Below are 72,089 nucleotides of genomic sequence, written 5' to 3'. Positions count from 1 at the left end.
TGGCTCAAGATCTCCCATCACTTTCAGTCATGGTGTCATCTGGGACTGCAGTCACCTGAAGCCCTGGCCCAGTGCCAGGAAATCAACTTCTAAGACTGCTCATTCACACGGACCCACAGGTTGGTGCTGGATCCTGGCAGGAGACTTCCGTTCCTTCCCCACACAAGTCTCTACCTAGGCCACTGTGTGTGCTCATGCCAAGGCAGCTGGCTTCCCGCAGAGTAGGCAATCCAGAATGCAGCAGGGAAGTGGTGACATCTTCTGTGACGCAGTCTTAGAAGCCACACACCATCACTTCCACCATTTCCCATTGGTCACACAGACCAAACCTGATAAAGAGCTGGGAGGACTCCAAAAGAACATGAGTCCAGAAGGAGGGGATTGTTGGGTGCCATCTTGGAGGCCATTTCCTACCTTGACCCTCACCCTCTCATCCTGTGCACTTGCATTGTAGTCACACAAATGATTCTCTTCCCACTTCTGCCTAACAAAATCCTACCTATCCCACCAGAACTCACTCTGCTGTGAAGCCTCCCAGATCCCATAAGCTGTAATAAATTCCTCTTCTCCTGTCCATTTAGCATTTCAACTTCTATTATAGTACTTATCACATTCTGCCTTGTATTATAGTTGGGTGCAAATGTGTCTACCTCCAAAGACTCCTGAAAGAGAGAACCCATGACTTATTCTCATGTTCATTCAGTACGTTGCAAAGTGCTTACAGGAGAAGATGCTGTGTGCAAGTTTATTGAACTGAATGTGTCTTCCTTCCTGTCAGGGCTACTGGTTGGGCTAAATCCTAAAAGAGAAGAGAATATTTTATTTATCATCATACTATGTACTTGCTATGTGCTAGGTGCTGGGGATAAATGTGGTCCTTGCTGACATAGTATTTCAGCCTAGTGAGACATTTGTAAATTCTCATAAATGATGAGATAAATGAAGCCACATTTAAAATTCTCTACTCTGTCAACTGAGCAAATCAGAATATCCCAGAATATTCCTAATATTTGAAAACTATTTTACCTAGAAAATTTTGTGGCTCAATCTTTCCACTTTATTCTCAACGTTCTTACGATGGTTCCTATTCACTTGCCTACCTACTCATCCATTCACATACTCAGAAAACACTCACTGAGCAAGTCACTGTGGATATTCGAAGATAAACAAGATGAAGTTTTTCCTTCTAAGACCTTTGAAATCCAGTGGAAGAGAAAAAGAGGTACACAAAGGACTATAACACAACTGCAGGCAAAGAAAACAGACTAGCATAACAGCCCCATATTCCAACAGCAATTCAGGAGATGCTTCTCAGCCTGCAGAGAAGCAGCAGAGCCACCCCTCTTTTGCTCTAGAAGCTGCTGAGAGCAAGAGTAACCACCACAAACTACATCAGAGCTAAACAGCTATGTCTTTTTTGTCCAGAAAGATCTGGACACCTTCCCCTGGTCCCCAGAACAAAACCTCCCTGCCAACTTTTCCCTCTTTCTATGCAGGGAATTGAGAGCCAAGAAAGGAAATGGGAACAGGATTGCTAGTCTCAATGGCAAAATTGAAGCTCAGCAGGTGAGAATTCTCGGCAGCATTCCTTCTCTGGAAAATGGATCAGCTCTCACCCCAGATTGCCCAGCACTGTCCTTCCCCACTCTGAACCTGGGAGACCAGCCTGGACAGCACGGGCATACTGATGATTCAGTATTTGTGACTCTATGAATCTGGAACCTGCTGATCATCTAAGAAAGGAAAAAATAAAAAACATGCTCACATATTAATTCCTAGAAAATCAGTACTATTTCTATAGTTACCATATTTTTCTGATTCATGCATAAGAATACCTGGGCAGTCCCATTGTTTGGTATGTGGATCTAATAATGGATGGAATATTTTATTTCATTGTTTTCTTGGAACCCAGGGACATATGATTGCTAAAAGAAACCTCATAAACGCTCATTTATTTTTAATACATTTATTTTAATGCATGCAAAATATATCATACACATAAAAAGGATTTATAAGACAAATGCACAGTTTAAAACTTAATAAAATGAACACCATGTACCCACCACCCTGCTCAAGAAATATATGTCAGTTTGTTATTAATAATAAGAGTTAATATTTTCTGAGCACTTATTATGTGCCAGACACTGCTCTAAGCACTTTACATATATTATCTGACGGATCCTCACCACAACCTTATATGGTAAGTATTACTATTATCATTTCACAAATGGGATAACAAGCCTCAGTGAGGGAGCTTGCTCAAGGACACACAGATAATAAATATTTTAGCTGGAATAGAAACCTAGACAATCTGCCTCTAGAGCCCACACTTTAAATTACTACACCATACAGAGGCCCTTCGTTGTACAGAATATTGGGACAAAATGACCATAAAATGAAATGTGTATGCAAACCAAATTTCTCACTGTCTTCTCTACTCTTATATAGAGGTAAGTTTGGAGACAGAACCAGGAGAGATACACTTAGAGGAGGCTAAGCAGTGTGGAAGGATGGGAGGAGAGGCAGGAGGGTCTGTACAGATGATCTATTTGTGTCAGGCTCTGTAGCCAACCTTTCCTTTCATGGTCACTCTTTTGATGTCCCAATGGCTCAGTGACTATGTCCTGTCTCCTACAAAAAGGTAAGATCAATGTTCACTAGTGTGAGAAGTCTCTAAAAATTAGCCCCCACCTTTTGGTGCCTGGGTGACAGTCGATTAAGCCTCAGACTCTTGGTTGTGGCTCAGGTAGTGGTCTCAGGTTATAAGATGGAGCCAGTGCTCAGCCAGCTCTCACCCTCCTCCCTACCTCCCCTCCCCGCTCCTGCACTCTCTCTGTAAAATAAATAAATCATAAAGAAAACAAGGACCCCCAAAGCTTTCTGAATACTCCACCCTTCTGCCCAACACTCATCTCTTTGCAAGTAATGAGAGCATCGTGCTTTCCTTCACCAAGACACATGAACAAGAGGACCGCCACAGTCATGGAGTAAAAAAGAAAACTAATGTTTAGCAATGTGGCTCATTTACCTCTGTATGTCGGCTCACAGAATCTGCTACACTACAATTCAATAAGGTTTCCATGCCCACGAAAGTACAGCTATGCTGGATTTGAACGGGGCATTCAAGCCAATGTTTCTCTAGGTTCGTCTTTAACATGCTCTCTTCCAATAATTGATTACAGATAATTATTTTGGAGAATTCGTTTCCTTCAGTTCTTCTCCTCAAAATCACCTTAATGAAAAAAAGTCAAATACTTCAGTTCCTGAAAAAGTCAACAGCAAACCAAGAGCAAGCGTTCACACCACTCTCCAGTGTGACAATGGATGGTAAAAAGCAAAGATTCTGAACTCGGGCCTCTTCCTCACCAGTCCCCACCACCCTCAGCCAATGTCACTTGGGAGGCCCAAGGCAAGGAATTAGGGAAGAGAACTTGCCACTGAGCTTCCTAGATTAGCTTACCCAGCACATCTTCATGACACTGGCTTGGAGGAGGAGCTGGGATATCTTGGTAACTGGTGGACTGGCAGGAAGCCTTTGCACAGGAAAGTGATGCCCTTATTATTAGAAGGAGGCGGGGTCCAGATTGTGTCTCAGTGATGAGCTGGATCCTTCTGTGACAGGGCTCTCCAGATAAGCAGAAGCCACTGACCATCCACAAGGAGGAGGAGCTCTTCTGAAACCGGTTGCTGGAGAACCAGAATTGCCAGCCAGAGCAGGTGGCAGGCTCTGAGGTCTCCCTGAAGCATCCAGGGGGCACAGAAAACTGTGCATATCTTGATATCTAGGCACCTGGGCTGTCCTTAGGACAACTCTTACTATACAAGCAAGGACCAACCAGCACATCTGATGGCTCAGGAGAGCGGTGGCCCATGCTGGTGGCGGGTGGCCACATGCTTTATGTGGGTCCTTGAGAAGAGGTTATGGACTTTTTTTCACTTTCAAAATAACTTCCTCATGACACATTTTGACAAACGAAGATTGACGACTATAAAACGTCAAAGGAAATATTCAGGTTCCTAAATGGGATTCGAGCAGAGGAAAGAGCCAATGGGTAGCTTATGCCACAGGCACCTCTGGCCCAGGATTTATAGCAACATTTTCCCAATAAGCTAGCCCAAGACCCTGTCACAGAGCCAAGAGCCCATCGATGATTTGTTCCTATCAACAACAAAAAAACTCCTGAGACCCATGCTATGGTTGCCAAACAGCAGCAGAGTTAAAAGATGGAAATGCAGAAGCACAGGGCAGAAGCTGTAATGATAAAAAAAAAAAAAAAAAATCCCATTACCTGCACCTACAGGCACATATGCCTCATGGTTATTTTGCATCAGATGCAAACTATTCTGAAAAAGCCAAAAATGATGTTTAGAGCCTCAAAGATCATGGAAAATTTTAAATCCACAAAAAACTATTAAAGGAAAAATGATTTCAATTGATATATTTATTCTAATCTCAGTAGAGTGGCATGCAAGGAGCCATGGGCTTTCATTTTTTTTCCCCAAATGTCCAAAGTCAGAGTATTGGTGGAAAGAAAAGATCTTTTTAGATGACCCAAATTTAGAATGGCAGACAAAAGACCAGGAAGGTCTGTCAGTGAGCAGCAGGCAAGGACACCCTGGGATGGGGCTACGGTGGGGGGGGCAGGGAGGAGGGCCCTATGGGCGAGGTCTGCCCCTTCCTTCCCCTCCCCACCTCCTCTTGTGATGCTTCTGTTCTTCCTCTCTGCCCTTCCCTTCTGACTTCCACTTTCTTTCTTCGCACTTACCCTCCACTGTACCAGCTACATTTATCATTTCTTCCACACTCATTCGTAGAATAACCTTCCATTCCTGTACCCAAATCCTTCTTCTGTCCACCCTTCAGACCTCTCGGGGAGCTCACTGAAGATGTGTAATGTGCTTCCATTAATGCTGGTTCAAAACTCCAAAGCACGGAGCACGTTAGTGCAAGGACATTGGTAGGCACGGTACAGATATGAACAAGACTGGGTCCTCCTGGCTTCCGACAACTTCCAGTCCAGAGGAGGAAGCAGACAAAAGCCCATAGAAATGAAATCCAGGCTGAGTGGGCTAAGGCCCAGAAGCTAAGTGCTTCCTGGAGGAGGCAGTAACTGAGCAGAAGGGCAGGGGCCTGGCTTTCTTATCTCTGAAGTCTCCTGTGAGAATGCTCTATAGAGATGTCTTCATGGAGGAGGGAGAAAGGGTTGACTGACAGTCTCGGCACCCACTTTTTTGACTGCAGGAGCCCGAGCTCTGCACACAACCACACTCTCGACTCCATTCCAGCTCACACAGCCAGCCCTCGGCTCCTCAGGATTCTGTCCAGAGGTAGAGGGTTCTGAGGGAGATTACCAGAAGGGCATGGAGAAACCATCTTAAAGATCTTCCCCTCCTCGACCTGGAATGAAGAATCAGATGCACCCCAGGACCTCAGCTTCATGCTAACCCCCCCCCCGGGGGGGGCCATCTGAGGAGAGATTCCAGCCTGCCCAACCTGCAGTTCTGACTCAGGACAACAGGGGAGCTGAAGAAGTGGAGAGGAAGGAGGAAAGCAGATGATTCTTTCAAGAATCTGCTCTTGAGCAAACCACTTCCCCCTCTCTGGGCCTCAGTTTCCTCATCTGTAAAATGAAAAGGCTGGGCCTTGCCAGCTTAGTCATGACAGCTGTGTTGTTTCCTTCCTGCTGTCCTTGAGCATATCTTTCTCTTGCAGTAAGATAGGGCTGCTTCCCAGTTCCTGAAAGCCATCTGTCCGTCACTCTCCTTAACAAAAGAGCTCTTTCTCCCTCTCCTCTCCCCACCCTGTTTGGGCTCTTTTTCTGCATCCCCTTAATTCATTCTTTCTCAAAACTGTGGCTTTTCTTTTCCCTGCCTGGGCTTTACTGGGGGAAGCAGTCCATGCTGCTGTTACTCTGTGGCCGGCTCTTCTCAGTTCCCCTTCCTTCCTTTTTTTTTTTTTTTTTTGTTTCTGTTTTAAGATTTCATTTATTTATTCATGAGAGACACACAGAGAGAGGCAGAGACACAGGCAGAGGGAGAAATAGGCTCCCTGCAGGGAGCCCAATGGGGGGGGGGGGCTCATTCCCAGGACCCAGGATCACAACCTGACCAAAAGGCAGATGCTCAACCACTGAGCCACCCAGGTGCCCCTCCTTCCTTCCTTCTGCCCACAGCTTTCAGTGGGGACCCCACCCCACCCCGCACCACACACACAGAGACACAGGAAGTAGGGATTTCAAATTGTGTGCTCAGCACTTGCAGGAGAGCCCTCAGATTTCTCAGTGGCTGCAAGAAAGAGCCATCAACCCCAGCCTCACTCACAAAAGGGAATTTAGAATCTCTGAAAGGCCGGCAGAGCCAGATTGAGAAACTACCTTCTTCTAAAAAAGAAATAATAATAATCATGGTGTAGACTTCAAGGAAGAGAGAGTTAAGCATGCATGTTGCAAGACAGAAGCAAGCAACCTCCAGACGGCAGCAAGTGACAGAGTCTGACACTGGTACACTATCAGCGCTGTGGATAAATGGGAGAATGAATGATCCTGTCACAGGATACTCCCCCCTTTTAGCACCTTGTCAGAGAGATGGGCTTTCTAGGTACACTCCATACAGAAAGATAGGATAGCAGCCCTATGCAGTAAGATACATCCCCCTTTGGATCTTTCTGCTGGAAACTTGCTCCTGCCTTCATTCTGCTGAAGGAGCTCCCGAAAGAACCCTGATGGAACACACTTGTTGGAAGGGCTTATAAAGCTGAGCAGGCTGCTAAGGTGACCCAGGCATGCAGCCGGCATAACCCTCCTCCATGTTGTCATTCGTCCATTCACTCCCACAATCCCATCTTTGTGTCCTCACCACCACTCTGTCTCCCTGAGAATCCTGAATTGCAAGGCCGGCAGAACTTCCATCTCCACCCCAAAAGGCACGTCCCTCTATGTAAGGGGTGAGTCTTTAAATGAATGTCATAAATGTATCTATTCTTATCACTTATCATGGTCTTGACCTTCCCTACATGAAACTCCTTAAGCATTTACGTTCTGTAGCACAAGCCCAGCATCCAATAGACTCTTCCCTTTATCACTTTAATCCCTTTTGAGGTATGTGCCCAGTCTCCCCAACCAAACTGCAAGTTGCTCTGGAACGTGGACTGCACCTTGCTCACCTCTGCAACCCTACTCCCTATTAATGTGTCCCATTCATAGTTGATGTGTCTTGTTTATTTTTTATTTTGGTTTATTACCCAAATAAAACATGCTCACCGTAGAATTACATGTTTATTGGCAGAGTAAATCACCAGTGATTAAAGTGCACTGCCTCCAAAGCAATTAAAGAAATGCAAATTTTAAAAAATGGAAGATATTCTTATACGTGTATTAAATTAAGACAAATCAATAAAAATGAAAAAATGCTATGCAGGAGTGATTATGGAAAACAGTGTCCTTACACAGCATTGGAGAGGGGCTTGTCATTTGGTTCAAGACTCTTGAACACTCCCTGCTGACATCTCAGAGGAAGTATGAAGAGCCCCATGCCTTTTAATCGAGGACGTGAGTGTCAGACTAGGCATCGGGGCATCCTAACACTTCTCCATTCTCCATTCTCCTTTCCTTGCTGCTTTTCTCTCTGTGTCTCTCTGTCTCCCCTTAAACTCTCTCATCTCCTCTCTGTGCATCTCCCCTGCTTGCAGACTTCCTTCTGCCACTCTGTCCTCAACTCCGTTACCAAGAGCCCATCCTCACTTTGCTCCAAAGTAGAAGGAGATTTCTCCCTGAGCTAGACTTTAACCGTCTGCCCTCCAGGTGGCTTCTCCAGTGTCAGGTGAATCCTGCTTTGTTCATGTTCCCCCTATCAGAAACTTCACCAAGCCCTCCAGGGTGAAACCAGTCATTCCCTGGGAGGCATCACCAAACACCAGCACTCCGTGTGCAGAACCAGGTAGCCATCCTCTCCTCCCTGGCAGGGAGCATGTGCAGCAAAACCCAAGAGCAGAGATTCAGAGGCTGTCTGTGGGGGACCCCCACAGGCCAAGGCCAGCAGCAAGTGTGTGGACGACATCCCCCACACTGCTTCCTCCCCAGCTTGCTCCCAGGATCAGAGGGAAAGGGAGATGGAGGGATGGGGGTGGGAAGGAAATCCTTGTGTTGTTTTCTTACTTGGCTGGTACTGTTTGCTATTCTCTCTGCTGTCCAGTGCCCACTGTCACAGCAGCACGCGTCATCCAAATCCCACCTACTTTTCATCTGAATCAGTTTTGGAGGTTCCACTGTGATCCCTCCATTGGGAACTTCCCACAAACACATGGCCTTGGCTCAAATATTGTAGCAGATGCTGGAGGTGCCACGGCTGGAGGCCAGAAGCCCACTGAACTCTTCTGGGTGGGACGGCAAGTTCATTCATTTCTTTTCTTTTCTTTTTTAATTGGAGCTTAGTTGACATACAATGTTATATTAGTTTCAGGTGTTCAATGTAGTGAATTGACAATTCCGTACAATACATAATGCTCACCACCATGAATGTAGTTACTATCTGTCACCATACAACGTTATTACAATATTATTGACTAATTCTTTTCATCCCTGTGACTTATTGATTTGATAAGTGGAGTGTGTATCTCTTAATCCCCTTCATTTATTTCACTCCTCTCTCCTACCTCTCCCCTCTGGCAGCAAGATCTTTCTTGTAGAGAGAATCTGGGGTACCTGCAAGGCTGCAGCAATCATCTACTTCTAGGGATCCAGGAATGGAGATTTCTTTGAGGAGCAATTTTAGCCTAAAGTTCTAACACATTTTCCCTTCTTCTCCTTCCCTGAGACAGGAACTGGGTGCTTTCCTCCCCAAATCAAGTGAGAAGTGAAAGGAGATTTAAGGAAGCAGTTAGAAGAAAGTGGGAAGCCTCCTCACATGCAGAAGGACCTGTGCCCAGTGCTGCTGTGGGATTAGCAGAAGGTTCTTGCAAGAGCTTGATTTGTGTCTCTTGAGTTTGGGAGGCACAGACCCTGGTGCCAGGAACATGGGATGAGGGCAACAGTCGGAGCAGCCTGGACTCCTGAAATTTGTGGACAGAAGATGCACAGGTCTCCTATTGCACAACAATGTGAGTATAGTTAACCCTACTGATCTAGACATTCAAAAGTTGTTAAGATGGTGAAGTTAAGATGCCTGCCATCAAGAAACCTAAGGAGACAGGCTAGAACTGTCCTGGTTCTGGGGACAGGGACCAAGCCAAGCGATGGAAGGTCACCTGGAGAAAGATCACCCACTTGGAGGGGTAGACATGCACAGACTTGCCAGCAGAGGGGTCACTCTGGAAAACTAGGGCCTGCCTATTTTGCCCCATGTGGTACACCTCTAGTGGTTGGTTGCTGGTCCAGAGGTCCCCGCTTGATTGGCCAACACTGTCTCAGATTTCCATCATCGTCTGGGGTCTCTCTGTCCAACCCGGTTTCCTCCATCATATTGTATAGCTATTGGTCCCCAATAAACGCCTTGCACTCATGACTCCAGCTCTGTGCCTGCTCCCAAGAGGATACAAACTCACAATTTGAGAATTTCAGAACTGGTTTCCTAAATAATGGTAAATGATGGAAGGTTGAGCTAGCATTTCTCCCAGAACGTGTGAGCAATTTTCACCCTTTTCCCTCAGCTCTGGAACACCAACACCTAATATCCTATTACGGATTGTATAAATGAATAGATAACAGTGTAGTAACAAAACTTAAAACTAGATAACAGTGTAGTAACAAAACTTAAAATCTCTGTGGCTTACAACAGCAGTTTATTATTTTTTTTAAAAGACTTTATTTCTAAGTAACCTCCACATCTGGAACAGGGCTTGAACTCACAACCCCAAGATCAAGAGTCACATGCTCTGCTGACTGAGCCAGCTGGGCACCCCAATAAAGGTTTGTTTCTAACTCAGTATATATGTTACCAGTCTCCTCTAGATGTCTTCTCATAACAGAATCCAGGCTAAAGGAAGCCTCTATCCTGGTTGTATCTTTCTAAAGGCAAAGGGAAGAGAGTAAAAATGCTGGTGGAAACATGCAATGTGCTTCAGGCTTCTCCCACTCACATTTTACTAGCCAAAGCAAGGCCAATGGCCAAACCTGACAATGAGGCAGGGAACTATATCCCTGCCACAGTCCCAAGGCATCAAGCAGAATATATAATCCTCCTTTGGAAGAGCAAATATTTGAAAATATACAAAAATGCCAGGCCTGCAGTCTCTGAGAGTTCTTGGCCTTTCCTATGTTGTGCCAAGATGGCAGCTGCAGCTCCAGGAAACACAGCCCTAATTCCACACAGGAAGGAAAAGAAAGGGGGAAAGGCGGGGGGGGGGGGGGAGATAAACAGGATGAATTGCTGGCTGAGTCTGTCTCCTTTTTTTTTTTTTTCAAGATTTTTATTTTTAAGCAATCTCCACACCCAGCATGTGGCTCAAACTCACAACCCCAAGATCAAGAGTCTCATGCTCTGCTAAGCCAGCCAGGTACCACAAGTGTATCTCCTTAAAAAATTGTGTTGTTCTTTTCTTTTCTTTCCTTTTTTTGGGGGTGGGCAGTCTCTCTTAATGATTTCCACTTACTTTTCATCAGCCACTTCTCTCTGCAAGGAAAGGTGCGGTATGTTATTCAGTCACCACTCCCAAGAATAGAGAGGTTTTGTTAGTAAGGAAGGTAATATGAATATCAGGTGCTCAGCTAGCAGTTTCTGCCACTCCAGCAAAAGAGAAACAGCTATAGGTTTTTGGAAGCTGCAAGACAGAATGAAGCAAGCTGACTGATGAAACTCAAAGAGAAACCACAATCTAGAATCTTCTGTGGTTGTTGCAGAGATGCTGGAAACTGATCTACCTAATAGAACACCCTGACATGTTTCTGGGCTCAGAGTCAGCAGCTGGGTTAGAGGGTGGAAGCAAGAAGTGAGCTGAAAAGAGAGAACACATGAACATCTTATATGAACAACTACCCTTAACCCTATCTTACCCATCACCGCCCAGAGAGTCAGCCATCAGCATTTACCCCCATGCAAAACAAAACAAAAACTAAAGATACTGAACAAAATATTTAAGCCCTCTTGTGGCCTTTATTTGGAGGCCCCTGCAGCCTGACAACTGACTTCTTGCCCACCTTACCAGAGCTCTGAATCCAAATGCTATGCAGTAGAAATCTTTGCCTGAAAATAGACACTAGCTCTGGAAACCCACATCAGCTACACAGTCTCCCTGCCTTATATGTGCAAACTGTTTGGTTTACCAGGCAAATGAGGGGCTCCACTGCAGGATCCAGCACAATTGCAGATGATGTTCTTGCAGATGATGCCACACCCAGAGCTGAGCATTCAGTGAAAATCCTACAGGCTGAACCATAGGCCTCCTACCCTGTTGTAGCCATGCAACAAGAACAGGTTGCTATGAAAATGGAACATTCAGAGAACCACAAAAGAGTGCTTATACATTCAAAAATTCTGCCTGCCACAAATATAAATATTAATACTGGGAAGAGGGTGGTAGACTGGGACAGTGCACAGTAAAATCTTCATATTCAAGAGTTAAAAAGATAATGTCAACGTCTTCTAAATAAGCAGAGGCTAAATAATAGAAGTAACAACATATATCTAGAGTTGTGAAGATAGCCACAAGAAAAACTTAGTAAAGAAACTGTTTCGTAGGAAAGAAGGAAGGAAAAGAAAGGGAAAGATAACATTTCCCCTGAGTTGTGGATTCAAAGAGGGGAGGAAACTAGAAGACCATGACTTTCCACTGTAACCTGCTCTGTATTATTTGATCTGTTGCCATGCACATGGACTAAGCGTACCTATGCTTTCTGCAACATTATATTTTTACACATTTTTACAACATTATGATTTATACACATCAGTAAATAAAGGACCAATCCATTATTGAAACTGCTATATAGTACTGCAATATCTAAATATACTGAGTTTATCCACCTTCCTTTAAGATGAGCATCTGAGTCATTTAAAATGTTTCAATGTTAGGAACAATATTGGATCAAATAGTCCTGTATATATCCTTGTATACCTATCTCTGGGAAGGAAACTCTGCACTGGAAGAAATGAGTCTCTTTAACACCAGGAAACTGCTGCACCAATTCTATACATAATAGATGAAAGTTCTAGGGCTCCACATCCTCACCAACTGACTTTGTCAAGTTTCTTAAATTTTGCCAATCTAATGGGTGTGAAATGACATCTCATGATTCTGGTTCCCAGATTATTAGAAAACTTGAGCGTCTTCTCATGAGCTCATTGGCAATATGGATTTTCTCTTCATTGATGGCCTGTTTTTCTGGTTTTTGTCTTCCATTAATTGGTAGGCATTTTTTATGAAATCTGATACTAAGGCTTTGTTGGGTACATGTGTCGAAAATTTTTCTCTCAATGCCTTGGTGGCTCCGTGGTTGAGCATCTGTCTTTGCCTTGGGTCGTGATCCTGGGGTCCTGGGATCAAGTTCTGCATCAGGGTCTCTGCCTCTCTCTCTCTGTGTCTCTCATGAATAAACAAAAACAAAATCTTAGGGATCCCTGGGTGGTGCAGCGGTTTGGCGCCTGCCTTTGGCCCAGGGCGTGATCCTGGAGACCCGGGATTGAATCCCACGTCGGGCTCCCGGTGCATGGAGCCTGCTTCTCCCTCTGCCTATGTCTCTGCCTCTCTCTCTCTCTCTGTAACTATCATAAGCAAATAAAAAAAAAATTTAAAAAAAATCTTAAAAAAAAGAAAATTCTTCTGTCAGTCTATGATTCATTTATTAAATTTACTTTTTGCTTATTTATTCAATATAAGTTTTACTACATTTTAAATTTAATCAAATACATCAACCCTTTCATTTACATTTATACTTATTTTGTGTTTACAAAATTCCCTCTTACTATGTTATTGTTCTGTCTTCCTCGGGGCACAAAGTAATGCCTCAGTTAATATATAAATAAATATATGAATAAATAAAATTCTTTCCAGGTTATTGGTCTCCAGGACATTACACAAATCCAATTTTCATTTTGTACAAGCACTTTGCTCATATAGGCAAATTTGTATTGCAAAATCGGACTTAAAGACAAATGTTAACGGGGTTGCTGCCATTTATCATAATGAAACCAGGCTGAAGGATGCCTTGCTTTACACATATGAAAGTGTATAATCGGCAGAAATAACTAATTATTCTTCTTCACAAAAGATACACTTGAGAAAGGGAGTTTTAATATATAGCAATATTTAGGGATCCCTGGGTGGCGCAGTGGTTTGGCGCCTGCCTTTGGCCCAGGGCGTGATCCTGGAGACCGGGGATTGAATCCCACGTTGGGCTCCCGGTGCATGGAGCCTGCTTCTCCCTCTGCCTCTGTCTCTGCCTCTCTCTCTCTCTCTCTGTGACTATCATAAATAAATAAAAATTTAAAAAAAAATATATATAGCAATATTTAGATTAGAAATCAGAAAGACAATCTTGCTAGTAAGGGCTATAGCAATAGAACAGAGCATGGAGCCTGTTCCTCCAGGAACAGCCCACGGAGTCAAAAATTTTATTAAGCCTCAATGATGGCAGGCCTGTAAGGAGAGTTGTGGAACTTCTTTCTTAGTGACTTAAATGTTCATCAAACAAAAACAAAAACCAATAATGTAAGCAATCATTAGATGTGATGACACAATAAAATTCTCAACACCAGAGTTATTGCCATGGGTAGCACCAAGTCAATAGCTCCAACACGCGTGTTTATCAACGACATCCTATTGCTTCTCTTCTTAAACCTTTGTCTTTCATCTCCTCTCCATTCCCCATGGCCCCATCCTAATGAGGCCTCTTGTCTTCACATCTGATTTAGTTGAAACGGTCACCTAACTGTTCTTCCAGCCGCTCTGCCATCCTCCTGTGCTAGAGGAAGCTTCCCCCAAATTTGGCTGCTATCAAGTCTCCCTTCTCAAAATTTTCAGTGCATCTTCACTGCACATTATATAAATATGCCATAGAAATGTAGACATAGGGACACCTGGGTGGCTCAGTGGTTGAACATCTGCCTTTGGCTTGGGTCGTGACCCCAGGGTCCTGGGATTGAGTTCTTTTTTTTTTTTTTTTTTTTTTCTGGGATTGAGTTCTGCATCAAGCTCCCTGCAGGGAGCCTGCTTCTCCCTCTGCCTGTCTCTGCCTCTCAATCTGTGTCTCATGAATAGATGAATAAAATCTTAAAAAAAAAAAAAAAGAAAAAAGAAAAAGAAAAATGTAGACATGGTCCCTTTGATGAACATTTAAGTCACTAAAAATTGTCCAAATTGTGGACAATACCGTTCATAATGTGAATTGTCTAGCCAGGTACTTTGTCACCCATTAGCTTATGTCCCATCATATCCTATGTAAATCCTTTGCTTCCTCTGGGCTGATGATCTGCCCTCTGCCTCTGTTCCTTGTCCTCCTCAACTAAAGGATCCTTCCAAGGACAGCCCAAGACTCACATCCTCCATAGGTTCTTTACTGACTGCTTAGTGATTATTCCCACCTGAAACACTTACCATCTGAGCCATGCAGTTAGCACTTACTGCCTCAAGATGTTTTTATAGATCTCCTGGTTCCCAAAGTAGATGAAAGTGATCTGTGGGCAGGGATGACGTGTCAGAGAGTCTTGGGCAGAAGGGTGGTCCCTGAGGCATCTAGCTCAGTTCCCAACATATCTGCAAACTGCCATTTAGCCCACAATATATTAACTATCTCCTAGTATATTTATCAATGTCACAAAAAAAATCTTAATATTCTCCTGTAGGTTGGGTTATATTTCCCAAATGAAAACAACTCATCATAAAGGAGTAAATAAGATTAATGCAAAGTGGTGTTTTTAGACATTCAGAAGAAATATAAGTCACCTAAAATCTCAGTCCCTCCCGTTTTTTTTTTTTTTTAAAGATTTTACTTATTCATGAGAGACAAAGATTTTATTTATTCATGAGAGACACAGAGAGAGAGAGAGGCAGAGACACAGGCAGAGGGAGAAGCAGGCTCCACGTGGGACTGGACCCTGGGTCTCCAGGATCAGGCCTTGGGCTGACTGCAGCGCTAAACCACTGAGTCACCTGGGCTGCCCCCTTCCTGTTCTTTTTAAGTGAAGGCATATTCATCCCTGAAGAATCACACGTTGTAAAACTTCCCTACAGAAGTGATTTACCTGTTCCTCAGACACCCTTTCCTCAAGAGGATGAAGACTTGGAGAAGGGAGGCCAACGTAACAGTAACACGGTGCTTGGCAGAGACTCCTAAGTACGCAGACTGGACTGTCGGAGTCACCTGCTCACACCACTTGCCACCTTTCATCCATCCACTGGCTCCTTAAAAGTACTGCTTGCTGTAAATGCTTAAGAAAAGAGTGAAAAGGGGTAAAGAAGAAAAGAAAACTCACCACCCAGGGATGACCACTAACACTGTTGTGGAGAACTTGCCGGATACTATGCACACACGGACACGGGCACACCACCCTGCAGTGGGCAGCTGTGTGGGTCAAGGTTAGCAGCGTGGCTGCAAGGAGCCTGAGCCCAGGTCTGAAACCCAGCCCTACCACTCACTGGCTCTGTAACCTGAACAAATTGCTCCCTGCACACATTCTCTCACCTGTAAAGTGAGAATCATAGTATCCATCTCACAGGGTGCCCATGGGCTTAAGTGAGGTGATAGTCATGCTGTGTTTCCACCAGCAAGACGAGTAGAAAGAACAATGCAGGGACACTTGGGTGACTCCATGATAGTGCATCTGCCTTGGGCTCGGGTTGTGATCCCAGGGTCCTGGGATCGAATTCCGCATCGGGCTCTCCATGGGGAGTGGCTTCTCCCTCTGCCCATGTCTCTGCCTCTCTCTCTGTGTCTCTTATAAACAAATAAAATCTTAAAAAAAAAAAAAAAGAACGATGCAGCTCTGAGTTATCATGAAGCTTCCTCTCTTACCTTTGAACTTCACGTTTTATCAGGACCTTGTAGTCAAAGCTTCTTGGAAAATATTGTTTTTACGATTATATGTTTCTCTAGCCTACTTTTTACTTAACTTTTTATCATGCTTGTATGTTTTTAATATTCTTTTAAAAATTATTTCTGATGTCTTTTATAACTAATACTCTTTTCTAAATATACTACAATCTACCATTTTCTCCTGTTGTGGGACATCCAGGTTATTTCCTATTTATCTCTATTATATATATAATATTGTGACAATATTCTTAAAACTTCAGTCACACAATCTCTGTTTGCTTTCTTATGGATGGAATTCTAACATAGAATTTCTAGAACGATAGGGTATAAACGTTGTTTAATGTTTACATTACCAAACTGCTATCCAAAAAAAACATTCCAAGTTTACTCCTGCCAGTCCTGTGTGTGTGGCCTCTACGTCTGTGATAGTGTTTTAGTGTTACCTCTTTTTTTCCTTTTTTTGCTATTCAGGAAAAAGAATATTTTTATTTAATTTAATCTTGATTCTCGTTACTAATGTAGCCAAACTTCAATGATTATTATTGGACACGTGTATTTCTTCTTTTGGGAATATTCTATTCATGTCCCAATTTTCTGGTGTTATGTTTGGGGTTTTTTTTTTTTTGGCTGAATTATAGAGGTTTTTTTTTCATATTAATTTTAAAGTGCTCTTTATATATTAAGAATTTAATTTTTCTGTCACATTTTATTTTTTTCCAGTTTACTTTATGGCTTATGGTTTTCATTTTCTCATTAACTCAGCACATGGTTACTGAGAGCCTGCGATGTGCCAGGCACTGTTGTCGGTGCTAAGGTTTCAGCAGGGAGCAAAGTCGACCAAAATCTCTGTCCTTGGAGAGCTTACATGTTAGTGGGGGCTTCTAGTTGAGAGTGTAATTGCAGTCAACAGAACCATCTAATTCCTGGAATGCCTGTCTTACAGTTTTATAAGTACCTATTTCTTCGACATAATTAGCCTATTAATGTCGCCTTCCTTTCAGAAAACCATTATACCCACATGAATACAGAGGAAGAGAGGACCCCCCGGCGCTTAGACTGATAGAGAAAATTAGATAGTATTTTCAAACAAGTATGATTGAAATGGCACCCATGGACTTTCAAATGGGACTTGGGGCATCAACAGCACACCTGGTGGTTCTTTCTTTTTTTTTCCTTTCACACAGGTACCTCACTTGTACATCGCATAGTTGGGGGCAAGAGAAGCAGAGGGGCGTGAGTGAGGGGGATGAGAACAGAGTAGTCTGGGGTCCTGAGATGGCTCAGGCTGTCATAACAAAAGTACCACAGACTGGGTAGCTTATACACAGTAATTACTTATTTCTCACAGTTCCAGAGGCTGGAGGTCTCAGATCAGGGTGCTAATATGATCAGGTTTGGGTGAGAGCCTTCTTCTGAACTGTAGACCACTGACCTCTTATATCTTCAGATGGTGGGAAAAGACTGAGCCAGCTCTCTGGCCTCTTCTTAAAAGGGCACTAATCTTATTATTCATAAGGGCTCATCCAAATGCCTCCCAAAGGCCTCCCCTCCAAACACCATCACACTGGAGATTAGATTTTAAACTGTGAATCTGTAGGGAACATGAACAAGTTCCATATGTAGAGGGCACTGTGCCAGGAATGACTTTATAGAATGGATGATGTGCCACCACCGTTCAGAGATCCTCATCCCTCAACGGATGCACAGGAGAGCTATGGGACCTGGAATGGGAGCAAAAATTGCCTCATCAGCAATCTCTGTGCCCAGGTGACTCAAGGACCAGATGAATGACCACCCTCTGAAGTGTTAGCCCTCGGAAACACCTCCAGGAAAGCAGACAGACAAGACAGAGAGAATCCTGAATTAACTGAGATTGTGGTTTTGGCAGCAGCAGAATAGGAATGAAAATAAGAACTGACTGGAATTATAGAAAGTTCTATTTCTTATACATCTTAAAGACCTCACTCTGTTTTTAAGAGGAATCACAAAAGAAGAGATCATTATTTAAACACTTAAATAAGAATTCCCACAGTTCTTAAACTGAAAATGCAAATGGAAAATTCTGCTAAAGGACCATAATTTTAGTTTAATTTTTACAAATGCAGTTCTGGAAAAAAAAAAGAAAAAAGAAAAAAACCATTCCAAGATGTACAAGGTGAAGGTCATCAATTTCTTCCTCACTATTGGCCATGCACAATACATAAATAGTCCTACAGAGTCAGGATAAACGTAATGGACGCCAAAAGTTGCCCAGCACAGATGAGCAAGAATCTCCTGACAACAGCATCTCCAGATGGTCCTCCTCAGAAGATTCCTCCCTCACCTCACCTCCTTGCCCAGGCTCAGTCGCGGGCTCCCATTTGCCCCTTTTGGTGATACTCAGCTGTCCTCCTCCATGAAGCAGAGCTAGCTCTCGCTGGGAGGAAACAAGTAAAAGATTGGTCATGGAACCCAGATTCGAAAGAAGGGTTCAGAAAAGATGTTCAATCATTCGGGAACTGCAAATCAAAACCACAAGGAGATACCACTTCACACCCCATGAGAATATTAAAAAACAAAAAAAGGAAGGAAGGTTCGTGAGGACATGGAGAAACAGAAACCCTTGCTAGTGTGAGTGTAAAATGGGGCGGTTGTTGTGGAAAAGGTATGATGGCTCCTCAGAAAATTTTAAAACAGGATGATCTTAGTTATACTTCTGGGGATACACTCAAAAGAACTGAGAGTAAGGTCTCAAAGAGATATTTGCACATCCGTGATCACTGCGGCATTATTTACAACAACCGAAATGTGGAAGCCACCCAAGTGTCCACTGACACATGAATGGGTAAAGAAAATGTGGGGTAGTCATGCAATGGAACACGATTCAGCCTTAGAAAAGAATGCGATTCTGGGCAGCCCGGGTGGCCCAGCGGTTTAGCGCCACCTTCGGTCCAGGGCGTGACCCTGGAGACCTAGGATCGAGTCCCACGTCGGGCTCCCTGCATGGAGCCTGTTTCTCCCTCTGCTTGTGTCTCTGACTCTCTGTGTCTCAATGAATAAATAAAATCTTTGAGGAAAAGAATGAGATTCTGACACGTGCTACAACACGGATGAGCTCCAAAGACCTCGTGCTGAGTGAAATAAGCCAGTCACAAAAGGACAAACGCCATCTGATTCCACTCCCATGAGATACCTGGAACAGTCCAATTCACAGAGCCAGGAAGCAGAAGGGTCTGGGGGAAGAGGGGACCATGGGCTTAGTGTCTGGTGGGTACAGAGCCTCCTTGTGGAAGATGACCGGGTTCTGCAGATGGAGGGTGGTGACGGCTGCACAGCAATTTAGAGGTCCTTAATGGCAGGGAACTGCGCGCTTTTAAAGAGGGGGTCAGAGGAAGAACGCGGAGGAGGGCTGGGTCTGGGGTCACATCCGGCGACACACGGAACACAAGGACGGGGTCTCCCACGTGGACAGCTAGAGCGAGTGTCCCATTCTGCAGGGCGCGGAGGAGGAGCACGGCGACGCGGCTGTCCGGGAGAACAAGTGAAGCCGGGAAGTGCCTTCCCGGCCCCGTCACCCCGGTGGGGTGACCCGCGGTGGCCCGGTGGGGTCTGGCAGCTGCTGCGGCCCGGCCGCCTCCTGCTGGAGTACTGCGGCACCCCGCACCCGGGTTCCAGGGGGCTCAATTCACAAGTCAGGGCGGGGGGCCGCCTTCGGTGGCCAGTTCGAACTCAAAGGCACGAAGCCCCCTCCGAGGCCCCCTAAACCCTGCGTCACCAACGGAGGCCACATTCCCTCAAGGCGGGCAGAAGCGGGTTTCTTAGGAGGGGGGAAGAATCTCACCTTTTTCCTTAAACGTTCGGCGAATTCCGATACACGGTGTGTCTGTGGAATTGAAATTTGACAGGGAGGGGCGGTGGGCGGGGGGCCCACACGGACGTGGAGAAACAACCCCCCAGTCTGGGCCCTGACGCGCGCTCCGAGCCCCACCCCGACCCCGCCCGGCACTTGGCGCGTCCTCCCAGGCCCGACCCGACCGCCTCCGCGGGGGAGCCGGGGCTGCCCGCCGGGGTCCGACGCGCGGCGGTGCCCCCACGCGGCCCGCGCACGCGCGCACGGTGCGCCCCGTCCGCGCCCCAAGGCCCGGCGCGGGAAGGCGACCGGCTCGCGCCCCAGCGTCCCCCCGACACGGCCCCGGCGCCCCGCGCGGCCGCGGACTCGGCCTGACCCCCGCGGGCCACGTCAAGGCGCTGGGCCCCTCCCGCCGCCACCCCCGCCCCCGCGCGCGCCCCCGCGGGCGCCCCCGCGCGCTCCCCCGCGCGCTCCTCCGCAGAGCCGGCGCGCGGCGCCCCGGGCGGCCGCGGAAATCTGTGTACACCGCGCGGCAGGCCGAGCAGCCGGGTCTCTGTGGCGCAATCGGTTAGCGCGTTCGGCTGTTAACCGAAAGGTTGGTGGTTCGAGCCCACCCAGGGACGGCGGCCTCATTTTCCTGAGACGGATTCGTTTTAAAAGAGCAACCGTGAGATTTTTCATGGGGGTACAACGCCACCGTCCTTCTGGGACGGAGGCGACCGCGTCCTCCTCTCGGTATTTGTTGCTCAGCGGGAGTGGATCGAAGAGCGACTCCGCTTCCGGGCGGGCGGGCGGGCGGGCCGGCGGCGGGGCCTGGGACCTCGGCTCCCCCGTGTGCCTGCCACGGGAATGCGCACACCTTGAGGAGACGGACGTGCGCGAAGCTCGTGCTGAATTCGACAGCACTAATTGTAATGGAAGGGGAAGAAACTGCCCCTTGACAAGTGAGTGAATAAGTGCCCCTGGTTTCCTCCCGGAAAATCTGATGCCATCAGAAAGTCCGTGTCCCTCGATGTTGCCTCATCTACTACCAAAAGGATCGGAGGAGCTGTTCGACGAAGATATGGAAAGGGAGTCCCCTAAAAGCACGTGGCGGCAAAATCACCCTCTGCAGCTGTCCGCTGAATAAAGCTCGGTTATGGCTTCTGGACAACCGCCTTGAACCCAGACGAAGGTGTTAATGTTTGCTTTAGCCTCGCTGACAGAATTTTCCCTGAAATTAAACTCGGTTAGAAATTGTTTGTATGGGTTCCTGTTAAAGGGGTTTTTGAATGTAGTTTCAACTCTAGTCTCACAGAAGACACAGATATTTTTCAAGCAGATGGTTCACATGAGACTTTCTATAAAGATAGAGAATCACGTGATATAACATGATAACGTGATGATAGAATTCATTTCTGCCAAGATTGAGGTTAGGGGGTGCGTGCTTTGTCTCTGGGATGTACTTTTCATGGATAGAATTTAGAGACCTGGAGGAGGGAATAGTGAAACTGCCTCACTCTGCTGTCCTTTAGGGAATGCCTTGGCAAATGCTGGCTGGTAAATATTCATCAAATAATTGTTGATAATAAAATATCCTCTGTTGCCTAGTTAGGAGCCCTAAAAAAAAAAAAAAAAAAAAAAAGGAGACACAGTGTTGCAGTTGTAGAATTTTAGACAGAGTAAAGGGTAGCCCAGGAAAATATTCTTAGGTAGGGGCCTCTCTGATGCTGAAAATTCTAAACTTTCCACTCCTACTTAAGGATAGCTTACAGTGGAAACATGAAAATGAGAGAAAATTAGGTCATAAGATCATTTATAAACTGCTCAAATCTAGTCTAACATTTCAAGATGAAGAAGGCATAATATCTCTAGTACTTAAATTATGGGGACTTAGGAAGCACAACCTTCCACTTTAAGCTGAGCGTATTTATACTAGGTTGTAAGCTCCTTGAGGGAAGAGACCATTTTCTGTTATTAATGACCACTGTAGGTTCCAAACTATTTCCTTAAGATGCAGTTCAAATTTTCTTAAGCTTAGCACACAAGGCCTTTCCCCTACCATGTTCCTGCTTGAAACCTTCTAGTCAGTTATATACATTTACCAGGAGCTTTAATGGCCCATGCTGCCTTGTACCCCCAGATGTCTTTACCTTTGCCCACCTCCTCTGTACTTACCTGGTAACATCTGTTGAGGAGTTAGCTTCTCAGGGAAGCCTCCCCTGACGCTGCCTCTGATGTAGGTGCCCCTTCTCTATTTATCCATTACAAGACCCTGAAACCAGGGAGTTACTTGTCACCTACACTACTAGCATACAAACCCCTGGAGTATAGTGACTACGTCTTAATTACATTGTTTGCTCATATAGCACAGGCCTGTAACATAGCACATGCTCAGGACAGAAACATTCTCTGTCTTCTCGGAGTCTGTAATTAACAGATGGACAGTCAGACAAAAATGCATATGACGAAGTGTCAGTACAAGGGCCACACAATGTTTCCAGGTAGTAAAGGAAGAAGTCAACATAGGCTGGATTGTGTCTTCACAGAGGATCTGAAAGAACCTGCAAAGATCTGGACAGGCCAGAAGGCAGGGGAGGGCTATTTAAAGCTGGCAAAATTTGGAGGCAAGATGGGGGTGGGTAGATGAGCATAACCAGAATATAGAACAAATGTACTTAAATAGAGTGCACTGAAAATGTTCTTAGCTTGTGGAAGGACCAAGGGATGAGGATAGACTTTACCCTATATAGCAAGGGAGTAATAGTTCAAGGTTTCTGTTTTAGGACATAAAGAAATTTATTTTAGATGGTTGGTCTGGCAACAGAATAGGAGAAATAAGAGATCAGAGAACAGATAAGAGGCAGTTATATTTCAAAGGAAATATCATCCTCCTAGAAAAAGACATAATTCCACGGAAGATTGGGTAAGTTTTAGGGACTGAAACAGGAAGGAAGTAGGAAGGGTGATGCCTACATTTAGAGCGTGGGTACCCCCAGGAAATGGGGATAGTGGTGTTGCTCGATGCTGTGAATTTGGAGGGGTCTTAAAGAAGTCTTGAAATTAGAGAAATTATCAATTGCCCATACTTTTAGCTTACCTTACTTGTGGCTGATTCTTCACCTTGGAGTTCATCTAAAATAATAGTCCTAAACTCAACCTTCATTTTTTTTTTTAAGTTTCACTTCATTTTAAGTTAAACTTCATTTACTTAAGGTAAACTTCCTAAGAGACTACTTTCCACGGAGCCCTGTGGAAATCTGAATGGGAAACTAAGGATCCTCTCCCCCAGAATATTCGCAGAAGAAAGTTTATTTACAGTATCCAAGAGTGTCACAGCGTCTGAAAGAGATTTCTGGCCCCTCGATTTTGAAGGCCCGGCTTTGTATTGTATTTATTCGATTTGTATTCTAGTTACTGGTCAAGGTACTTTACCAGTTACTGGTAAAGTATGTCAAATCCAGAGTGTTTGGTATGGAAAATTACTAACCTGAAGATTTTAAGGTAATACAAAGAACTAGAATAGTCTAATACTATTGACAAGCCACAAAAAAAAAAAATTCTTTTTACTGAACAGTTAAGTAGATAGATATGTAAAATTAATAATAAACGACTTGAGACAACAAAAGCTGCTTTGGAATTTTAACACTTAATATCTCATTGTTATAATCTGGAATGACAGGATGCAAAGGGCTTTACTATATTGATCCATTCAGGGTCACTTCTGTAGGGATTTACAGCAGCAACAGTTTCTAATTTGTATTTCTTTCCTTGCAACTTACTGAATGACACCCAGAAAACTGCCATATTTCATTACCCCGTTCTAGGAATTGAGCCACTTTTCACTGTTTGTTTTTTTTAGTAAAAACAGAAATTATTGTCTGTCAAAGAGGACTCAAACTAGTTATTCCCAAAGATAAAGTGACAAAGTAAATCAAATACACACTTTAAGAAGATCTTCAAAAAAAAAAAAAGAAGATCTTCAATCACCTTAGTAATAAACTGAGAAGTAGACTCTTCTAGATAACGATATGGATGTGTGAGCATAATGGTAGTTTATTTAACAGAGCAACATATTCACGTGTACAAGATTATAGGGTAGTCTGATCATTGGAATTCACTCCTAATAAATACTACATAGGTGAAAATCTACACTGGATAGGACTCAACAAAGAACTGAAGTTTGAAATATAGAATTTCTTCACTAATTACCAAGCACAGAGATTCTTTGCATAGCCAGGGACATCAGTTTACAACTGCAAATATTTTGACATCCTGCTGAATTGACCTGGTTTACATTGCCTTAGGCCTGGGAGAGCATGAAATATCTAGTGTATTGTAGAGACACTTGAACCTCCTCAGCATATTTAGATCATCTCTGTCCCCAAGCCCAAGAGAAAGGCTACCATAAAGACAAGGCTGGCAAGAAGGGTGCTTTACCAAGCTATTAAGTACCTGCAATAACCAAATAGAAAATGAATTTTCATTTTGAGATCTGAAGTATTTCATAGGAGCCCCTTTTCTCTTGATGACCTCTTGCTTCTGTGGTTGTAAACTCCTGATTACTGTATTTTAAACTTCTCCAGTACAAGATGTATTGTCACTTTAGCACTTGTGCTATGTTGCAGACATTGATAAGCCCCTTTTCATGGATCTGCTCTAAATAGAAGCATCCTCATGTGCTATTCAGCCCCCCTTGCCTCTTCTGTAGCTTCCTGAGGGAACACTGGTTGGGGGAAAAGGGGTACAGAGCTCTTGGTGCTCAAAAGCAGGAGAGTCAGGAAGATAGTCACAGAATAAGCTCGGTGAGGGGGCCTGTTTCAAAGCCAATCAACTATACTATGAGTGGTTCTTTATAGGTACCCACAGGAAGAATTGCCTCTGCAAACTGCTCAGAATGAAGTCACTAGTTTAACGTGACTTCTTTGGGAATGCTTTCTCTAATCTACCAGATGGATCCCATCCTTCCTTCTCTTCCTCTTCTGCCATAACACATATTCATTTATGTTTTCTGGCCCCCAGCCTCTGTTTTTAGAGAAGTCCGTTCATTTTGTGTTGCTTGCATTTGTGGCGCTCAGCAAAACTCTAAGTTAACTGAACTTGTTGCAGCTTTGCAGAGTGGCAGTATCGTAGCCAATGAGGTTCATCCAAGGCGTGATTATTGCTAACTGAAACTGAATTTGTTGCAGTAATCATTTCACCATATATGTAAGTCAAACCATTATGCTGTCTGTATGCAGTGATGTATGTCAGTTATATATCCCAGTACAACTGGAAGCAAACAAAAATAGAACCAAACTCCTTTAAATCATATCTTCTACTTTTCATACAGTGTTTCTGATTTGTGGATTGTTATTGTGATAATGTTAACTCAAAGGAAAAACAGCTAAAATTTAGGAGACTTTCCTCCCAGTCTATTTTCTTCTGGAAATCTGGGATTTATACTCTTTAATTGGCATTCTGTAACTAAGCACCAAATTTTTTCCCACATAACCTCAACTTACTACAGGAATTAAACATTTGTTAAATTTAATAGGAAAGGTGAAAGAACAGCAAGGTTGATTCAGTAAATGTTCAAACAAATTTACTGTCAGGGGAGAAAAAGAAACCTCAGTGTAACACACCACAATACATTCGAAAAGAATGAAAGATTCATGACCAAAAAAAGAAAAGAAACCTAGTTTCATCAGAAGATATATGTATAGGGGGAATCCCTGGGTGGCTCAGCAGTTTGGTGTCTGCCTTTGGCCCCAGGCGCGATCCTGGAGTCCCGGGATCGAGTCCCGGGATCAAGTCCCGTGTCGGGCTCCCTGCATGGAGCCTGCTTCTCCCTCCTCCTGTGTCTCTGCCTCTCTCTATATATATATCTATCATGAATAAATAAATAAATCTTAAAAAAGGAAGATATATGTATATATTTATATATTTTGGGGGTGGAAATGACCTTCCTAAAACATAACACCAAAAGCAAAGGATTATAAAATAATGTAAAATTTGTTAAACCATTAAAAATGGTCAACTAGAAACCAAAATTGCCACACAGCAAAGTTTAAACCCATTATATTTAAAGAACAGATATGAATTATTAAGACTCCAATTCAACCACCAAAGGTTGGAAGGGAGGCCCACAGAGCTCTTCATACTCCTTCACATACCTTTCTCCCAGTCTCCCTCTTCAAAAAACCCCCCTCTCAAGAGGGATGCTGCAATTAGAACTCATTGTCCTCCCAATCTCCCCTCCCAGAGAGATCTTATCGTAACCTACACTCTTGTTTATCTGTCACCCTGTGAACTCTAAACCTCCTGGGACATTAAAGCTTTAGATCTCATCTCTCCCAACCTTCCACTCCTATCCAGCACTTTACCCACCCCCAGTGTCCTCTGGGATGCATGGTCTGTCACTGATAGGCCTTCCTGTGTCCTCAACTTCCTAAATGCTTTTCTTCTCTGCCCTATGCTAATGAACTCTGAACATCTGCTGAAGAAACAGCTCCCCCAACAGCCCTGTCAAGTGGTGGCTGTCCTGTGTTCCTGGCTCCTCATGGCTTTTTCAACCACTGTTCCCCTATCTTCATTATAACCCTCCAGTGCCTTTGAAGCACAAACCATTTGACTAAACCACCCACACTGCTCCTTTTGCTATCATTGCCCATTTTCATGCCATTCTGTCTTTTCTTGAGGATTTTAGCTCCTGGCTTACTGCATATTTCTTTCTACCAGGACTCCTGCTGTCATTTAAATGAATTTGCCTTCTATAAAGACTATCTATATACCACCCTGGCCTCTTGATTTTTTTATCTACTCACTTTTCATGGACTTCTCACCCAACCTTGGCCATCCACTTCCCTTGTTTATTTCAGGACTTGCATCACCAATAACTGCACTGTTCCCCAAAACTCAGTTTCAAGCACACTACTTTCTCACCACTAATTACTTACTTGCTCCACTAATCCCACCCTGGCATTCTTTGAATCCACCTCCAATCCAGGGATCCGCCACCACTTTTTAAATGATCATCATCTGTCCTATGTCCTACATCCTTCCTTATCCATCACTGTAATTATTTTCCTTTCGTAAAATCTTAATTCCTTTTCTCCTCTGTCCCATTTGCCTGGCAATACCTCTAACCTTGGATGAATCCAACTTCTCACCTACTCTAATTGGAGAAAAAATAAACAACCATCTTGGCCCATCTCAGTTAAATTTATGGTCATAAACCTCTGGTGGGTTCTCAACACTGTCTAGCAAGCCTACTGCTATGTCCCTGTTCAATTAGCCCTCAAGACTAAAAATTCTAACCTCTCCTCCTCAATTTTCAACTTCTCCCCTCATACTCTCAGCTGGTAATTCTACTATGTCCCTGAGAAAATAAAAATGTGATCTTTCTCATCTCTAATCATCACATCTCCTAATATCTGTATCCATATACTTTGTCTTCCGTAGTATTAAAATGGATAAACTCTTCTAGTTCCTAGGAGGTCACACCTCCTCTGACATCCTGGAGCTCAGCCCTGGGGAAATTTACTCCTGCAACTGTCCCTCCTCTCATCTACAACATCTATGGAAGCTTTGGGTCCACACACACACATATTATGACATCCCCCACCTTAGAAACATTAACAAAAACCTAGATCCCACATTCCCTCACCAAGCACCAGGTGAATGTTTCAAAATGGTAGGTCTCTACCTGCACTTTCTTACCACCCCTTCTCTCTTGGGACCACTTACATTTCTTGTCCCAGCTTCACTGAACTGTCCTCGCCAAGTTACCAAGGACTTCCCAACTACCAAAGCCAATGTTTAATTGGACACCAAACTTATCTGGTCTTACTCCCATGGCCCCTCTTGTTCCCCAGAGCTATTTTAACTCCTTAAGTGACCCCATCCTTTATTGTGACATTAAATGTGACTCATGCATTCATAGTTCCTGAGAATCTCTAGTGTCCACTTCTCCTGAGTCAGAGTTGCAGATCCATCTTCCTATTAAAATGTCTCCATGTGCAAGTCTAATAGTAAACTTACATATCCAAAATTGAATGTTTTCCTTTTTTTCCTGCCCAGTCTGTCCTGTCTCAGTAAACGGCATGACCCATCTGCTCAGGCAACAAAATCTAAGGTTCCTCTTTCTGCCCCATATCCAACCCATCAACACATCCTGTTGGTTCTACTTTTGAAATGCAACAGTAATCCAGCTGCTTTTAAACACCTCCACAGCTATCACCCTAAACTCTGGGGAGGCTGTTAACAGACTACTACTTCTATTCCTACTGGTTGTAGTCATTGTCCACACTTCAGTGGTCCTTTCAGAACTGAGACTAGATCTCGTTATGCCCTTATTGAAACCTTTCAATGGCTTCCATTATTCTCATGCATAGACAAGGTCTTCACTATGGCCCACAAAACCATACAAAAGCTGGCTTCTGTCATCAGCCTTAATCTCATTTTTTCCCTTTCTTACTCTGCTCAACCATAATGGCCTTTTCCCTGTCCTCAATCATGCTAAGGACCCTCACTCCTCAGGACTTTTGTTATTCCTGGAATTCCCTCCCCCTACAGTCACATGGCCAACTCCCCAACTTCGTTAAAGTCCCTGCTTGAATGACACCCATCTCCAAGAAACTTTCCAAGTGCACTCAGTCTAAGGACTCTCTCATTCGCCATTTTCCTCCATAGTATTTAGTACTGGTGTTATCTAGTCAAACCTCATTACTCTGATTCTGTATTTGATTTTGCCTACTTGCTAAGATTTATTTATAACCTTAAAAATCAACACAGGGGCACCTGGGTGGCACAGTAGGTTGGACTTCTGACTCTGGGTTTTGGCTGAGGTCCTGACCTCAGGGTTGTGAGATGAGGCCCTATGCTGGGCTTTATGCAAAGCATGGAGTCGGCTTGAGACTCACTCTGCCCCTCACCACCCCTGCTCTCTAACAATCTTTACAAAAAACAAAACAAAAAACCAACACACAATGCTTTTGTGGTCATTATGGATACCCACAGTCGCCAACATGTGTGACCCCAGTTGAGGTCTAAAATCTTAACACCCTACCTACCTTTTTGACTCCACTCTCATACTGTAAATACATGTTATTTTAATGTATATCTAGCACATCTTTTGCTTTTTATTTGCCTTTTGTTGGTGATTTCACTGTTTAAATGGCCCCCAACTGTTAAGTGCTGTCTGGTATTCCTAAACACAAGATAGGTGTGGCATGCCTTACAGAAGAAATTCATGTGTTAAATAAGTTTCATTCAGGCATGACTTATAGTGCCTGTATTGGTTTTGTATTCAATGGGAATAAACCAATAACGTATACTACATAGTCTTTAAAACAGAAGCACACAAAATACAAAGATATGTGTTGATCACCTGACAATGATGTTGTGACCAGAAGCTCACAGGAACCTTTTGTTTCCCCTAGGAATAATGGGTTCATCTTTCATGTTCATGGAAACTTTATAGAACAGAACCACCACAAGTAAGAATCAACTGTATCTCTCCTATGACCACTTAACATTATAATATTTATTTCCTTGTTTAGAAAGAAGGCAAGTTCCTCTACTAGGCAGGAATACATATTTTTTTAACTGCTTGATCTCTGAAGTTTACAATACCGCTTGGCATTTAGCAGAAATCTAGAAATAATAACAAGGATGAACAAGCAATTCTTCAGAGAAACTCAACTGGCCAATAAAGTTATAGAAAAACTTACTTCACCAGTAATCATGGAAATGTAAATAAAAGCAGCTAAGATTTTTTTCACCCTCAATGCTACTACTTGGTGGTCAAGGTTCAGGAAAGTCAGTCATGCAATCACTAAGACTTTAAAATGCATATCCGTTGACCCAGTGATTCCACTCCTAAAAAATAAGACCTGGGTCTGCACAAAAAGTTAACAAGAGTAACTGCTGTGGCACAATTAATAGCAAAATGGTACAAATCACCTCAAAATCTAAACTGGTGAAACAATAATTCATACATAATGTAGCTATCCAAAAGCTGTCAAAACCATAAGATGGAAAAGTGCTCATTAAACATTAAAAAGATCTTACAAATAGGTACGATATAATTTCTTTAAAGTCTGTAAGCATAAAAATATGAAAATGTTTGTAAGTAGTTACCACTAAATGTTAAGATGGATGGTCCAAAATCTCCATACTTCTATTTGCCCAGTTTCTCCTGACAATAAACATGCAGTACTTTTGTAATCAGAAAACAGGGAATGGAAGGGAGAACTGAGAATAAATTGGACAAATCAATCATGAAGTGTGGAGTCCCTAACAGAGTACTCTATTCCAAGACTGCTACCCTTAAAACTTTAGTAACGACTCCTACTAACTCAAATCACTATAGCAGGATGTGAAGTACCCGAACTTTAAATGAAAACTGACCAGTGGAACACGTACTAACCTCTGTAGTAACCACACTCAATCCCAGCTCTACAATCTACTAAGCTTTGTTCTGTTTATGTTAAATGCAATAAAGTATCTCACTCAGAGAAATGTTGAGGTTTAAATGAATTAGTGTTTCATATAAAACAGAACCCAACTTATAGCAAGTCTCATAATCATCTGATTACCTCCCTGAACTGTTGATTGCAGAAATACATGTGCTGCGAGAAACATATTTATGATGTCAACTTTCGCATATCAAAGAAAATCAGGAAAATAGGTTATTTTCCTGTTAGAGATCATTTACTGACCATGTAACATTACTTAAAAATTCTAGTAACAAGGTTTCCTGCCATCTTTTATAGGTAGAGAAGGAAAGTTGTATGGGGGGTAAGTTTACATTCCAAAGTACTCAACTGGTACAAGAAAACAGGTTTAGGGTCTTATAGGATCACAGAATCATTACCAGTCACACATTCTGTATGCCATATACAAGGACTTAAGTTTGTACAAACTCGTGTTTTTCCTGAACCAGTGTAACCAAAATTAAAACGTAGAAATTTTATGTACCAGATTGTCAGAAACTAGATACTACTTTTCATTTGTAACATTCTGAAATCCTCATTCTACCACAAGACAAAAATGAAGCAAACAAGGAAAACAAATTCTCGATCATTTTAATTTATAAAACAGATGACAAAAAAAAAAAAAACCAAAAAAACAGATGACATGCTTTTTGAGTAGAACCAAAGGTAAAATCTTCAGTAGCTTATATTTTGTTCATGACAAGGCCAGTGTGTAAACACTACTTAATAACAGTAAGCTTTCCCAAGAGCAGTAATAAATATTAAACTAAAAAGAGGTAACATGCACTCAACAACTCTCAAACAGATATTCATCAAAATGAGGTAAGTCTGTGTCATTTGCTAAAGAATTTAATGCTGAAGTGGAAAAAAACTCATCAAAAATATCAGTCTTCATGGAATTTTCCAAGTTCAATGCCCTAATGCAGACATTAGTTGTCAGTGAGTCTGGCTGAACTTCACACTGATTTTTCTTGGTGGGGCTACAGTAATTATGGTCCTGTCTCAGATGTGTGTTTTGGGGAATATTGTTTAATTCAGTAGACACTGGTGCTGGGATGTTGTCATCTCCCATTTCTAAGTATCTAAAGTCTGCCTCCCCATTTTCTGAGTGCTCTGTTGAGACAACAGTTGCAGGAGACAATAATTCTGCTAAAATTTCTTCATGACTCTGACTACTGTATGGAAATCTGGTGCACCCAGATTTATTGTCAGCAGTATCAATTTGATACTGTAGTTCTTTTAACAAGTCTTCTATTGATTCACAATTGTTTCGAGACCCACAATGGGACACATGTTCTAATTTTTCACTTGGAAGTGTTCCTTTTTTGGGGGAAGACATAAGAGCAGCTAATTTCTTCTTTTTTGCCTTAAGTTTTTTAAGAAGTTTTAGACGAAGTTTATGAATCTGACCCTCAACAGAGTCTTCATGGTTTGCTGAAGAAATATCATTTTCTTTTATGTAAGAATCCTGACTGCGGTGAGCTCCGTATGAGGCATTTTCACATTTCTTCGAAACATCTGAATCAGCAATAACATTAGCAGCACATACATGAGAAGTCATGCTACCAGATGATGGACGGCTTGATAGAGGATTACTAACTGTAGGAGGTTTACTTGCACACCTATTAACTTTCCTAGAAGCCCGGTTAGCCTTTTGGTTTACGCCTTTTGTTTTAAAGCCACCAAAATTACTTGCCCCCTTAACTGAAGGCTGCAAATCAGTTACAGTGTTTCTGTTATGAGCTGAAACACAAGGTGGCATAAAAGAAGCACCCTTGCTTAATAAGCCTTTAACCCAACTTCCTACAAATGGTTTCTTCTGAGTTTCTTTCAGAGTTGGATTCTGTACTGACTTCATTATCATGCTTTGAGAAAATGTTGCAGTTTCATTTTTCATCAAATTAGATACCTGAGTTGTAACAGGTTGTTCTGGTTTTAATTTCTCAGTTTTGGGTGAAAGAAACTGTTTTAATGGAGTGTCCTCTAGGGCAACCGTACCCTCAACTTCTATTGGCTTTATTCCATGTATAGGAGGATGAGTAGCATGAGTACTATTCACAGATTTAGTAATTACAACGTCTTTTGTATTCATCTGTGCCAACTGCATGTTTACATCTATTTGAGATGGAAAGCTTAAATCCAAGACTTGGTCTTGAGTAAGCTTTTCAACACATGAAGCTGATAATAAAGAAGCTACTCGTGACTCTTGTGATTGCGAAGTATTTGTTTTGCAGACTCCTGCATTTTCTGCAACATGTTCATTTAGGAAATGTTCAGAGTTAATCTGTATTTCTTCAAGTGTCAAAGACAAAATATCATTGTCAACCAAATCTTCTGGACCTGAAAATAAATGATGTCCACAAGCTACAGCTTCACCCTGCAAGAGACTGCTAGGAGCAACTGCCCCATCAGTGGGGAGAGTTCTTGAGGACGGCCCAGCAGGGGCAGTATCACCCACAGAACACGATGTTGGAGAGGCTGGTTTCTCATCACTGAAAGCAGGCTCATCATTACTCTTTTTAAGTGGAAGGCAGGCAGATGCTTTATCTGTCATTTGGGATGTTTTTCTTTCCCAAATAACAATATGTATCTCTGAACCAAGAACTTCAAATTTCTCACGTCTTTCAGAACGTAGGCCTTTTAGGTCATCACATTCAAGCCAACTTCCTAGGGGATGAGGAAAGTTCAGTAAATAAAGTTAGACATTCAAAACTCACCAGCTTAGGTTCACTTTCTTCTGGCCACTTTAACAGCTATATCCCTGAATATCCAGCAAAGGAGAACATTAGAGAACATGGTCTTATCCTTACGTCACCATTTTTCTCTGCCAAAGGCTAAAGTCTTATTTGGCTAATAAAAGTTAAGGACTGGGACACCTGGGTGGCCTAACGGTTGAGTGTCTGCCTTTGGCTCAGGGAGGGATCGAGTCCCACATCTGGCTCCCTGCATGGAGCCTGCTTCTCCCTCTGCCTGTGTCTCTGCCTCTCTGTCTCTCATGAATAAATAAGGTCTTTAAAAAAAAATCACAGTATTATCACCCAATTTACCCAACAAAATTAGAAAACTGATTGTTTTTCCTTTTACACAAATTTTCAAGATAAATGAAGCCTGTAACCTCAAGTACCAATATTTGCTTCAATTGTTAATTTAGTTCAATTCTTTTCCTTTTTTTGGTTAGGAAAAAAACTAGAGGTTTTTAGGTGCTTGCTTATATTATTTCTGAGCTTCTATTTTCTCATTTGTCAAGTGAAAATGAAGTGATGGATGATAAGAGAAGAGGGGACCCTCCTTTACATACAAAAATCCCTCCAAGAAAACCATTCACTAAATTTTACGGATATATCACATGAACCTACTATTTTTAATTTTATACCCATTAAAGCTTTGAGACTTTTGTTTGCTTCCATCAGTGGTTTTCTACCACACATGCACATTAGAATTACTTGATTCACATTCAGGCTTAATCCCCAGAGATTGATCCAATGACACATAGGAGAGTCAGGACATTTTTAAAACGTAATCATGATTTTTACATGTTGTCACGGATGGAAACCATATAACCATCTAACCTACCTGAAGAGGATCTCAGATTCCCTAGAATGCAGCAAAAAACTAAAATAAGTTTTTTTAGTTTTGTTTACATTATTGAGAATTATTTCCCCTCTAAATCTGAAGTAGGGTAAAACTTTTTTTTTTAATTTTTTTTTAAATTTTTATTTTATTTATGATAGTCACACACAGAGAGAGAGAGGCAGAGACACAGGCAGAGGGAGAAGCAGGCTCCATGCACCGGGAGCCCGACGTGGGATTCGATCCCGGGTCTCCAGGATCGCGCCCTGGGCCAAAGGCAGGCGCCAAACCGCTGCGCCACCCAGGGATCCCTGAAGTAGGGTAAAACTTTAGGTGACAGTATTTCTAAAGTGAGTTTTACTTTGCAAAGTGCCTTTATAACCCATTATTGTGTCATTCACCCAAAACATCCCTAAGAGGAAAACACAAAATATGAAAAGTGTCTAAACAATAGAAAAGAGAAAAAAAAATATCAGAGACCCCTTACCAACAGCCTGATATAACACTTTATGGGGCTAGTGATCTTGTTTAAGACAAAATGAACACTTTGAGAAAAATAAACTCAATATTAAACCATATTAGATAAGTGGAAAGAAAAACTTAGCTGTACTTATGAGCTGTACTTTTAACTTTCTATTGAAAAATTTATTTAAATAAAGGCTTTATCGTGACTATACCAAATTATGGATTTCAGATATTCTATTTTAGTGAGAGAAGACTACATAGTTTGTAATGTCTAATAGTCTTAGATATAGATGTTTACTTCACTTTAAAAAATTTTTTTTTCTTTTTAAGTAGGCTCCATGCCCAATGTGGCACTGAGATCAAAAGTCACATGTTCTACTATAGTGAGCCAGCCAGGCACCCAATGGATGTTGATTTTTACATATATTACTAACAACTGCAAACTAAGCAAAATTTGTTTTTGTTCTTTCTCAATTAAAAACCTTCAGTATGATACTTTCTTTCTAAAAGAAGTACATGGTTACATATCTAAACAAATCAAAATTGCCACCATTCACTTTTCTATACTGAACATATATTACCCATGGAGTAAAAGCAAAAAAATAAAAGCAAACATACTAAGTGGAAAAAAGTAAACTGTAAACCAACACTAGTCTGTGATCTTCTCCTCTGTCTAGAAAAGAAATATGTATATGCATGTATACATATGCATGTATGTATATGCATACATCTACAAAGCAAAGATAGGAGTGTTTCTAAATCAGTGACAGAGGAGACGAGGGGGGCAGAAGAAAAGGCAAGGGCAAGAAGTGAGACGGAAAAAGTGTCAAGGCAAAGTTTGCCTTAAAAAAAAATCTGGAGTTTAGATTTCATGTATTATACAAGAAAGGAGGTTTTTTTTTTAAAAAAAAAAAAAGATTTTATTTATTTATTCATGAGACACACAGAGAGAGAGAGAGGCAGAGACATAGGCAGAGGGAGAAGCACGCTCCCTGCGGGGAACCTGATGTGGGACTTGATCCCAGGACCCCAGGATCATGACCTGAGTCAAAGGCAGACACTCAACCACCGAGCCACCCAGGTGCCCCAAGAAAAAGGTTTAAACACTTACCATCAGGATCTAAAATCCACGTTATAAAATGATTTGCTTGGTACTGAATTACAGAAGTTATTTGATAAAGACAGCCTTCAAAATGAAATGAATAGTGCTGCAAGTCATTACGTGGCAAGCCTTCCACAAAGTGCAACATGAATACAGGAGATACTCTGTGGGAGAGAAAGGCAAATGAAATCAAACAAATGTAATGTCCTGTGCCTGTTATACAAAAGATGATCTGAAGCAAGGAAGTCACACATAATACTCCCAAGGCTAACTGCACTAATTTTTCTTGAGAACCTCCAGATGTGTGCCTTAATTAGAAATGGAGAACTCACTCTACAAAGTATGTAACAGTAAACCCTTCTCAGAATGGTATCAGTGACAGTTGGAAGCCATCATGCAATAAGGTTCTAACACAGACCATTAAACAAAAATTGCTCTGTAAGCTGCAATGCTGCTTTGGCTTAAAGAAGATCTCTTTGTAACATAACTACTCTATAAAATCGCAGGGAAAAATCCAGACCTTTTAGACTTTTCTTGGACATCTAGTGCCCAAATGAATTACTTTTATTAGATAGATAATAGGTACTATGTGAAGCAAAGTAACAAACCTAAGACATTAAACATTTTAAAAACCTCAACATGCTAATAATTTGGCCTATTTCACTGTTATCTCAGGAAGCAGACAGGTCCATCGAAGTGCAACTTTTACTTAGGAATTTTAATTTGTACCTATATAGAGAAGAAAATACAACATACTAGTTGATTTACTAGAAACTTTAAGACATCCATGATTTCAGAAATACACTTTATGATTACAGTAACATGACAAACCAGAACATATAACCCAAAGATGTCCCTCAACCAAATTTAACAAAGCTTTCAGGATTTAAGAAAGATGTCGAAAATATCTCTTTTCCTAATATTTAAACAACTATCAAACTTACTTAGCTTATCCAAGTTTATTCAGCTGAAATGAACTTCAATGTCCAAAATGCAGATTATTCAGTGACAAGGAATGAGTAAGTTATCTCTTGTCAATCATTGTTAGAGGAATAATCAAGTCTTCAAAATTTAAGTACCTATAAATAAAAAGTCCTGTAAAACTGTCTATAATGCTAACCCTTTATCATACCTATTTAATTGATCTAAGATACCACCAATTATAACATGTACCACTAGTGAAGAAAACTGCCAACTAAACTCTATCATGCCATCAATTCTTAGATGTACTCCCATTTCAAATATGTTAACATGTAAAGAGCGTGCCTTTGAATCAATGACCCACAGTGAAACTAGAGATAGGTTCTCACAGCTGGACATGCAGGCTTAGGCACCTGCCTGACTCTATTAAGTACTAATACTTAGTTCTCTTGGTCTCATATGATACCTTTTCAAGATATCTTCTGAGGCCAGTTACTAAAACATTCTCTTGATTCCTAGACTATACAAACTCATAAATTTCCTGCCTTCTTTGTGTGAGTTAAACGTGGAAAGTGTTAAATAGGCAACATTTCTTTCTTAATGGCATATTTTTAAGAAATACAACTTATAAACACGATGGCATCTTGGATTCAATAAAATAAAGCATATGCCCCCTCCTCCTTCTCTAGTTCATTTTTTTTCTGGGTCCCCTAGGCTCTATCTAGTGTCCCTTAAAAGTCACAGGTTCCTCCTACCCATAATTCCAGCTGATCTCATTTCCAGCCACTCAGCTGAGAGTAGAACTTACTCCTACCTTGGGAATAGATATTGTTCTCAGGCTGCTGCTTACCCATAATGCCTGTCATGTCAAAGATGATGCTCAGAGCTGAGAGGATCAAGTTAGGTACTGATTCAACCATAAAAAAATTGGATGGGACAGGTTAACAGAACTGGAAAGAGAGTCACAAGAGATTTCAAGCTAAGATCCATTTGTATTCACCTCCCTAACTTGAGATTAAACTCCTCTTATAAGGATCTACTCTCAGGAAAAGAGAAAACAGGAAATAGAGAAAGCAGCACACAGGAACTGTGCTAACTGCCCTGCTACCCACAGACAGCAGGGAAACACTAAGTCCCTGTCCCACAAAGAGCAGCCACAGTCTCGTGTGAATAGCCAAGAGGACTAGTGTTTTATTTTTATCCTAACTAATGCAATGTAGTAATTCATATTTTAGAAAATGCAATTTTAACGATGTGAATATATGTATTTCTGAACCATAAAAATATAGGCTTTAGGTAAAAAAAAAATCTGCAAATGTAATTTTGAAATCTCCTTAAATTTTAGATCTAATTACATCACTGAATGATTTCATATTTCAGACTGACAGAAAAATGAAAAATATGAGTAAAATCAGACATAATTAATTAGAATTGGTTCATATTAATTGTAAACAAAATACTTCTTCAGAAGTATTCAACTCTTCAACAAAGGTTTACAACTGTATTCTTTAGAATTAAGTTCAAGGATCTCAGAAATAATATAGCATTTTTTTTGCCACACAATAAAGACAATACTTAAATTAAGAAACATAATTTTAATTATTTTATGTATAAGTACTCCATCCAAACTTTCATGACATTTTAATACGGTCTATAAACACAGAAAAGAAACATCTAACTTCTCTTCCTACCCTTTACAGTCGTTAAAAAAATAAATAAATAAAAATCACTGTTAAAAACGAAGTTTACATAAATAAGCTTTTCAAATGACAATCCAGCATAGTGTAAGACCAGACTCCTAGAGGTGGTCATGACAGTAGTGAGGTTCATTTTAAGAGTTTGTGATGTAAAATTAAATCAGGTTCTAAGCTGGTGCTCCACAACACCATACTCTGAATATAATTTCTAAATGATTTACTTAAAGTAGAAGATGTGAACTTGTTAGATCTCATTCACCTGATTTATCAATGGACTCTTTCTAATGGGAACATATTAGAAGTGCAGATTACCTGAGACAAAGTGTTCAGGGAACTTATAATACTATTAACTTTTAGAATGCTATAAGGTTAAATTATGCATAATATCATGATGGACCTAATTACTTTTAAGTTATCCTTAAAAACGATATTAAATTTGTTTCTAAATTCTATTAGATGTCAACAAATCAAGAATATGAATTTCAAAGTAAAAAACTACAGAGGACTTTATAAAGACCTTGTCATTTATATTTAAATGAATTTTACATACTAGCTCAATTACTTTTGAATATAGTAAAAGTCCAAACTATAAATTCTGCTTATAAATTAGAACTCTAAACACATTTCACATCGAAACACTTATACCTAACAGATACATTGCCAGATCAGAGCATGAATCTTTAATGTTAAATAAAGCAACATATCTGTATAATGAAAAATTTTATGTTGCAATGCGATCAATTAACAGATCAAACAAAATAGTAGTATAATTTTATCTTCAATGCTAGGGCTTGAGAAAGAGCAGATATAGCTGTTAGATGAAATCACATACACCAGGAAGCTCCAAACAACCGAACGGTCCAGTATAGGATGGCAGATACCCACATCTTGTTGCCCTTTTACTACCTTTTCATCAAGGACAAGGCTTAAACAAAAAAAGGCTCCTGTAACACTTCAATCTAAAAGTTTGAAACCCCAGACAGCCACGAAAGACTATGGACCTCAGGTTAAAGGTTCTCTTTTTCTTTTCCACTCAAATGCTATCAAATGATAGTGAATGACCAAAAAAAGGAGGGTAATAAACCAAAAGAAGGAAAAGGAGACATAAGCAAACAAGAAAACAAGTATTCTGAAGGCAAAAAGCAAGCAGGAAAGCGGTCACTTAGCAGACTGGATGAAGTGATGACATGAGTGCTATGGAGTGGGCACAATGATGAAAAGAGCATATGTATACCCCACAGATCCCTTGAAAGACTCAATACTGATAGGTGACAAATGAAGAATGTGGGGTTAAGGCCCGGATATAAAAACTGGGATTGTGACAGAATGAGTGCGTAAAGAGCACTCCCATGCACTAGGCCTGGAGAAGAATCAGTATAACCTTGAACACTGAAGCAGCAGCATAAAAAGTGGCAGAAGAATGGTTTCTAGAAAAAAAGAGGTGGGTGGGTGGGGAAGAGGATTCAAAAACTGTGAAACACTTAATTGTTTGGAAAATTTATCGATGGGTATGTGAAGAATTTGGAAAAAATTCACAATGCATACATAAACAATGCAAATGAAAACACAAAGAAATTAGTAATTCCAGGAAAAATTAAAAGTTACAAAAGAAATGAAACATAACCATGTATACTGCTTGGATAGAGATAGAATATATGTATATTTATAATAATTAACAGTACTGATTTAACAAAAAATGTAATCCTATAGGAAGGAGGACAGGGAGAGGATAGACATGGGGCCCAGGTATTGGGTGTAAGGCCCCAGTCCTCCACTACTATAAAAGAAGACTATATAAAGGTGGAATAAGACTGTATAAAGGTGGAATGAGCACACTGTTCTGAATTGCCCAAGTAAATACTACCTTAAAGGTGTCAAGTGCATGCTTAAAGGAGAGGAGGTAGGAGCCGCACTGCTCTTTTTTCCTTGAGTCTGGGCACTGTTAGATTAAGAATCTATTTGTATGAAAACAAATTTTTAGTACAGACTGAAGGATTTCCTGTCACATCCTCCAAGAGCATCAGAAAAGGTAAGAAAAGTTTAATGTGCCTGGTTTTCCGGGACACCAAATTATACCTCCAAACATTTCTTTACTGCAGAGTAAGAGGTGAGGTGACTAAACATGAAGGTTACAAAGGATGTCTAAGTGTGTGTGAGTATATTAACAAAGAGAAACAGACAAACTGCCTATAATGGAACTGACCTCTGAGTTTAAAATATGGGGCTTCTGGTGGTAGTTTTGGAGCAAGTAATTCCAACCAGTGGTCCCACCGAGGACAAAAAGAAAAGCTGGCAAAATATAATAAAAACACATCTGCTCAAAGGCAGCAGAAAGCTTATAAGAAGATGAAGAATTAGCTTGGGTTCCGGGAGAAGATAGGAATTCAGACAGATGAGCCTGTGGTTCATCTTTGAGTCATCTTAGTTCTTGAAATTAGATTAAGGGAATTACAGAATTCTAGTGACTCCAGGCACTTGGCAGAGGAGAGAAAAACTGGAAGATTAATATCCTTAAAGGGAGAAAAAAGGTAAAGGAAAGAAAGGCACCAGTAGAGCAGGGTCAGACAATCACCCCAAGACAGGTCTTCATTGGTATTTTGTCTGGGACAGTTTGCTTAGTGACCAGAATAACTATGTTATTTAACTCAAACTTCTGAAAAGTAGGTTAGTCATTACTTTCAATTCTACACACTAAATCCACCTTCATTTTTGTTCTAAAAAGAGTAAGGCAATTTTAACTCACTTTTCCAATATCATTTTTCTTATCTGTGACTTATTGCTGCAATTGTTACATGGACCAAAATGGGCAGCATTAAGTGGGTGCCACTCAGGGATGACATTTGTAAAAGTGACCAGATTCTTCATACATCTGCCAAAAAAACGAGACATAACTTAAATTCATTTAAATTCATTTACATTAATTTAAATCAATGCCTAAATCTTGGTTCATGATAAAATAAATATAATAAATTCACATGCCAATGTTCCTTCCAAATCATAGTAAAGCTCTCTGTGAAGACTCTTCACAATAATTATCTCTATTTTTTCAGCTGTAAGATAAAGAAAAATGTTCAAAGCAGGGTTTCTCAAGAGCAATACCAATGACATTTTACACTGGGTAATTCCTTGCTGTGAGGCACTGGTCCTGTGCAGAGGATGTTTAGCATCATCCCTGGCCTCTATCTAGTAGATGCCATTAACCGCCTCCAATTGTGGCGGTTAATGGCATTAGCTCCAAACACTACCAAATGTCTCCTGAAATACAAAACAGTCCCTAGTTGAGAGCCACTGTTTCCAAAATTATTAAGAGCTCATTCCTTCCTTTTAAGATTCACAATCTGGCTATCCATTTGACAACCAAAAAGGCATTTACAAATATATAATCAGGAATACATACAACTTAATTTTCTTAATCTTTAAAAAATTAGAATACCAGTTGTAATTGTTTCACTGGTTACAGAAGTTTTAAAATTGCACTTTAGCCTAAATACTTGACAGCAACAGGCACCTAGAAAAATGGTATTTAAAGATGTACACTACATCTCAACTGGATTCCCTTTAATAAAAATACCTTTAAAAGAGCAATTAATTACCAAAGAGACACTAGCTTTTTTTCTATATAATAACAAACACTGATCAATCATAAGTGACATAAGCACAGACTGCTACAAATATACCAGTTCTCAGGGAAGCTAACATTTTAAAAGCAAAGGGGCATAATGTCATCACTAAAATGGAATGACTTATTTATTATACCAAATTCTTTGTTCTCAGAGATGATGACTGAGTAAAGGCTCCTATTTTTTGATCTATAAACAGGAATTTGTCTCAGCAAATAAATGTTAATTGCACCACATGACAGCGAACATTTTTGAGCACTTACTATGTTCAAAGCAGGGTACTGTGCTGTGCTAAGCACTCATCTCCCAAACAACCCTAAGTGGCAGGTACTATTCTCTCCATTTTACAGACAAGCAAAGTGAAATACAGAGCGTATATCATTTGATGACAAATGATAGACCTGAGATTTGAATATAGGGAGTCTGACTCCAAACACGTTTTTAACTGCCTCCAAAATATACTTTGTAAATAAAGTAAAATCTTAAACTGGGCCTAAAAACAGCAGCATAAAACCATGAGTTTGCTGGATATTCTCCCAACAGATTTAGTGGAAACAGATTTAAACTATGATATACTAAGACGTATTTAATGAAATGCCACTTCATTTTAGCTTTTCCTCTTTAACTGTTTTTAGAACAGAAGAATTAACAAACAGCAGCAAACCCAATTGGCCAGTGGTTTCCTTCCCTTGAGCCCTCAGAGTTTTTTTTATACACCTCCAAAATGCACTTAACATTTTGCATCCAAAAGATCAAAAATAATTACTAAGTCACTGACCTTCAATTTTGTGTTTATCTGTTATCTCACTAACTTTGGCCAGGATACAGATTATTTTTCTATTGAGTTCCTGGCACACAAAATATACTCAATGAAAAGATGTCAAACAACTCAGATGTGGATTTTGAAAAAGCTGTATAATTAAGCTACTTTTAATCATCAAATTTGTTTATATTATTTAAAATCCAGGTGGTGATTAAGGAATATACCACAGTCAGCAGGAAAGTCTGAGGCCAGGAAACCTAAGCCTGAATTTTGTCACTTAGTAGTGTGTCACTTCGGGCCTTTCAAGGTTCACATTTGTCTTTCCACATTTATCAGATAAGGAAAAGATCAGTGATCTGATATGAATCAGTGACACAAGACCAGGAAATACTCGTTCTTATACTCATAAAAAATTATTTAAGTCCTAGGTATGAGTGAAATGCTTATTCTTACTCTCTTCTAGTCATTTTGAGCTAAGTGGTAAAAAGTTTTCTGGTTCTGTTACCTGCATACCAAAAATAATCTCAATTTAGATAATATCTAAGCAATAGTTTCCACTTACATTTTTATTTAATAATTTTAAGAGGCTCTAAATTTTCTAATTTGCTAGTAGGTAAGAAAAGAGGAAAGGACTGAAAGAATTATCTCTATTATAGTAATTTGAATAAATGACCAACAGAATCAGTTTGGTAATCTTTTTAACTGCCAGCCAGCAACTTTCTCTGTGCAATGAAAACTTTCTCTGACTCCTCTTCCAAAACATACTCTCCTCTTATTATATGGTCAGTGTATGGAAACAAAAGAAATCCACTGCCGCTTTCTTCTCACACGGTTCTTCCCAAGTCCCAATCTCAGAACATTAATGACTGTGTGTCAATCATGATCCCTCTAAATCCTCATGAGAGGATGAGAGAAGGCATGAGAGAAGGAGAAAGTAGGCTGAGACAGCTCACATGCAAGAGGATTCTGCTGGTGGCTGGTCTCATGGAGGACTAGGAGAGCCAAAGTAACCTCTCAGGACTATTAACAGATTCTGGAAGCCTAAAATCAGTTTCTACCATGATAAAAATGTAACCAAACAAAAACCCTAGTTGCTAACAGAGAAATAAACAAAACCTATCATTTCAAAGAATTCTAAGAAGTATTCTAACTCAGCAGGGAATCTAGAGGGGGAGCTGTGAGAGGAATGTACTAGTCTTCCCATTTGTACCCCCTTCCACTGCAAAACTTAAGAAAAAACTCTTACTAATTAGTAATCTAGGCAAACCATGGTTTTTTATTCTTCCAGTTTAAAGAAGCAAGTAAACTGTAGTTTCTGGGGATCAAATTTTTCCTTTTAATCTTAATGGTGAGGAGACTTCAAGATACAGAAGGAATTTTACGGAGCGCAGAAGGAACCATGGTGAGAGCAGTGCTATGAATGGAAGCAAGTTTTATTCAAATTTTATTACTCGGAACAATTTTTAATAAAATATGTCCATTTTAAAAAAGAGAGAAAGACTAACCTATTTTGATACTTGTGTCCACATTGTGAACAATCAAAATTCCATGAGAAAGAATACATGAAGAGCTTTTCAATGAGGGGTTCCATTTTTAAGAGCAGGGGAAGTGCAAACACGGGACTTTCCATATCACCTTTAAAAAGAAAGGGAAAATTACTGCTCATAATTAACTCAAAGAAGTAAAACAAAATTATTAACTTATCTTTTCTCACTATATTCACAGTACAAATATATGCGAAAATATATGACAGAGTTAAGTTATGCACAGTTGGGCAAGGGGGAGTTTTTAAGAAAAAAAAGTTTTTTTAAGAGAGAGCACAGGCACATGGAGAAGGGCAGAGGGAGAGGGAGAGAGAATCTCAAGTAGACTCCCATTGAGCATGGAGCCTGACGCAGGACTCAATCTCATGACCCTGAGGATGACGTGAGCTGAAATCAAGAATCATACACTTAACTGACTGAGCCACTCAAGACAGAAAAGACCTAAAAAAATCTCCTCAGATCTATTTTAGTTTTTCTCAAAAAAAAAAAAAAAAAAAAAAATCCTCAGAGCTTGAACAGCTCTAGAGTATAAGACAAAATTGTAATATAGGATTATAAAAACAAAATAAAAATATACAAACAGTTCGCCACAAATACTAAAAACAATATATCTATCCAGTTTAACACTGCAGAATAGTGTCAGAGTGGACAAAACCATTTCTAGGGATGCCTGGGTAGCTCAGCAGTTGAGCGTCTTTCAGCTCAGAGCGTGATCCTAGAGTTCCAGGATTGAATCCCACGTCGGGTTCCCTGCATGGAGCCTGCTTCTCCCTCTGCCTGTGTCTCTGCCCCCCTCTCTCTGTCTCTGATGAATAAATAAAATCTTAAAAAAAAAAAAAAGCCATTTCTAGTCCAACTCTCTTGTTCTGCATGTGGAGAGAACGATACACAGGGTTAAAGGGCCTGCCTCAAATCTCCCCACTGCTCATCTACCACTCTTCCTAAAATCCTTTAGGCTCATCTTTTAATAACTGAAATTAGGGGCATCTGGGTGGTTCAGCTGGTTGAGCATCAGCTCTTGATTTTGACTGTTGTGATCTCAGGCTATGAGACAGAGCCTCATGTAGGGCACTCTGAGTCTGCTTGAGAGTCTCTTCCTCTGCCCCTCTCCCTGCTCTCTAATAAATAACTTTCTCTCTCTCTAAAAAAGATAAATAAATAAAGTTCAATGACTTTAAGATCAGAGAAGATCTGAATTCTGGTGTCATTAAAACAAAAACTGAACAGTGAATCAATCCAGTCTTCCAGTTTTGAGATCAACAGACATTTTATTTTTTATTTTTTTAAAGATTTTATTTTTATTTATTCATGACAGACACGGGGGGTGGGGGGGTTGCAGAGACACAGGCAGAGGGAGAAGCAGGCTCCATGCAGAGAGCCGGACGTGGGACTTGATCTCGGGTCTCCAGGATCACGCCCTGGGCCAAAGGCAGGTGCTCAACTGCTGAGCCACCCAAGGATCCCTCAACAGGCATTTTAAATAGGATTTACATTCTACTCTTGTTTTCCAATTTATTTCTCACCTTCCTGTCCCCAGGGGAGCTTAACTGCCACTCTACTGATTCAACTCTAGAAAGAATCGGAGTCCTTCCTTCCGTTGCCTCCCCTGGGACACTATCACTTCCATGGTCCAGCTCTCCCCCTAGCCTGGAGTGACAGTAGCCTGGAACACGGCCAGAAGGAGTCACCTTGGCAGGACTCAACAACAGAGCAGGAGGTGTTACTGCCTAAGCATGCTCTATAAATACCAATAGTTAATTTAACAATCACCTTTGTAGCGACTCTTCCACCACTACTTTTGTACAAAAATAAAAATCAAAATATTTTTTATAAATAGAAATAAATACAAATCAGTCTCCTAAACAGGAACACACACAGCAACAGCACACGCAAACTGTTAAAACAGCACTTAATATAGCAGGAGTTTGTAATAGTTACTAGCATTTAAATCTTACTCTAAATATGAATTGAAAAGTAAATAATCTACTTCATAATGACAACATAGAATCTTCAGGTCTAAAAATACATATAATTCTCAGTGAATCAAAATATGAAAGAAAAATATAATAGAAGAGCTCAGAACACACTGTTAAATAAGTTATATGCCTACAGATTTTAAGGAATTTATCTAGCTCCTAAATGGATCCTAATTATTTTTCCTTTGTTTACAAATTTTATGGGTATTAAGCATAAAGCATCCACTAGAGAACATATAATACCAATTAATTTCAATTTTTATAACCTCCTGCTGCAATTAGTTAAGTGGTTTCTTTGCCTATAGTATCTTCATCCCAATGCCTACCCAACTACTAGTTTGCATATTTCCCTAAAATACCATCATTTGCCATGATACAAATCTTTCAGTGACTCTCTGCTGTCTAGTCAAGTTTTCCCTTCTGGTAATTGCTCACTAACGTTTTCTGGCCAATTTTCTATCAATTTTCTTTTTTTAAAGCAATGCACAGAATTCTTTACAAGAGAGCCAGGATATTATCTCTTTGTTCTATCTTTACCCAAAGGTTTCAAACTTCAATGTGATCGTATCTACCGCTATTTTATGTAACTTATTTAAGAAACGCTTCTCCACTAAGTGATATAATATTCACCCATATTTTTTCCCTAAGTTATATAATTCTGCTTTTCCATGTTTATGTCTTTAAATAGGCTGAAGTTTCTTCTGATTACAGTGTCAAGTAGGGATCTAATTTCCCCCTTCTCAGGAACCAACTGTCCCAGCACCATTTACTAGACAGCTTTTCCTTTCCCCACTTACCTGCATCACCACCTCTGTCACATGATATGAGGTAATAAGCAAAAGGAGAGGGTTTACATCTGTACTCTATTCTGTTCTACAGTCTGTATATCCCTACACTGGCATACATATCTCAAAAACTAAATTACTCTTTAAAATTACATAAATAAGCACAAATCACAAGTTTATTTTTCCTTTAAAAAAATTAGACATTAGAAAGAAAAAACTAAATTGAAGAGAGCAGTTGCCTTTGTGGGGAGGTAAGGAAGAACTGAATGGGAAAAAGTACAAAGGGGGCTTTACATGTATTTGTGATATTTTATTTCTTAAACTGCAGGAAGGGGGAACAGAAAAGATGGTTTATAATGTACTTTTTAAAAACAATCAAAATGATACAATGACAGATCTTAAAAAATTTAATCAACACTCAGAATCAGTAGACTCTAGTCCTCTTTGTTTAGAACTTGAAAGTACGGGATCCCTGGGTGGCGCAGCGGTTTGGCGCCTGCCTTTGGCCCAGGGCGCGATCCTGGAGACCCGGGATCGAATCCCACATCGGGTTCCCGGTGCATGGAGCCTGCTTCTCCCTCTGCCTGTGTCTCTGCCTCTCTCTCTCTCTCTGTGACTATCATAAGTAAATAAAAATTTAAAAAAAATTTAAAAAAATTTAAAAAAAAAAAAAAAGAACTTGAAAGTACATGTTAACATTCAGAATGAGAACACGTACAATATAGGTTTTTTAAAATGTACTCCAAAGCAAAGATTATATTTCACTAGTAAGATCTTCTGCTCTAACATAGCACCTATTAACTACTGAATGAGTAGTATGACCACAAACAAGAGAGGAATTCTATTGTATTAGAAGAGCTGTATGCTTGCCCAATCGCTATGATTGGAAAAAATAATAATTTAAAAATTCCTTCTCTGTTACGTAGAAAACCAGGCCCAAAGCTGCAGTGGAGCAAGATGCAACCATGTCCCAAATAAAATTATAAGGGCTAAGAAGAGTGCTGATTCAGACCTGGGGAGAAATCACTGTTTAATTCAAATGGGAACTGGAGTAGGGACCCTGAATAAAACATATCAGGTCACTCCAGGAGGGAAAGGATACCTGCAAAAGGCACCACGGGAGCCCTGGTCTATACTCAGGTAATCTTAGGGAAAAGGCTCATTTTAAATGAATATACACCCAACAGATCAGTGGTTAGGGGTAAGAACAGAGGCTGAAGGAGCCTGAAGAAAACTTTTTTGGTAACAGAACTGTTCTCTATATTCTCTATTATTATTATTCATTTGAGAGAGAGAGACGGAGAGAGCACTAGCAGAGGGGAGGGAGAAGCAGAAACCCTGCTGAGCAGGGAGCCTGACATGGGGCTTGATCCCAAGACCTGGAGATCATGATTTATACTGAAGGCAGACGCATAACCAGCTGAGCCACCCAAGAAACCACACAGATGCTCTCTCCCAATAATCTAATTACCCAAAGTAATAAAACAGTATTATATTTTCTTATAACGTAAGTACTTCTTTATGGTAGATGAGTAATACAGTTAAATTTTACAAATTACTTACCTAAGGTGCATCTAAGCTGAGGCTGAAGCCTAATGAAAATTTCATCTCTGACTTCATTTAGACAGGCTTCTATCTTTGCAAATATTTCTGAAGTAAGTTTTTCACAATCTCCATCTAAAAATGAAGTACATATTATTAACTTACCAATCTATATCTTTCCACAGAAAATTAAAACATTACCAAGAATGTAAATTCATCACAGTCAATAAATTTTGCAGAGACAAAATGGAAAACACAAAATTTCCTTAATTCTCATTCCTCTCTCTGTGCTATACCATATATTGCCTTAATATTCCCTCAGCCCAGTATCATTAGTTCCAAATGCATGAGCCAGAATCAGGGCTTGAGTAAATCTCAGTGAAAGCCTTTCTCAACCAAATAGCCACAGGCCTAGTAAAAGAGCTACATATTCAGATATTCTGCCTATCCTTGAAATAAATGAAGCTATGTTTTTACATGTAATTATTACTCATTTTAGAGACATCTACCCATTTATTTCTTTGTAGAACTTTTATTACCGCACATGAATTTGCATCATTAAAAACTTTGTGGGTTAGTTATTACACTCCCAACTAAACCACAGTTTTTATTAACCCTTATCCTACTACTAGACATTTAGATTGTTTTTCTCACTATTATAAATATTACCATGATAAACATTTTCTAGGCACATATTTATCCATGTTTTTGTTCATTTCTTTAGGATTAAAGTCCTCAAAACAGAATTAATTGTGCCAGAAAACCAGCCCCCATATAAATCTGACTCTAATTATTCTTTTTTTTTTTTTAAAGATGTTATTATTTATTCATGAGAGAGACAGAGACAGAGAGGCAGAGACACAGGCAGAGGGAGAAGCAGGCCCCATGCAGGGAGCCCGATGTGGGACTCCTTCCCAGGTCTCCAGGACCACACCCCGGGCTGAAGGTAGTGCTAAATAGCTGAGCCACCCAGGCTGCCCTAACTCTAATTATTCTTAAGCTACAAAAGATTTCACCAAAATGTATTACAAATAATTCATATAGCCTGATCATATTCTGTTGATCTGTTTTACTATGAAACTATCTGTATTCTCCTATAATAATAAGTAAGCATTAACCAGAATTTTTATTTGACCATATCAAAAAAAAGGAGAAAACTGTAAGCTTCAATTCAAAGACAACTTAAACAAATGCAATTACAACCAAGTTACAAAACTACAATTATTCTGCAAAAAATTAATATAACTGAACATACAACATAGTGAAATAAAGAAAATTAAGAGCATACTCACTAAGGTAGAGAACTGCTGAATCATTTCATTGTACACCCAAGACTAATACAACACTGTATGTTAATTATGGTTCAATAAAAAAAGAAACAAAAAATAAAGTGGCTATGCTTTATAAAAAAATATAATTAAAATTAATTCAATATTCAAGTCAAAATTTGAACAAGAAATATGCTCTTCTGTAATCATCGACTGAACTGTTACCTAATTCAGTATTGAGGTTCCTGTAATTATAGAGAACAGGAATACACAGAAGAAAAGGCAAAAGCAAAAATTCTTGTGAAAAACTGAATTTTAAAACTTGCAAAAAATTTAATCTCAAACTCAGAGCATTTCTTATCCAACAAAATTATAACTTTAAAAAGGTCTATATTCAAAGGTGATCTGAGTGCTCTGGGATGTTTTCTTCTACATATGAAAATGGAATTATATGTTGATACAACCCTTCTGGAAAGCCATTCAGAAAGACTTTTTATATTTAAATTTTATTATCTCTTCTAGGATATAACCAGCAATGGATCCAAAGGATATGAATTATTTGTCACAGTCTTTATTCATAATTGCAAAAATAATAAGTACCCAGAATGGTCAATAATGGGAAAACAACATACAAGATTTATATATAAATGCACAACCCAAATCATGTTGAATAAAGGTAAGGATTCTTGCCCTACTAGATAGCAAGACCTAAAAAGCCACAATTAAAATAGTGTGGCATCAGTGCAGGGACAGAAAAATGGTCAACAATGGGGAACCAATGTACAAGATTTACATAAAACACTGCACAACCAAAGACAAATTGAATAAAGGTGAGGATTCTTCTACTATCAGACAGCAAGACATCAATAACCCTGGTAATTAAAATAGTGTGGTACTGACACTAGGATAGATAAAGTAACCAAGAAAACACATGTTTAGAGTTAATGAACAGCTACACACATATATGGAAGGCTATGTAACAAATGTGGCTTGGCAGATCAGTTGAGGAAAAAAGTGGAGATGAAAAGACTGGCTAGGCAATGGGGGGGAGGGGAAGGGATCATTATCACACACAAAAATTAACTTTAGGTGAATTAAAATTCAAGGTCAGCAACAAAACTTTATGACTTTCCAGTGCAAATAGAGCTGAATGACTTTCTAATTTTGGAAAAGACTCCTTTTAAATGTCAGAAGTATTACTAGCTACAAAAGATTAACAATTTCTGTACATCAAAAGATATCTTTATAAAAATAAAAATGTAAGATACAAATTAGGAGATTTAGCAACACATATCTGACGCAAAGATAGCAACAAAGACACAGAAGCTCAAGTACATGACAATAAAACAAGTCAGGATAAGACACAAACAGGCATTGCACAAGAGAGGAAACATTATCAATTCTACACTTGAAGAGCTATCCAACCTCTTTAAAATTTAAGAAAAGCAGAGAGTTGGGGTGGGGGGTAAAGAGGTGAGGGAACTAAAGAGTACACCTGTGATGAGTACCAGGTGATGTATGAACTGCTGAAGCACTGCACTGTATACACCTGAAACTAATATAATATTATGTTAACTGGAATTAAAATAAACATGTAAATAAAATAAAATAAAATTTGGGAAAGGCAAATCAAGACCACAAACCATTCTGCATCATTCAAATAGCGAAATTCTCCAAGTGTGAAGATAACCAAGGGAGAATATATGGATCAGGAAGATCTCTTACACATTGCTAATGGGAGTATTGATTGGTACAACCAGTTTGGACAACAATTTGCCATTATCTTGTAAATCTGAACTAAAGCCAATGATTTAAGATTTTATTTATCTAAGAGAGAGCACACATGCACACACTAACATAAGCTGGGGGGAGAGGGAGAGAGACAAAATCTAAAGCATATTCTGCTTGAGACCTCTGTCCAGGTCCATGGGGCTCAATTCCACAACCCTGAGACCAAAACCTGAGTTGAAATCAAGTCAGACGCTTAACTGAATGAGCCACCCTGATGCCCCAGAGCCTATGCTTTGATTCTATTACTGTGGTATACCAAAGAGACACTCTACTTGAGCCCAAGAATAGTTCTGGAAGCACTATTTACAATGGCAAACAACTCAATGACAGGTGAATGAATAAATATACTGATTTATTACAAAATGGTTATCTATAGCAATCAAAAATAAGGAACTACCAATTCAAGCAGTTTCATAAATAAATATTTATAAAAAGGAAAAAAAGGGGGCGCCTAAGTGGCTCAGTTGGTTAAGCATCTGCCTTCAGCTCAGGTTATGATCCTGGGGTCCTGACATCAAGGCCTGCATCGGCTTGCTGAGCAGGGAGACTCCTTCTTCCTCCTTCTCCCTCTGTTGTCCCTGTTTGTACACTCTCTCTCTGTGTCAAATAAATAAATAAATCTTAAAAGAAAAAAAAAAAAAAAGGTCCCAGGGACACCTATGTGACTCAGTGGTTGAGCCTCTGGCTCAGGTCATGACTCCGGGGTCCTGGGATGAAGTCCTGCTGCCTTCTCCCTCTGCCTTTGTCTCTACCTCTCTCCCTTGTGTCTCTCATGAATAAATAAATACAATATCAAAAAAAGAAAAAGGTCCCAGAAAAACATACTGTACAACATTCTTAATTAAAAACAAAGTAAAGCAGGCAATATGTTGTTTAGCAATACATATGGTAAAAGAAAATATTTCAAAAAAGAAGAAATGATATAACACATTTCTGGTTAATAATTATCTTTGGAGGGGAGATGAGAATGGGAGAAGACCACACAGGTAGATTAAGTTACTGGAAATATTTTAATTCTTTTGGGTTGAGAGGTGGGTTCATGGGAATCCTATTGAAAAAAATTATATATATCCTTTATTGTGAATAGAGATTCTTGGAGAGTTGTGGAATAGGGAGCGATTTGTAGCTGTATGTTCTCCAATTGTTATGAGACAAAACTGAACGTTAACTTCTTTAAATATAAAAGATAAATTATTATTACTAACCTTTAATTCCATCCAATTGATTGGTGTGCAGAAGCTTATTAGCTTGATTATACTTCGTAAACAACTGCCAGAACACAGAGTCCTCATTAGGGCACAGGTCAGTCGCAGTGTTTTTTAACCCTTCCAAGTGTACCAAGGCTGACAGAATACAATCTAACCAACAGAGAGCATTAGCATTTTTCCATTGGACACATAAAGACTGGCAAAGTGATGTACATTTGCTCTCCAATGGCATTTCCAGTTCAGACATGCATCCTTCATTTTGAGGAGAAATCCCTCCAGTTCCAGAAACATCAACTGTAGAAGGATATCCTTCAGCAGCCAAATCAATAGTATCAGCCTCCAAAATCTCAGTCTGTTCCAAGGAATCAGCTGTCCTAACTGGATTCTGTGGACCACTGTGTGGTAAATCAGGTAAGCGAGACGAGGTTTTATCATATGCTTCTCCATTATCTTTGCTGTTCAAATCTTGTTCACCATCAGTAACAATATGATTTTTAGTCTTTTTGGCATTTGCTAAAAGAGATGCATCTTTACACTTGGTTTCCAAGAACTTTCTTTTTTGAGGCTTATTTGGAGTGTGACAATCTTCCAAATCAGGAGAAATTAAGTTATTAAGTGATTTAGAGCCCAAAGGATAGATGCACTAGAAAGAAAAAATAAAATGATAAAAACTATAAATTCAAATAAGCTTACGTTTTATATTAGTATCTATGTCATAAAAAATAGAAAAGTTTAGCATCAATACAATTTTACCAATCTAAAATTAAATGAACTAGGGAATAAACAAAAATTAATCAAAATTTTGGCTCCCTAAAGCGTAATTTGCCCTAGTTAATTTGAACAATCAAGGGTTTAATTTGATCTACACTAAAGTAGCTAACAAAGAAAACATACGTACCTCTGCTTTAGTAAAAAATCTAATGTTGAGTGAACTTACAAATCTCAACAATTTAAAGAAACATTCTGTGATGGGTTCTATTCTTTTTGGGACAGGTACATTGCGTAACATTAAAAACTGGAAAAATATTTTCATTTTGAGGGGGGAAAATATTTCAAATAAAGAAATGTGCATTTGTAATTTCCATGTTTCTTAATTTAAAAATTGAATATTAATCTGAGAGCACATCTACATAACAATTTTTATATCCTTACTGGACTTAAGAGGCAAACTGGCTGAATTTTAACAACTTCATCAAATCTCATTATCAACACGATTTCAGCCAAATATCAAAAGTGTAGACAAATCACCAAAATAACCAATTTTCCCCAAATTGGAAACTAAGAAAATATTTTAAAAGACAAATTCAAGAAATCTACATACTATGTGTCTTCATTTAAAATAATGCCTTCTTCTATACAAGCATGGCAATGGCAACTGCTACCCTGGTGGCCTCTAATGAACTAGAGAACTACCCCTCCTGCTATCTATGCCCTGGTAGAGTTAACCCCCAACTGCATCACTTGGGGCTTAGCCATGTGACCAGCTTTGATGTGATGTTAGCAAGCATGATGCACATGGAAGCCTTATAAGCATGGACTCACTGGGATAGTCCTTTTGGAGCCTTCCTTCGGGAACACTCCTTAAAGAAATCTCATCCATCATACGGTGAGATGTCCTTGTCCTTGCCCAATTAGCCTCATGGAGAGACTGTCATGGAAAAGAACTGAGATCTTGGCTGACTGCTAGGCCTGTGTTCCAAGTTGGCAGCTATGTGGACATTTTAGGTTTCCCAGTCAACAACAGGTGAAGTGTTAAGAACTACCTAGGCAACCCACAGAATAATGAAGAATAATAAGTCAAGCCATTAAGTTTTTTTTAGTTAGTATGTTTTGAGCAACAGATACTGAAATGTGCTAAATCCTTTCTTAAAGTAAAGCTTCTTCTATACAAGTGAACACTACATTCATAATATTGTACTTAAGAAATTCTTTAGTTTCACAGGATAAGTTCTGGATTCTTCTCACTGTTACCAACTAGTAGTACACTCACCATCAACTAACAACTTGACCCTCAACTTTATACCTTGAGATTATTTCCTAAATCCTACCATGTCAGAAAATAGAGAACATTTTAAAACAGCAATAATTTTGTACTCATAGTCACAGACCGGTATATAAAAAAAAAAAAAAAAAAAAAAAAAAAAACCCAAAACAAAAGCAGGACCTCAAAAAGGTATTTGCACACCCATACCCATTGCAGCATTATTCACAATAGCCTATAGGTAGAAGCTACCCAAATATCCATGAATGGACAAATGAATAAAAAAATGTGTATATACATACAACAAAATATAAGTCAGTCTTAAAAAGTAAGGAAATCTGGTCATAGGCTACAAAATGTATAAATATTGAGGACCTTATGCTAAGTAAAATAAGTCAGTCATAAAAAGACAGATATGGTATAATTCCACTTATAGTAGTCAAATTCACTTATAGTAGTCAAATTCATAAAGACCAAACGCAGAATGGTAGTTTTCAAAGGATAGAAAAGGAAAGCTGTTATTCAATGGGTACAGAATCTGAGTTTTTCAAGACGAGAAAGTTCAAGAGATCTGCTGTATAATAACGTGAATACATCTAACACTCCTGAATTATACACTTAAAAAAATGATTAAGATGGCAAATTTCAGTTTCTTTTACAATTAAAATTTAAAAAAAATAAATAAAAAATCTTTATCTCAAGCAGAGTCAAGATCATGGTGTGCACATCTTATCAGTACCCCGAATTAAAAACAATAAACAATAAAAGGGCCCTTGGGGCTGCAAAATTTAGTGGCCTAGATGGTTTCCCCCTATATTATTTGAAAATGTCTTAACAGACTTTTCTATCTATAATTTGTGCTCCAGTCATAGGGACAATTTAAAATACAATTTGTCCTTGCCTTGATTTTCCCTTTTATAAATTAATGCTTTCAGATTTTTCTCTTTATACCTTGACTTTAGCTACTACTTTGTATTTATAATGAACATATGCCGTTTTGGTAACTAGAAGTTGTTAGCCTGTCTTCGAAAAAAGTAAAGTCATAAAACAGTAATTCAGAGTATTAATTTTTCCATCTAGCCCAACCATGCAAGAGCATTTAAAAATCTAAGGCTGAAAAAAATCTAATGCTGTCTCTTTCACTGTTTTTGAGCAGCTTAAATACATTCCCGTTTTTATTCCTATAAAACAGAAAAAGGAAAACATTGCACATTACCTTATATTTGGAAAATCAGCTATAAGGTATGACTAAAAACAAAGTATAAAAATATTTACAAAAAAATTAACTTACATTTATTTTACAAATGAAAACCAAGAAAATGAGTATTTTCTTTGATGACTTAACACTAACAACTTCAGAGCCTTATAAATTTCATGTTTTAAAAAAACTAAATATTCCAATAAAAGATTAAATAATATAATAATAAAAAATGAGATAAAACTCCCTAGAGTTTTAAAAAACTTGAGTTTCAATTTATTAATTTGGAAGCAGAATCTCAATCTTAGTGCTTTTTCAAATCAAGAAACTTCTGATGAAGAGGAGTTTCCATTGTGGTTCTTTGCAATTTGGTAAGTGAAAGAATGTTCAATGAGCTTCAAATTTTATAATAAAACTCAAGAGAAATGAACAAATTGAGTCAAAGGTCTCATAGACCAAAGATCAGTAAACTCTACCCGTAAAAGACCAGATAAATATTTCGGGCTTTGTGAGCTAGTCAAGGTCTCCAGCATTACTACTTAAGTCTGCCATTATAATACAAAAGCATCCACAGACAATGCAAAAATGATTCCATATGGCTTTATTCCAAGAAAATATTTTTATGGACACTGAAATATGAAATTCATATAACCTTCATGTATTATAAAATAGTATTTTCATTTTTGCCTAATTATTTAAAAACATATTGTTTTTAGCTTGTGGGTATCATAGTTTGCTGACTCCTGGTCTAAACCAATATACTTCATAAAATATACACAGGGCTCTTACTGATTAGAACACTTCCTAAAAATTAGAGCAATAATTACTTTAAATTTTTTTTTTACATCTGTAAAGTATAAACTTAAAATGCTTGGTTATATTATTATTTTCCTCATCACTTAAAAAAAAAAAAAAGCTCCAAAACTAAAAATGCAAGTAATACCTCTAACTTTAATAGCCAAAATCTATGGCCCAAGGACAGGGACTTCTTTATTACAGCAGTCCATAGTTAAAGAACTCTACTGAAATATCATACATTGGAAGAGGGGAAAAAAGTAGTTTTCTTCTAGAAAGATTTCTCTCTTTCCCATATTTACCATTCTACAACTTTGTTCTGAGCTAGTTAATGAGTAAATTATGTAGTCTATTTGGATAAGCTGTCAAACCCCCTAAAATCAAGCTCTCTCATTGTTCAACAGAGCCCACTGTCTGCTTCAGAGATAGCTCTCCAGAAATTCCGTGACACTTTCTATTTTTCCCTCTCCACTGGATACAACCAACAAACGTGTTATTTTTCCCAACTTAAAAATTTCCTCCTCCAGGTACCACCTCACATCTGTATTTCTCAGTTTCTCCTCTCCGGTTTTCTATCACTAACTCCAACCAAGTTTTTACCTAATACTTCACTGAAACTATTCTCAAGGTTCTCAGTGATGCCCACAACACTCCAGCCAAAGGTGAATTGAATCGTCATTCTCCTTGAGTTGAAGGTAAATAATTTCCTCCTTAAATATTTTTTTCATTTTACTTCCAGGACAAAATACTCTCCTCTTTCTGGGTTTTCTTCTACCTCACTGTCCACTTCTTCTCTCACTCCTTTCCTAGTTTCACTTCATCTCTTCAATTTCTTAATGTGGGAGTGTAACAGGGTTTAATCCCTGGATCACTATCAATATTTCTAGGTAAGCTCATCCACTCTCATGGTTAAATTATTTACATGCTGATGACTCCCAAACTCTCTAACCTCATTCTCAACCTAATACCAGACACATAGATCCGACCACTTCTTTCTTTCCTTTTTTTTTAAAAAAAGATTTTATTTATTTATTTATTCTTGAGAGAGAGAGAGAGAGAGAGAGAGACGCAGAGATACAGGCAGAGGGAGAAGCAGGCTCCACGCAGGGAGCCCGATGTGGGACTCGATTCTGGTCTCCAGATCACACTCCTGGCTGAAGGCTGCACTAAACCGCTGAGTCACCGGGCTGCCCCGACCACTTATTTAATATACCTTTGAGTATTAGATACCTATCTCAAGCTTGACTGGTCCTAGCCTGACCATCCCCCAACCAAAATCTCTTTCCAAAGTCTTTCTCATTTTAGTAACTGGCAACTCCACTCTTCCAATTATTCAAGCCAAAAATCTGGTCATCATCCTTGACTCCTCTCTCTTCTACAATGTATCCCAGTCTTTCAATAAATCCTTTTTGCCTCTACTTTCAAAATAGATAGATAATCCAACCATGTCCCATCACCTAAGCCACTATTTGCTCCTCATGGAATACTCTAATTGCCTTCCAACTAGGCCCCCTACATCAGGTTTTGCCCATTACATATACTTTCAACACAGGAGCCACAGTGATCCTTTTAACATGCAAATCAGATTATGTCACTCCCTCTCCATTTCAGTCATAGCAAAAGCCAGACTATTTTACAACGACCTCTAGGACCCTACTTGGTCCAGCCCCCTCCTCATTATTTTCCTGACCCATCTTCATTACTGTATCACTTACTCAGAACCAGCTCTGCTAATTTCCTTGCAGTATAACAAACACACACAGGCAACCTTTACTCTCTCAGGGCCTTGTACCTGCTACTCTCCCTGCATGGAATGCTCATCCATCCCACATCCACATGACTTGTTCTCTTAGGTTTTGCTCAAATGTCACTTTCTCAATGGAGAGTTCCCTCTACCTCTCTATCTAAAATTGCTAACTACCCACTCCCTAACACTCCAGTCCCCGGGCTTGACTTTTCCCCATAGTACTTTTCATCACTTCACACACAAAAAATACATTTTATTTATTGATTTTTCCCCCCATCTAGAATAGAACCACCTTCTTGAGGGTATATTTTTTTGCTTTATACATTGTATCCTACTCACTGAGTGCCAAAGTGGTGACACTCAAAAAAAAAAAAAAAGGTATTGAATAAATACAAAAAGAAATTTATTTCTATTTGTAAGAATGTCTGGGATTTTCTTCAAGTTATACCCAACAAAAATATCTATCACCAACAGTATGATTTAGTTTAGAATTTTGCAAACTGATCATCAGACTCATCTCTGCAAGTTAAAAACCTCTATAATTCTGGGTCAATTCTACTAAATTTGGCATCTGGGGGTAAGACCCAGAAATTTTTAAAAAGTACTCTAGGTGATTCTGATAAACTGCTAGTTTACTTAGAATAAAACATCTGAAATTAGAAAACTATATTCCAATTATAGTTCAGCCACCTTATGTTCCTAACCCTCTGTATCTGATTTCTTATTCATAAGATGGAAATATCTACCTTTCAAAGTTCTAAGAACTAAACATGTATATAAGAGTTTCATAGTGGCACCCGGGTGGCTCAGGGGTTGAGCATCTCTACCTCTGCCTTAGGTTGTGATCCTGGGGTCCTAGGTCTGAGTCCTGCATCAGGCTCCCCGAAGGGAGCCTGCTTCTCCCTCTGCCTACGTCTCTGCCTCTCCCTTATGAATAAATACAATCTTAAAAAAAAAGTTTCACAAATTGTCAACTACGATAAAATATAGATTATGCAATTTGATGAACTCCTCTAATAAAATTGTACCACTAGGAGCACCTGGGTGGCTCAGCCAATTAAGTACCTGATTTCAGCTCAGGTCATGATCTTGGGGTCCTGGGATCTGAGTCTTGCATGGGGCTCCCCACTCAGCAGGGAGTCTGCTTATCCTTTTCTTTCTGCCTCCACCCCCACTTGTACTCTCTCTCAAATAAAATCTTCAAATAAAAAAAAATATATCATTGGATACAAATTCTATAGTTAATTCTAAAAGACATTTAAATCTTTAAGTATATAATATTTAGAGATTAATAACTTTTCTAATTAAGTTCCAAAGTTTATAAACCAAAGAGATGAAAGGATAACCACTATATACCAACAACTAACAAAGACTCCCACAAGGTTAAAAAAAAAAAAATCCATCTTGAAATTTTCTCCTCTCACAAGTCTAATGATAATAAAAACAAATATCTTCATGCAGTAACTGAGGAAAAGTAACAGGAAATATTTAAAACTGTATACTAGACAGATGTAGAAACTCTGATTATCTATGTATTAAAAATATACAGTCTAAAATATACAAAACAAGTACAAATTTAAACACTGAAGGAATAAGAAAAAAGCTAAAACCTTAATACTATCTAAGATTAATACTTTACCTGCAGATCCTCACACAAAAAGATAGATTCTTGAAAACTAATTCGGTAAGTCTTTAAGGCCTTTAACTTTCCTTTCTCTCTACAAGCAGGGCAATACCCATCTGACGGGGCTTTAGCTGAATCATAATTCTAAAAAAGAAATAAAGTAAATTAAAATATAGACATTCCTAGATTGTAACAAATTACAAAAAGTTAAATGGAAAAGTAACCAAGAAAAAAAAAATACAATTTTCACCTGAAAGTGTTCTGGCTACATATTTTAAACATGACAAATAAAAATAATGCATACAGGCTTTAAACATAGCTTTTATTCCAAAAAGAATGTATCATAGTTTTAAATCTTAAATTTTAAGTGTTAAAAATAGCATCAGTTTTATTTGCAAGAAAAAAAAAGTAATGTCAACTGTAAGGGAAAATATATGTCCCATATTTTCAGAGAATAATAAACCACAAGGTCTATGTTTTATTTCTACTTTCACATATGAAGAAAACACAGAGAGGTAAATACATTAATCTTTCGCCATTGCTTTAAGATTTCCGTGGAAGATACAACTTTTTAGAAGTTAACTGGTAAAATTAAACCGAGTTTAAGTCTCAAAAAGAGGAGGGAAAAAACCAACTTTGCACTGAGGCAAAAAATAAGTTCACTAACTTTTCCCAAATACCCCACCATGTGGAGTGAAGAAATCCCTATATCAGTCCCTGGTCCAATCACTGGCAAACCATTTCCAATCTTCGGGAAATCCATCATTCCGAGTCATTGGCTAATTTATGTCACTTGAAACATGTCAATATCACTAAGGATTTTTTCAATGAACCCTGGAAAAAAAAAAGTCAATAGACAATTAAATAAAAATCCTATTTACTTTAAAAAAGAGCTATGCTATCTTATAAGATGTATATATATTAAATAAATTTGAAACTATACACCCCAAGATAAACATATTCTAAAATTGTAATCTTCAACTGAAAACAAATTACCTATATTTACTTATAAACCTAGTAAATTTGTTAGAAGATAGCAGACTAGCAATAAAGACGAAGTTTCAGACTCATTTCTATGCAAATTCATTAAAACTTATAATAAAGGCAAACTGTTATTTAAATAAAAAATTATACTGATCAGAGTAAAAAAAACCCCAAGTTTTTAGAGTCTCTGCATAATCTAAAACAATTATGTCAGCATTATACTAAGAATGTATTTTAAAGACCCCACGTCTATTGTGCCATCGCTTGAAAGAGACAAAAGAACCCCTACTGCTTTCAACCACCAAAGTCACCAAGAAAATGCTATTTTTTTAAGTTTCCAACAATACACTAATTCATAATAAATGAACTGTATCAGACAAAAATATAGACACGTCAATAGTACAAATTATACATTACAAGCTTGCTTTGAGTAATTTCATGGAATAGAATCACATTCAGTAAAGTCAAAATTATAAGACTGGAGCTCGGGATAAGGAAAGATTAATTATTAAGAGTAGTTTAGATATTGATTTAAAATACTGGGAAATCAGATAAAACAGACTTTAAAGCAGAGTGAATTGCCACTTAGTAGGTATGTTGTAAAATAATTTCAAGCAAGTCTTTCCCAAATCTAATAATTTCTTTGACAACCACCTCCTGGGAAAATGTGTCTTTTGGATACACTTTAAAAACCAGTCACTCTATTCTGTTTCAGAAGTATAAATTTTACACATATTTCAAGCCAAGGAATAATTTCAAAAATAAAAATGCTTCTAAGAAAAGTGTAAGTGAATCTCAATTTCCCATTCCTGAAGAAATATTGCTAAAGGCAGGATTTCTCAACCACAGCACTGTAAACATTTTAGACAATTCTTTGCTGTGAGGGCTGTCTTGTACACCGTAGGATGTTTAGCAACATCACTGACTTCTACCTACTAGATAGTTAAGTGCCATTGGCACTCCTCAGTTGTGACAACCAAGAAAGTCTCCAGACGCTGCCAAATGACCCCTGGGAAGCAAAGCTGTCCCTCTGAGAACTCCTGCCAAAAACATAAAAATAAGTTTGGTACTAACTTCTACTTCTTCAGTTCCTCACAGACAACACCAACTTATTATTTTTGGCTGGCTCTATCTTTAATGTACTTAAAAAAGGGAACTATAAAGGAAAGAGTCAAACTGCTTATGGTTCCAGAGTGGCTCAAAGCATGGGCTTTACAACTGTACATCTGGGTTCAGAAATTTGTAAAACTGCTTTGTACTAACAATTTAATACAACAAAATATGTAAAATGCTTAGTACCTGAACAGACAGTATATTTGAACTCTTTATTCTGTGCTAATTTTATATTTCATTGTATGTAGCAAACATGCCGTGTTATCTTATAATTCTGCAGGATTCTCAAAAGAAAAATCAGTACTTTATGTATTCTGAGTAAGAGGTTTCTGATGAAAATTTCTATCTGCCTGAAGGAACTAGAACTTTTGGCCTGTTTTATCTCTCAATTATAAAAGTAAAACGTAAGCCTTCAAATTGGCTCTGATCCTGATCCCAGCAGCCAACATTTCAACGGGAAAAGCAGACAGGTAGTTGAAATTCTGAATATGCAAAACCCCACAAAAGAAAATTCATTAAAAAAAATATCAAGAGGTAAGCTGTCCAGGTCTTCTAAAAACAATTTCCTTTGTCTTTTTACAAAAACCCTGGAGTGGTTCTTACAGGTTAATTTGCCCTCAGTGATTGTCTTCATTGTTCTCCCTACCAAAGTAACCTGATCCTCTTTCTTGTATCCCACCTAGATTTTGCTATCTTCCTCTCCGTAAACACACAGACTAGAAAGTAGAAAATTTGAGTGATTGTCTAAACTTTCACTCCCCACTTGTTCATGCAGTAAGTCACCAAATTCTGTGGACAGTTCTTTGGAAGCCTCAAATCCCCCCTCTCCAAGCCATCCTCACTCTATCACTACCAAAGTGACGCCTGTAGTAAATCCAAGGTCGGCCAACGGCTCGGCTTAAATTCATCTATTTACTCCAACATCCAATGGCTCGGTTTAAAGTCATCTATTTACTCCAACCTGATTATGGAAAATTCCAAACAGCTCAGTATGAACCTGAGGATCATACTATGCATATTGCATACTACGCTCATTGCACTTGTGACCAACCTAGCTCTCCAATCTCACCATGCTCTACTCCACTTCACCCTCAGCACCTTTCTCCAGACGCCCTTTTTTCATTACTCCCGTAAGCCACGGATACTCCCGGACGCCGACAGTGCATTACTTAGCCTCATATGAACTCAGTTACAGCACAATGGAATGTGTAAAGCTGGCCCTGGGAATGACGAAAGACATGCAATTAAGCTTGTTTCCCAGTCCCGTGTGCAGCACAATGGGGAAACCCAGAGAACCAGCTGCTCCGAGAAGAGCCTTAAGCCCATTTGAGTTTGCACACACCCCTCCGTCTCCCCGCCAGCAGGCGGGCTCAGCACAGCAACTAGCTAAAAGGCAAAAAGCCACAGCAGACCTGAAGCCGAGGAAGGGGGAAGGGGGTCGGGGGTCGGGGGTCGAGGGTCGGCTTTGGGCGCCCGGCCCGGCACCGAAACCCAGCCGTCCGGAGTCATAGACGCACAGGGAGGGCCAAGACATGTTGGTTTCAAAACCCAACCTTAGGAACCCGAGGAGGCGCAGGGTTCCGTTGACCCTCCCCACCTCCGCGCTCTTTGGGAGAGCGAAAAACAAGACCACTCTGGTTTCTCTTCAGCATTTACCTCTCGGAGCCAAAACGAACCAGTAACTCTATAACTGCATTGGCAGCCCTTCCCCGCGAGCCGCGTCCCAGCCCCTTCCTCCCCCAGCCTAGCCCACCTTTTTGGCGCGCCGACTGCCCCACGGGCAGCCCTTCTTCCCCCGCTCCGTCCGCCTTCCCGACTTCGGGACCCGGAGGAAACTACTTCCTCTCCTCCCTCACCTGCCGCGCGCACTCCCCTTCTTGGCACCAGGTCGGTCCGAACTCCGGTTCCAGGCTGGGTCCACGACACCCTCCGCAACGTTCAACCCACGTTCCCCTCGGCCTGCTCCTCCCCCACCGGCCTCTCCGCTACAAAAGCGGCTTCCGGTCTGAGTCCGCCGCAAAAGAGTTCCCCTTCCTGCTGGGCGCGGGGCCCGAAAGGACGTCAGCGTGGCGGGGAAGACGAGAGCGGGAGCGCTTCCGGGCGGCCTCTGCAGAGGCGTGGCTGTCCGCCTAGCTGTCGCAGTCGCAGTCGCAGGTTTCAGCTGCGGCGACGGCTAGGGGCGGGGCCGGTGGCTGCCGAGCCCGGCATCTGTGAGTGGCTGGGTTTGGGGAGGCGACGGTTCTGGAAGCTGCTGGAAAGCGCTCGAGTGGCGGAGGTGACGCCAGCGGCCAGGGGGTGGGGCGTGATCAAAACTAGTGCGCGTCCGGCAGCGGAGGGATTACGCTGAGGAGAGAGCCCGGCGCGCGCCGCGTCGCGCCGCGCCCTGGCCCGGGCGAGCCCGGGTTGGCAGCGGACGCGGCGGAGAGCGACCTGGGTGGGTGGGCGGGCGGGCGAGGGACGGGCTCCCTGGCCTGCAGAGGTGGCGCGTGCCTGCAGCGCCGCGGCCTCGCCGCACGGGCGTGGGTCGCGCGCGGCCCCCGTACTCCGCTCTCCTAAAGCCTCGGTGCGAGCCGAGCAGCCACAGAGTGTGTGTTCACACAGGGTCACCACACACGGAGCTGCCCCTCCCTGTCTCCCCAAACCCCAGCTTCGAGGCCAGGGGCTTTTCTGCCAGGATTCTGGGGTGTTTCTCCTCCTTTCCTCCCTCCCAGATCTTCTAACGGTAAGGGGAGTAGCCGGAGCGCAGGGACGTTGCGCTCCACGACCCGTCCCGAGTGGTCAGCAGCCCGCCTGTCCCTGCTGCGCTCGTCTCAGCTGCCCTGCCTTGTTCTCAGAAAGGGAGAATTCTCATTTAGTTGACAAGTGTGAGACTCTGCTTTCGCAGGAAGGTCCTGTGGTTTAGGGGACATGGTGACCGCGTGTGCTATTTCTGACCTGCATTCTGCATCTTGGAGCAGCGTATTGGGGAAGTCCTTTTGGGCGATTGCTTTTATGTCCTAGAGTAACACGTAGTTTCTGACCGTTTCTTTTTACAGAGTGGCCACCGTCGGCATTTGGGACTGTGGGGGTATTTTTAGTGGTCTCAAAACTAAACTATATTCTGGAATAATGCTGGTAATTTTGATAGGACGGTATAGAGGACGCAAGTCCTGTAACCAAGGGATTCCTCTGTAAAAAGGATTTTAGTTTTCGGTACTTAAACGACTGCATGTGGCCAAGAAATCCAATAGAGAGTTTGTTTTTCTGCAGACTGAAAAGCAGGCTGGTTAGGTTTTGTTTACCTTCTACCGTTGTACTTGATTATTAATATACCGGCATGTTTGTTGTAAGATACAGCTAGTTTTCTTTTTCAAATGAATTATGAAAATACGAGAATGTAGTATTTCCTTCTTGAAGTGATAGCCAAACTCAGAGTTTTTCCTGTTCACCGTTGCTGTTTCCATTTTTAGGATGGGAAACACTTTTTTTTTTTTTTTGTAATAAATGCTTGCTGAAGTGTTCGTCAGTAGAACAAAGATAATTGATTCGGTTAAAAATTGTAACTAAAATTTTAATATTGAAAAATCAACATCGCCAAACTGAATTTTGATATAATTTATAATTAAATTTGATATAATATAATGAAACGTTTGTAAGGTTGATTTATGTCTTTTAGTGCAAATTTGATTTTTTTTTTTTTTTTTTTTTTTTTGGCCAGGAAAAAGTATGTAATAGTAACACAAACAAAATGGATGTGGGGTTTGGGATGTGGAAAGAAAACAGGATTTTAGCATATGCTGAGTTTTGACGCCAGAGCTTTTCCCCTCTTGTAAAAGATTTAAAAAGTTCTGAGAGACTTGATAAGGTAAAAAGAATGATGGCATCATAGGACAATCCATTAGAAGACCTTGCCTAGAAAGCCTCCTTTCATTTAAAGTAGCAGGCCCAGGTTGAGAAAAATAAATACGTTTATGTTTTTTCTTTACTAGTGTATTTGAATGCCCCTTCCTTTGTACACTAGTCCCAGAAAAAGAATTAAAGCAATCTCCTTGTCAGCAGTGTGGGACAGAAGTTTTATTTACCTGTTTCCAATTAAAAACTAACAATCTAATTAAAGAGAGATTTTATTAAATTAATGAACAGCTACAATAGGAATATAATGTACGATTAAGGTTTTCTTTCTTTCTTTCTTTCTTTCTTTCTTTTTCTTTCTTTCTTTCTTTCTTTCTTTCTTTTTCTTTCTTTTTTTTTTAATAAACTTCTCATAATGTCAGGTTTTGTCCCATCGGCTAGGTTGGATTCCTTAATCACAAGCCAAGTCTTCAGCCCAAACCTGGGATATAAAAGCAGCCTGCTGTGATTGGTTATTCTGATCTCAAAAAGATGAGAGCTAAAGTAACTAACCATGGTTTTTAGCAGCACCTTTATGAGTACAGTCTATTTAATCTTTTATTTCATTCCAACATTCAGGAGGCTTTACAAACCAAGAACTTTTTAAACTTGGAGACAAAATTCATTTGGTAACAAAATATGAACTGAGTAAATGAGAAGTTTTTTATAGTTTTTATCCCATATGTTTTGCTGAAGAAATATTTTTATGTTTGCTTATGGGGTGCTACCCTTGGCCACTGGTATGGGAGGTGTAAATTACATAATGATTTGTGTACCTTGTAACATTTTTATATTTCAAGGAATTATTATTTTTAAAACACATCCAGACTCTGGGTTTTGGTTAAGGAATGTGAACCCATATTCGTATTTTTGGCAGTACACATGTGCTAGGCATTTGCATATTTAGAAAATTAAAACACTTTAGTTCTTGCCCTAAACTGAATTCAGTTGAGAGAGGATAGAAAAAAGTATACATGTCATACTGTAATATTCGCAGCCATGGAGATATGCACAGCCTATTTGTAAGTGTAGCCACATCAAGGTCACATGAGAAATTCATAGTCTGAGGATTTGAGGTTATTTCACATTTTAGACAAAACATGACAACCCATTATGTAGCCTAAACTTGTTTGCATTTTGTATGGACAAAATATTGAGAAAACAGTACGATTCTCAAGAGTCACAGAGTAGATACTGGAATATCTGATTTCTGATCCTCTTTTGCTGTGTGACCTTACATGAGTCACATAATTTTCGAGGCCTTGGTTTGCAGATCTGTAAGTGAGAAGTTTAGAATAGATGGTCATTTATAGTTCCAATATTCTATCTGCAGATATTTATCCTTAGCACTATGCCTACTTTTTGTAAATGTTTTCCATTAAAAGCATGATCCTCTTTTGTCTCAAACTACGTTAGATGATCTAAATTTTGTGGGGTTTTTTGGGGTTAAGTAATACTTCTCACTGTTCAAAATTAAAAATGTAAAAAAGAATATGCAGTGAAAACTTTTCATTTCTGCTCCTGCCCCTAAGCCACCTAGTTCCTTGCCTATGAAGTAACCAATGTGAAGAGTATCTTGTGTATTTTTCCAAAAAAACGTACATGTATATATAAGCAAATAAATACTACATATTTTTTGCCTTTTTTATGTAAATGGTATTATACACAGTTTATGTACTTTATATTTTTTCGTTCATCTTGAAGTTCTGTGTCATATAAGGTGGCTTTTTACTCATTTTTATGGCAGCATAATATTCCATTGTATGATGTATCGCTTCATCAGTCCTCTCCTTTTGGGCATTTACATTTTTTTGCTTGGTTTTTATTAAAAGCATTATGCTGTGAATAACTTTGTACATTCATCATTTTCAATATATGTGAATGTCTTTTCCCTAAACAGTGGCACAGCTCTATTGGGATAGTGACATAGTTGATAAAATATGTTATTTAGTTACCAATAACAAAAAATTGATGGCTCAGGGTCTCAACAGTACATTACCAGGGTTCCATCATTCCAACTTTGACTTATGTTGCTGTCTCTGCCATTATAGTATAGTGGCATAGCTAGAGTAAACATATCAATAAATCACATCATCTGAATGGCTGTTTATTTGAGCCTTAGATGAAGCAAGTAGATTATATGTAGGGACCTTGTCCTAAACAATCAAATAAGAATATATGTAAGTATATGTAAATGTTTATGTAAATGTTTAAACACTAAAATCATGCAGCAGAGCAAGATTTTCAATGAGAGTCTTATAAGAATGAAGACTAATTGATGTAGCAACATATTTCTGCTTTCCAGCTCATGTTTATTCCTGGGTGTATACTCATTGAGTACTATTTAAATTTATATTTTTCTTTTAAACTTCTTTACCAAGCACATTTGACTTTATGTAAGATACAACTTGTATAGTATTCCCACTTTACCAATAAAAAAACTAAACCTAGAAGTAAACAATTGACCCGGATTTGTATAGCAAAGTGGCAGACCTGGGACTCGAACCTGCATCCTCTAATTTCTAACAGAGGGCTTTTCCCAGTATATCACATGCTCTTACCATTTCACGTGTAGCTATAGCAGTAGATCTGAAAATGCCCAGTGGTTAGAGACTGCTTTAGGTACATCTCCTCTGCCTAAGCTCCAGAGCAACCTAGAGTACAGAAAGCAGCAGGGTGTTTTTCTGAAGACAAAAGAATATTTTATAAGTAATTATTGAAGTAATTACACAACATGTTGATTAGCAATCAGGAGGACTCCAAATCAAAAAATTAAAGCTGATCTAGAGGAACACTGTTCTTTCCTAATTGGGACACAGTCATCACTTGGAGATGAATTTATCAGTCATAAGGACTGGAGAGAAATTAGGATTATTTGGAAACAGTCTGACATTCATGCCATTTTTAAATTTAGCCAGGAAAATCTGAACCATCAGAAAAGGAGAATTGGTGATAGAAAGAACTGCAAAAGACTTGGTAAATAGAAGGATGGAGAATGTGCTGTAGTAACTACATTCCCCTGAAATTGGAATTGTAACATATGACCACCACCCCTGCTTTAGGGCCTTAATTCTGGCTATTCCCCTTTTCCCTGCAAATTTGACTCTTACCCTTCAAGTGTCAGCCTCAGTTTCACTTGTCAAGCTGTCCACCCTATCTGAGTAGTAATCTGTCTGCCACCCCTATCCTAATACCTAATTAGCACCTGCTCTTTGTTTTCTTAATTGTGTGTGTGTTGTCAGTCTCCACTAAGTTGTGTGCTCTGTGAGGGCAAAGACTACATCTGTTTTGTTCACTGTTATTCCATAGTTATAGTACATATTTGTTGATCAATGAACCATCTTCATGATTTCCAATTCATATGGCTGGCTGACAAAACCTACTCTTAAAATGGAATGTTTTCAACAGTATATTTCCCCACATTTTTATATTTGTTCAGCATTGTTTTAGAAGATGTGTATGTCATTTATGTGCTCATCTTCTTACTGAGAAAAATATTTGTCAACAAGCTTTTATCGTATATGCAAAGCACTATGCTAACTGCATGCAGGGTGAATACAAAGGTGAATAATACATAATCCTTATCCCTAAAGAAAAGTAGAAACATTTGTAAACATAGTTTTTATACAAAAGCAAAATGAATTAATACTAAATGGAGATGTGCAAGAAATATTCAGAAGCAACAATGAAGAAAATGGTTAATTTTAATTACAGGAAGAGCCTCACAGAGTTGAATTTTGACTTTGGTCTTAAGGATAAAAACAGTTGAGATGCTTATCGATATAGAGAATAGGGATAAATAAGTCTTTAGCTTTACTTGTTAGAAAGCCTTTAAAATAGTAATATTTAACACAAAGAAGTCTTATAAAATATTGTCATAAAGCGATCTTTATAAATGTCAGTAATAGGGATGCCTGGTGGCTCAGTGGTTGAGTGTCTGCCTTTGGCTCAGGTGGTGATCCTGGAGTCCTGGGATTGAGTCCTGCATCGGGCTCCCTATGGGAAGCCTGCTTCTCCCTCTATGTGTCTGCCTCTTTCCGTGTTTCTCATGAATGAATAAACTAAATCTTTTAAGAAATCTAAAATATATAATAAAAATTTCAGTAATAAAATTAATCTGGCCTTAAATATTATACTTCTGAATTGAGATTAAAATTAATTTGACTGTTTTGACTAGGTTGGTGCTTTCCAGCTAGTTGCTAAGTTATGGGTTCAATCTAAGAATTAGATTCTGATTGCTAATTGAAATTAGTAATTATTTAGTAAACTAATCAAGACAAACTGTTGGAATGATTTTTTAAATTCTTTTTTTAAGTGATTTTCAAGCCATTGGTGATCTTTAATGTATAGTTCTCTGACCACACAAGTTAAAATGTGGACTATTTTTTGATGGTCTAATTTGGATTTCTTTTTTTAAGTTTATAGTTGCTTTCCTACTCTTGTGAATTTTCCTAATATATAGACTCTCCCTCCTCTTACAAAAAAACAAAACAGGCTTTAGATTCACAGACCTGATTTCAGCTTGTCCACTTATTAATCACAGTTCTGCTACTTTACAATTTTGTTTCTTCCAACAAAATACTTAACTTCCCCGAGGCTTAAGTTTCATCCATATTATGAAAATATCCATAATCCCACTGTGTCATTTAACTATTTTTGTGACCTAAGGTAAATTATTTAATCTGTCTGAGCCTCAATTTTCCCATGTATGAAATGAAATGATCTTAAATGAGGTGATACATAGAACAGTGCCTGGTAGTTAATAACCCTCAGCAAATGTTGGTTTCCCTCCATTATCTTCCATTTCATCTAAGCCCTGCATATCTCTTAAAGTTTGCTTGAAGTTCTGTTTGCTATAATCTTACCTTTGATAACTCACAGCAGTCTCTTTTTTCCCCAAAGTCATTGCACTCACTGTGTATACCCTGGTTCTTAAATTGGTATGGATCAGTGTTATATCGGGAACTTACTAAAAATGCAATTGCTTGGGTCCTATTCCTGATTCTTTGGGTTTCGCGTGGGGTCTGGGCATCTGTGTTTTTTTGCCTTTCTCCAGATTTTCTGATGCTTACCAGTGATCATAATTTCTCACTTACTTGTTAATTATATGCTTCTTATAGTTTATATTTGTTAGGCAATTATTATATTACTATTTAACCCTTCAGGTTGTCTTAGTTTACACACCAAATATACTGTACGGTTCATAAGAGCATGAAATACCCATGATAATGCTCTGTTTTTAGTTTAGAGGTTGATAGGAATGCCACCCATTGCTGAAGTAGAGATCCAGTTAAGAAATAAAATGCAGAGATCACACAGATGAGGGGTAAAATACAAGTTTAATTCTGAAAAAGTTGTTTGGGAAATGTGGCTGAGTTTTGCAGCAACAATGAATTTCTAGTATTGCACTCCAAAATAAGGCTGATTTAAACCTCAAGTTTCTTCTGTCTGCAAGAATGGAGCTTGTCCTACTATATTTACTGTGTGATAGAGAATAGCCCAGAATAAATGTCTGTCTAAGAAGACAAATTCCAAATGGAAAGGAAATAGAAAGTGGCTGAGCCTCAGAATTTTTTTCTATCAAATTTATCAGACCAGTTATTCCCTCCTCTGCCAGGGAGGAGGTCAGCTATGAGTATTATTCTAAGAAAGTTTCATGTGGACATGTGGAGTATGCCAGAGCTCTCATGTCCCCTGTGGTATTCAATAGGCGTATATGTTGATGGATTTTTTTAATACCTTGAATTGCATCAGGATACTGTGATTTTTAATATTTAAGTGGGACATTGTAAAGCTACAATTTCAGTTAAATTAATATATATCATTATATTTTACTACGCAAGAAAGTACCCCAAAATAGCTTAAACTACAAGTATTTATTATTTCACACCATTTCTGATGGGCAGGAATTTGGGAGTGGTTTAACTGAGTAGTTCCAATTCAGGATCTCATGTGGTTGTACTCATCTGAAGGCTGCATGAGTGTCTCTCAACATGATAACTGGCTGTCCTCCAGAGCAGGTGATCTAAAAGAGAGGCAGAAACCAGTGTCTTATTTATAACCTACCTTTAGAAGTGATATGCCATCACTTTATTGCTCAGACCCACTCTCATATACTGTGGGAGGGACCCACACAGGGTGTGAATACCAGGAGGCAGGGCTTGTTGGAGGCCAGCTTGGAGGCTGGCTGCCACAATTACATAACCTGTTAGTTTGAGGGACTCCGGGATGGCTCAGCAGTTGAGCATCTGCCTTCGGCTCAGGACATGATCCTGGGGTC

At 39.6% G+C, this 72,089-nt stretch overlaps 1 protein-coding gene, 1 non-coding gene and 1 pseudogene across 6 annotated transcripts; 2 read left to right on the top strand and 1 right to left on the bottom strand.

The window, feature by feature from the left end:
- The first annotated feature begins 20,337 nt into the window (after positions 1-20,337).
- TRNAN-GUU (transfer RNA asparagine (anticodon GUU)) lies at positions 20,338-20,411 on the top strand. Its single transcript has one exon. It is a non-coding gene; the product is annotated as a tRNA-Asn (tRNA).
- Positions 20,412-24,874: 4,463 nt separating this feature from the next.
- Positions 24,875-24,949, top strand: LOC129504663 (U4 spliceosomal RNA; annotated as a pseudogene).
- A 5,901-nt stretch (positions 24,950-30,850) lies between these two features.
- On the bottom strand, positions 30,851-64,086 carry USPL1 (ubiquitin specific peptidase like 1). Of its 5 annotated transcripts, none has more exons than XM_055317402.1 (9): positions 63,796-64,086; positions 60,510-60,676; positions 59,858-59,986; positions 52,495-53,140; positions 48,252-48,365; positions 43,889-44,018; positions 40,744-40,869; positions 35,392-35,546; positions 30,851-32,912 (listed from the first exon to the last, which is right to left on the bottom strand). In XM_055317402.1, exons 2-9 carry the CDS (start codon positions 60,606-60,608, stop codon positions 31,033-31,035), a joined length of 3,279 nt encoding a protein of 1,092 aa, XP_055173377.1. In that variant the 5' UTR covers positions 60,609-60,676; positions 63,796-64,086; the 3' UTR covers positions 30,851-31,032. The 5 variants fall into 5 exon arrangements, with proteins under 5 accessions (XP_055173377.1, XP_055173378.1, XP_055173379.1 ...); XM_055317403.1 differs by having other exon boundaries at positions 60,528-60,676; positions 63,796-64,083; XM_055317404.1 differs by lacking the exon at positions 60,510-60,676 and having other exon boundaries at positions 63,796-63,910.
- Between the last annotated feature and the right edge of the window lie 8,003 nt (positions 64,087-72,089).

This window comes from Nyctereutes procyonoides, unplaced genomic scaffold, assembly GCF_905146905.1.
Source record: "Nyctereutes procyonoides isolate TBG_1078 unplaced genomic scaffold, NYPRO_anot_genome, whole genome shotgun sequence".
Taxonomy (NCBI): domain Eukaryota; kingdom Metazoa; phylum Chordata; class Mammalia; order Carnivora; family Canidae; genus Nyctereutes; species Nyctereutes procyonoides.
The sequence above is the reverse complement of the archived record's forward strand: the minus strand, read 5'-3'. Positions and strand labels throughout refer to the sequence as shown.

Bases quoted from the DNA above. Each gene is read 5' to 3' on its own strand.
- USPL1 (XM_055317402.1), bottom strand. From the start codon at position 60,608: ATGATGGATTTCCCGAAGATTGGAAATGGTTTGCCAGTGATTGGACCA. The intron at 53,141-59,857 runs GTAAAGTATTAA...TTTTCTTTCTAG, and splicing joins TTTTGTGTGAGGATCTGCAG to TGCATCTATCCTTTGGGCTC. The intron at 44,019-48,251 runs GTAAGTAATTTG...TTCTTTTTAAAG, and splicing joins TCAGCTTAGATGCACCTTAG to GTGATATGGAAAGTCCCGTG.